General features: G+C 31.9%; 7 protein-coding genes and 1 non-coding gene across 10 annotated transcripts; 3 read left to right on the top strand and 5 right to left on the bottom strand.

Annotated features, from left to right (window-relative positions):
* Positions 1-202: 202 nt before the first annotated feature.
* Positions 203-5,827, bottom strand: LOC129870058 (cell division cycle 5-like protein). Its single transcript, XM_055944638.1, has 4 exons — positions 5,439-5,827; positions 2,736-4,430; positions 1,714-1,995; positions 203-1,463 (listed from the first exon to the last, which is right to left on the bottom strand). Exons 1-4 carry the CDS (start codon positions 5,613-5,615, stop codon positions 399-401), a joined length of 3,219 nt encoding a protein of 1,072 aa, XP_055800613.1. The 5' UTR covers positions 5,616-5,827; the 3' UTR covers positions 203-398.
* Positions 5,828-9,640: 3,813 nt separating this feature from the next.
* On the bottom strand, positions 9,641-15,364 carry LOC129871310 (protein CHLOROPLAST J-LIKE DOMAIN 1, chloroplastic). 2 transcript variants are annotated; one of them, XM_055946212.1, is made up of 10 exons: positions 15,112-15,364; positions 14,423-14,534; positions 14,209-14,313; positions 14,024-14,101; positions 13,606-13,661; positions 13,135-13,192; positions 12,033-12,155; positions 11,723-11,818; positions 10,636-10,707; positions 9,641-9,952 (listed from the first exon to the last, which is right to left on the bottom strand). In XM_055946212.1, exons 1-10 carry the CDS (start codon positions 15,231-15,233, stop codon positions 9,890-9,892), a joined length of 885 nt encoding a protein of 294 aa, XP_055802187.1. In that variant the 5' UTR covers positions 15,234-15,364; the 3' UTR covers positions 9,641-9,889. The 2 variants fall into 2 exon arrangements, with proteins under 2 accessions (XP_055802187.1, XP_055802188.1); XM_055946213.1 differs by having other exon boundaries at positions 14,423-14,519.
* A 33-nt stretch (positions 15,365-15,397) lies between these two features.
* On the top strand, positions 15,398-15,470 carry TRNAR-CCG (transfer RNA arginine (anticodon CCG)). Its single transcript has one exon. It is a non-coding gene; the product is annotated as a tRNA-Arg (tRNA).
* Positions 15,471-16,579: 1,109 nt separating this feature from the next.
* LOC129869929 (beta-amyrin 16-alpha-hydroxylase CYP87D16-like) lies at positions 16,580-20,420 on the bottom strand. Its single transcript, XM_055944495.1, has 9 exons — positions 20,173-20,420; positions 19,479-19,611; positions 18,725-18,874; positions 18,313-18,570; positions 18,125-18,214; positions 17,705-17,783; positions 17,390-17,496; positions 17,171-17,298; positions 16,580-16,670 (listed from the first exon to the last, which is right to left on the bottom strand). Exons 1-9 carry the CDS (start codon positions 20,418-20,420, stop codon positions 16,580-16,582), a joined length of 1,284 nt encoding a protein of 427 aa, XP_055800470.1.
* Positions 20,421-21,542: 1,122 nt separating this feature from the next.
* Positions 21,543-22,320, bottom strand: LOC129869928 (bifunctional phosphatase IMPL2, chloroplastic-like). Its single transcript, XM_055944494.1, has 2 exons — positions 21,971-22,320; positions 21,543-21,924 (listed from the first exon to the last, which is right to left on the bottom strand). The coding sequence occupies exons 1-2, from the start codon at positions 22,318-22,320 to the stop codon at positions 21,543-21,545; spliced, it is 732 nt and encodes a 243-aa protein (XP_055800469.1).
* A 2,980-nt stretch (positions 22,321-25,300) lies between these two features.
* Positions 25,301-34,392, top strand: LOC129870746 (inositol phosphorylceramide glucuronosyltransferase 1-like). 2 transcript variants are annotated; one of them, XM_055945604.1, is made up of 10 exons: positions 25,301-25,778; positions 29,028-29,148; positions 29,841-30,026; positions 30,257-30,420; positions 31,448-31,555; positions 31,806-31,943; positions 32,024-32,128; positions 32,364-32,649; positions 32,740-32,863; positions 33,853-34,392. In XM_055945604.1, exons 1-10 carry the CDS (start codon positions 25,548-25,550, stop codon positions 33,992-33,994), a joined length of 1,605 nt encoding a protein of 534 aa, XP_055801579.1. In that variant the 5' UTR covers positions 25,301-25,547; the 3' UTR covers positions 33,995-34,392. The 2 variants fall into 2 exon arrangements, with proteins under 2 accessions (XP_055801579.1, XP_055801580.1); XM_055945605.1 differs by having other exon boundaries at positions 25,302-25,778; positions 32,382-32,649.
* Positions 34,393-40,156: 5,764 nt separating this feature from the next.
* LOC129870378 (phosphoenolpyruvate carboxylase kinase 1-like) lies at positions 40,157-42,059 on the top strand. Its single transcript, XM_055945142.1, has 2 exons — positions 40,157-40,984; positions 41,667-42,059. The coding sequence occupies exons 1-2, from the start codon at positions 40,201-40,203 to the stop codon at positions 41,714-41,716; spliced, it is 834 nt and encodes a 277-aa protein (XP_055801117.1). The 5' UTR covers positions 40,157-40,200; the 3' UTR covers positions 41,717-42,059.
* An 11,974-nt stretch (positions 42,060-54,033) lies between these two features.
* Positions 54,034-55,812, bottom strand: LOC129871345 (phosphoenolpyruvate carboxylase kinase 2-like). The gene is made up of 2 exons (XM_055946240.1): positions 54,991-55,812; positions 54,034-54,628 (listed from the first exon to the last, which is right to left on the bottom strand). Exons 1-2 carry the CDS (start codon positions 55,772-55,774, stop codon positions 54,573-54,575), a joined length of 840 nt encoding a protein of 279 aa, XP_055802215.1. The 5' UTR covers positions 55,775-55,812; the 3' UTR covers positions 54,034-54,572.
* Positions 55,813-60,948: the final 5,136 nt, after the last annotated feature.

Genomic DNA, 60,948 nt, shown 5'->3' with positions numbered 1-60,948 from the left:
TTTTGAAAGTTGGAAAAGGACTCCAAATCAATTGCTATTAGAAGCTATTTTCACAGTAAAGTTAACCACAAAGTTCAATTTTAACCAGAAAGCTTGTTAAAACTGAATTCACATTTACACTAACACAAGCATAGAAGCAAGTAGCCATAGAAGATACAGTAAATAAAGGACCTAATTAATTTCCTAGAAAAATTGGAAAGAGTAGGCTAATGAAGTTCATTATTTTGCAAATACCAACATAGGGAGCTAAACCACAGTTCAATTTTTGACAATTTCGAATTTTCATCCAACCATACAAGACATTCTTGAAATGAAGCAAAACTTGGTTCCAAATATGTATTATGAAAACAGGATTACAAAACAACTAGTGAACAAACAACCACTTTCTTCGTAGAACCTTACAAGTTTTTGGGATCAGCCTCACCGTCACCTGCTACTACTTTAGAGTCCTCTGTCTTAGTAACATCCACATTACTCTCTTCTACTAGGATTTGCTGGCCCTCCATAGGTACATGGTCACTTATGGCTTCAGCATCCATTGTGGAAGCGTCACCCATTTTCACCTGTCCCTCAACGTCTTGAGGAGTTGTGTCATGAGAGACAGAAGCAGAAGTTTCCTCTGCAATGGGGCACTGGCCAGTACCTGAAGGCTCCACATGCATATTATCAGTTTCAATAGAAGCAGAATTTTCCTCTGCATTAGAGCACTGGTCGGTACCTGAAGGCTCGACATGCATATTACCAGCTTCAATAGAAGCAGAATTTTCCTCTGCATTAGAGCACTGGCCGGTACCTGAAGGCTCGACATGCATATTACCAGCTTCAATAGAAGCAGAATTTTCCTCTGCATTAGAGCACTGGCCGGTACCTGAAGGCTCGACATGCATATTACCAGCTTCAATAGAAGCAGAATTTTCCTCTGCATTATTGCACTGGCCGGTACCTGATGACTCGACATGCATATTACCAGCTTCAATAGAAGCAGAATTTTCTTCTGCATTAGAGCACTGGCCGGTACCTGATGACTCTACATGCACATCAGCTTCTATTGGTACATGAGAGGCAGAAGCAGAATTTTCGTCTGTATTGGAGCACTGGCCGGTACCTGAAGGTTCTACATCGTCAGCAGATGGCACACTCTCCTTTTCTGCCACTTCTGCCTGGGCCAACTCAAGAGCACGATTTTTTGCTGCAATTTCTTCCTGCATTTGAGCTTGTATTCTATACTCATCCATGAGCTTCTGGATCTTTTGCTTATCTGCTATGAGGTCACCATAACTTTTCTGTAAAGTACGCTCAAGCTCCTTCTGCTTCTGAACTTCTTCCCACATATTGTTGATCCTGTGGGATGCTGCTAGCTGCTCTTGTTTTTGTAATGCTCGGAAACATTCAAGCTCTGTTCCTGCTGTGTCCATTTTCTTAAAGGTTGACTCTATCTGTGACCAAAGTTTTCCAGCTCGCATCTGCTCATCCACAATGAATAGTTAGCTCGAATTTATAGCTTACATCTCAACTCTCAACATATAGTCAAAAAGAAAAACAAACAAAAACTAGAGTAGCCAAAAAAAAAAAAGATCCAGTGTAAGAACCAGAAACCTGTCTGGTTGCAGAAGTGATATAAAACTATGCCTCACGATAAAACCTCTAAGAAAATGAAGTAAACATAAAAATGTACAGGAAGCAGCAACTAATTCAGATTAAACTTAATTGTACCTGATATCCATTAGTAAGAACTTTGATCTTTTGCTCAAGTTTTGTTGCTTTCTTAGTATCATCATCCATTTTCTTCTTCACATTCTCAAACTCATTCTGCAAAGCAGCCAGCTTTTCCATGTTTCCAGCAACACTTGAGAGACCATAAGCATTCCGGGTAGGAAAGTACATGATATCATTCAAAGTTGTTTTGTGTACTTCGACAAATTCATCAAGAGATTCACTCTCATGTCCCATTGCCACACGAAGAAACTCAGCCTCATCCTTGATCAATCCATCAGCCTGCACAAGTGGAGTCAGTTATGCAGTAGTAGCTCAAGGTAAAATCATACAAACTCCAAAAAAACATTACTGTTTGCACACAAATTTAGTAATGAAAAGGGCACATCTATTAGCACACAATAAAAGGCAGGAGGAGTCTATTCACCATTGGCATTTTTGGTTTCTTAAGTCTTAACTAAAGACTCAAATATCTAGTTTCAGTAAATTCGTCCTCATAACAACAAATACTAAAAACAAAGCTGGGACACCAGGTATTGTGTCATGAGTGCAGTAGGGTTCAAAAAGTTGAGCATGTAAGCTAGCTTGTGTTGTGTGGAGTCAAGTATAAAATATATATACACACTACATCTATACTACTTACACCTCACAAATATAGTATTGGATGATCCTATTGAACCTGTTGTAATCTTCAATTCTTGCAACCATAGTTTAGGATTTATCAGAAATTGTAGGAATGATTTCAGAAATCCTTATACAAAACGGTTATATGATAATGTTAAAAAAGCACTTTCCAAATGCTTTATATGGAATTTAGACAACTCTGTCTTTTCTAGTATTAATGTGACAACAACTCTCAAGTCTTACATGCATTTGAAACTCTTTCACTCAAAAGTACAAAGTTAACTTTGGGATTTTGCACACTCATTTTCCATACATAAATGCTGCAAAGCAGGTAAGGAAAAATAAATTGACAAAAGGGTAGAGGAAACCATTTTTTTCTTTCTGTAACATGAACATACCTCTTTTAATTCATCTTCCTCGAAATCTTCAATAGCAGGTTCAGCAACCATTTTTTGCTTGACCCCCTTTTTCTTCTCCTTCTCTGCTTTTTCATCTAGAGGGTACTTGGTATTATCATGTTCTAGCAAGGACATAAGTTCCTTTCTAATCATTTCATCAGCCTGCTCAATTAGTGTAGGAGGAACAAAGGAGCTCTTGTCTTCATCAGTTCTCATTAAGGAACTTCTTATTAGTTCTAGAGAAGCAATGGGGGGTCTAGGGAGCTCCCTTTGCAATACTTTTGACCTTTTTCGGAGTAAAGCTTGCCGCCTTGCTTCTTCTTCAGCCTTCTCCCTAGCAATCCTATCAGACATGTCTTCTTCGATCTTCTCTTCTGGTTCTTCATTTTCTTCAGGAGGTTGTTGGACGACTATCTGGTACTCATTCTTGGGCTGAGGAAGGCTTTTCAAACCAGAAAGCAATTCTTTTTTTGAATTAAATTGCCCCAGTTTAGAATTATTGTGCATGTCCATTTCTTCATTAATGCGTAGCTCATCCCTCATAGGAGTTCCTTTGGGTGTCATCCCATAAGGATCTCTCGAAGGTGTCATGCCAATCCTAGGAGTAAGGTTCGTGGCTCCAGGAGTCGCTGAAGGAGTTAAAAGTGGGTTTGGTGTTTGAACCTCCCTTTTCTTAGGAGTAACACCAGAGAAATCTGAGGGGTGCAACAAAGGATTATCTCCTCCAAGTAATGGAGTCTGAGACTGAGTCAATCTTCGTTGATTTTCTGCTTCCATCATAATGGCGTCTTGCTTTGTTGAAGGGGTTCTTTGAGGTGTTCGCATAGGAGTCATTGCATGCTGTGGTGTCTGGGCATAATTTGCAAGAAGAGCACGTGTTGCAGCATTCCCTTCGGACAGTTCATCACCCCCAATTAGGTCACTGGCAATACCTATCTTTGCTATGGCTTCCAATTCATGGTCTGGAATCTGTGGTGCAGGAAGATTCAGTTTCGACCTCTTCCTCACTGCTTCTGGATCATTAAGTTTGTTCACATGCAATATGGATGTAGGGGCATCCTGCCTTTCTGCAATTTTATTCCTCGCAATATCCTGCTTTCTTAGGCGAGCTTCCTTGTCGACTCTCCTTTCACCTTCTAGTTCCTCAATGGTAGTTGGAAACTTAGGTAGATCAACTGGACGGTCTTCCTCAGTGACATCGTAGAAACCTGGAGGAGGCTTCTTTTCAAAGGGAATTTCTGCATTGTAATCAATACCTCTCCTTTTTCTCTTCCTTTGACGGGCATCTATTCCAGCAGCCTTCAGTTCTCTCCTCTTCTGTAAAGAAGCAAGCCTCCGCGCCTCTTCAAGCTGCTTTTCTCTGGCTTTCCTTTTAGCCTTCTTCCCTCTTGTGTTGGCCAACCGAGCCCGTGCTTCAGAAAGCATTTCTTTCTCATCCTCATCCATATCAACAGGATCAGGACGAGCAGGCTTTGATTCTGGGTTAGGATCAATCTCTCCAGGCTTCAATTTTCTCGGATCATCATTAGGATCATAGTTCTCATCCTTGGTACATGCTGCATCAAGAAGCTTCTCATAACGTTCAAGGCACTGGGATGGTGTACGACCAACAATTGGCGCAATTGTCCTCCATTGAGTGGGCATGAGCTTTGCAAGGTGAAGTAGTTTCTCATCCTCCTCTCTAGTCCATTCAGTCTGGAAGAAAATAGCAGCAAGTTGTGTCAAGAAGTGGTTAAGCTGAGACATAATTTCCTACTGACAGTCTGAAGTAAATTGGAAAATATGTGTCCTCTCTGCTTTCTCTATTCAGAAAATCATTAGATGCCATTGATAAGTGAAATAGCAGAAAAAGATCGGAAAAAAAAACAGACAGAAATCTCCGCACAGAACCTAGTTTTGTATCTTGTATGCCAGTAAATAAACCAAAAACAAACTTTGGCAAAGCCATAGTATGCTCACAAAACAGAACTTTTCTAGTTCATGGTGGAATAGGACGAAAGCTGGAAGGTAACAGCCATCAACAAATATATAATGGTGCTACACATTACAAAGAAGATAAAACGCATGTCACATTAAACTAAGCAAGAAGAAGGAACCAAAACCAAGAATGTTAAATGTTTGGTTATCAAGAACTGTGGAGAATGTTAAATATTTTACTCAATTTTGGGGGGAAATAACTTCCACAATAACTAGTTTTCCTTCTCAGATATCTTTAACACACTTGTAACACTCTTTTGAATCAACACTTGAACATTACAACATTACAATAACAACAACATATTAGGGGTAATCCTTGTGGGGTCTTTTGAGGGTAGAGTACACAGACCTTACCTTAGCTTAGCACTTGAACATTACAACAACAAAATACCCAGTGCAAATACTGGGCCCTTACCACTACCTCGCGGAGGTAGAGAAAAACCCTCGGCTCATAGCACTTGAACATTAATTTATCAAAATCTAACACTCAAAGCCTATCCTCATACCTATCCTGCAGCTGGTACTATAAGCATATGTCACCTACTTTTACACCCTACCAAACATTGAAAAATACTCCAGAAAAAGATCTCCAAAGATGAAACATTCTCCACAGCAAAAATTACCAGTCAAAAACAGTTTTCACATAACATTTTTCAAAACCAATAAACAAACATTAACAGCATATAACACAGAAACAAGGTTAATTCAATAAAAATAAATACTGACCTTCTTAATTGAAGGATCGAGCCACTCATACCAGCGAGCTTTACACTGCTTAGCAGATTTACGAACAAGTAAAGAAGAAATACGAGCCCATTGATTCTTCCCATACTTCATCACCGCCGCCTTTAGAATCTCATCCTCCGTATTCTTCCATACTCCTCCCTTTATCATAATCCTCATGTTTGCTAACTATTTCAGTCTCCCAAGGGAGACTCTGAGAAATCTAGGGTTTTGGAAAAGTATACTTCAGATTTTGTGTGTCAATGTGCTGAAATCTATACGCCGGCGAGAAATAGAACTTTCCGGTAGACTCCGATAGAGAAGATTTAGGGCCGCGGCGGCGTTTTTCAGGATATTTCGGAATCGCTTTTAGCTCCGAAGCTGATAAGATTTCACTAATACAACCTTTTCAATGAGTTCTCCAAATGCGACTTGATTTGGAATTTGGGCTGGGCTGGGCTAGGCTTATTTTGGCCCATCAACAAATTGTTGGGTTAATTTTTGTAAACTTTACCTAAATCTCATAGTGAAAAAAACTCAATTACAGTGTATTCCTTATTTTTCTTAAATTACCCGATTTCCTTTCTTTTTTTCAAATTTCTGATACATTACTCACCTTCCTGGTACATCAGTTTTTTGGTGTAAAATAATTAATGCTTGTGAGTTATTTATGGATAGTAACGTAATTTAAGTTATGATTGATTGTTTCAATCAATTAGAGTGCTAAATAAGGTAAAGAATCCTTTTAAGAACAAAACAGTTATGAAGATCAAGGAAAATTCTAAAAACAGAGCATCAGTGCGAAAAAAAACTTCAATCCAAATTTCAATTTTCATCAAGCGATTCAAGATAAATATCGCGATACTACTGATTACATGTTCTTTACAAGATTAATCATTCAAAATTTTTCAAAACATCTGAAAACAAGAGGGGCAGAAAAAAATGCATTTTTTTTAAAAAATAATCTGCGAGTTGTGCAAGGATCACAGATGATATAATTTAAAATGGCTAACAATGTCAATGCTCTATGAGAAGTTATGGTATCAATATCATCAGACCATTTTTGTGACTGTAGATAATGTCTTCAGAAGTAACGGGGAAGGTCGTCGCACAGTGTGATTGAGCAAAATCATGAATGTTAAAATAGTCAATACTCTAGCCTGATGAGCAGTTCCTAGAGAAACTGGGACAGCTTTTTACAGTTTTAGAGGTTGTATTTGATACATATTTCAATTAATTAGAATAGTATTTGAATATCAATAATGATACATGAATGGTTGGTAATTATTTTCATTGTAAGTTACTTGATAGTGATGTAAATTCAAGTTCGACAAATGAGGATAGCTGATACATAATCATTCGACATATTCGACATCTAAAGGGTTGATACATTGAAGATTGTTTTATTTTTTTCAACTGAATTATGGCTGATACATAACATGTATTGATATAGGTTGTATATATATCAGAATTATTAAATATAGATACATGGGATGTTGATACATAGACAATATGTATCAGAATAATTAAATATTGATACATGATAATCTGATATATAATCAAGATGTATCAGAAGAACTATAACTTGATACATGAGATTCTGATACACAAACAATATGTATTAGAATAATTAAAGCTTGATTTATGAGATGTTGATACATAAACATGATGTATCAGAATCATTACATTTTGATACATGAGAATTTAATACATAAATAAGATGTATCAAACACACTAAAGGTTGATACGTGAGGTGTTGATACATAGACAAGATGTATTAGAAATATTAAATATTGATACATGATAATCTGATATATAATCAAGATGAATCAGATTCATTAAAGCTGATAAATGAGATTCTAATACATAAACAAGATGTATCAGAATCACTAAATCTTGATACATGAGATGCTGATACATATACAATATCAAAAGCATTCAAGTTTGATAAATTAGAATCGATACATTAACAGTATGTATCAGAAACAGTCAAATTTGATAAATTAGAATATGATACATTAACAGTATATATCAGAAGCAGTTAAGTTTTATACATTAGAATATGATACATTAATAGTATGTATCAGAAGCAGTCAAGTTTTATACATTAGAATATGATACATTAATAGTATGTATCAGAATCAAGAAGCAGTCAAGTTTGATACATGATAATATGATATATAAACTTTCATCTTATATTAGAATTTCATACATGAGAAAAACTTAAAAGTCTGGTAATTGTACATTCTTCTAATACAAAATTTTAAAAAAAAACTACTCGACGTCAATCGGTTCTCCTTGACTAGGAGATATGAAATCTCTCTTAGGTTTTTTAGGATCATCGTTATCGCTAACATAACCATCATTGGCCTCCCGACAATCATAATTCCATAATAGTGTGGCATATCTTGAACGAAAGAATTCGGCATGTAGTCCAGTATTTGGAATAGAAATTCCAGCCTAAATAACTTTATACCTTTTTCACCTATTGATGATTCAAAATCATCAAGAAAATTAGCCCTATATGCCGTGCCGAATCTCAATGGGTGGGACGGAATCTTCTTGATGACATATTTCATTCCCTCCATTGACATGAAAAATGGTTAAATACAACTTGAACTTTATACATAAATACGATGTATCATATGCATTAAAATATTTGATACATGAGATTCTGATACATACAGAAGATGTATCAGAAGCAGTAAGGCTTTATAAATTATAATCTGATACATAAATGTAGATGTATCAGAATCATTAAAACTTGATACAATAGAAACTGATACTTAAACACGATGTATCAGAAGTAGTAAATCTCCAAAAAATGACATTTAAAAAAACACTATGTATCAGAAGAGTTAGCGTTTAATACATGATAAGCTGATACATAAACGATATGTATCAGAATCAAAAAACCTTCATAAATACTTCATTAAAAAAATCTTAATTGAACTCATACCTTTGGGAGATTAGGGCGTGTTGTAACCCCTTCAATCTTGTTGTCTAGTTCTTTGGGTGCATGTTTAACTGGAGCTTTTGACTTTAATTTCTCACGTAGTTTATCCATCACTGCTAGATCATTACGATGTTTGGATCTAACCTCGTCGTAACCTTCCCAAGATGAATCAGAACCAGGTGAAACAAGAATTCCTTGATTTTATTCGACTGTTTGAGACCATGAACGAATTCCATATGTATCATTGAAGATATGAGTTACAAAAACAGAAAGATTTACAGAAGAAAGCAAATGATATCAATTTTAGAAGATTTTTCAAAGATTTACAGAAGAAATCAAATGATACAAATTTTAGGAGAAATCGAATTGAATGAGGATGAAGTGAGATTCAATATAAGGAAAAATTAAAATATACCTTAGTTAGAACCTTGAAATTGAGTAACATATGTACTCATAAATTCAAAATCTCAAAAACTGATGAAGAGGAGCGAATTAGGGCGAGAATTTAGGGAGGAAGAGTGATGTATCAGTGAGGGAGAGAGAGTTAAAGGAAAAAGAGGGATTTTGGAATTTTTTTGATATAATAGGGAATACAAATAAATATCGTATTAGAATATGTGTAAAAGGGTAATTTTTTCTTAATTTTTCACGTGGGAAATACTTTCCAGCGCACTTGACAACTGCGATCGATCCGATAAACCAAAGCATAACTTTTTAATAAGTTTTGACTAGGTTAAATTCACAAATAGTTTTAAAAGGGGTGGTCTTGATTGTTCGACTTTGCTAAACAAATTATTTAAGAAATATCCTCCTCTTCAAAAGAATCGCTAGGCAAGATTTTGTTGTCCAATGGACGTAAATTGTGGACATAAGTTAGTTTTTACTTATAAGACATAAGGTTAGAATACTCATGAAAGTGAACTTACTCAATTGACCACAAATTTGTATTAAAGGTAAAAGTTTGAACTTATCCATGATGGACAACAAAAATTATGCACAAAAGTTAAAACTTATATGACTAGTGAACAACAAAAATTCTTCCCAATGATTTTAAGATTGAACCATTGGCTTTTGAGTTTTGACCTTTCAAGGTTTATATCCATGAGGCAAGTGAAAGTCGAAAGTTAAAGATGACTCATTTCCAAAGACATTGAGTGTTACACATTTTATGAAATACATGTGTTCAATGTTAAGAAACTTAAAAATTGAACCCGTAAAGACGCACAGAGAACACATAAACAGAATAGAGTTTCCTGTTTAAAAGTTATATTTCCTCCTCATTATCATTTATATTTCTCCACATTAACATCCATCAATTTTGAAAAGATTGTGGTCTTGTTTAATCCTACTTAGCATCCCCAGAACTTGGTGCATCCTTACAACTGCTGGTCAATCCTATAGACAAAACAAGGCACATTTCTGAAACTAATAGAATTACAAAATTTGACAGCTAACTCAAGGCAACTGCATCTCTTCTTCAACAAGTGTAGAAGGTAGATTATCTGTAATAAGATGCAATGATGTGAAGCACGACGGCTGTAAATCCAGTCACAAGCAATTCCTGCACACACAAAAGATTCAATACCATGGATAACCGTTTGAGATTATAATCATGGTAATGGATGAATGCCTGCCTATTCGTTTTCCTAGTCATGTCAGTGAACACCTCAACATTATAATCCTAGCACGATTATACAGAAGCAAGCAGCAGGATAACGAAAAAAACATATGCAAGAGGCAAACATATCTTGGCCCTCCTAGTCTATGTGCCAGGTCACCAAATGAGTCATTACCCAAGAAGGCTCCCTATGAAAGAATAGATGGTTAAAAACACAGAAGGATTCGGTTTTTGTATGGTATATAAATATGTTCGGTAGGAATTTTTGATGTTCTCATAGTTGGACCTTAAAGAAAGAATAGATGGCAAGTAGAAAATACAATTGATGGTGTATCTGAGAGTAAATTCAATCCAACCTCCTCCTTTGACCACATGGAGATTTGAAAACTGAGTTCCCCCCTCCCCCCCCCCCCTTAACCTAGCCTGAATTCGTTAGACAAAGTAATCCTGACTGAAAGCATTTTTTCTTCAGCTATTCATAGGATGAAGATAAGTCATAACTATTCAGAGATATGGCACTCATAAATGCTGAAAAAATGATTCTCAATGGATAGAACATCATTACATGTGAAGCCTTTTGTTTGCGCAGCGGTGGTAATGATTGCAGTGGGAAGATGTTCTCTTACCTGATTGTTGTACAGAAAGACAGGTATGAAACCACCAGCATACTCGATAAAATTGAGGAGACCAGTATATCCCTGTACAGATGAATAACGGAAATTTAATTTAATAGAAGGCAACAAATATGTAGTTATTCCAAGATGAGAGATGATTAAGAAAGCGAAAAACAGATTCTTTCAAATTGACTTTATGGAGGACCCAACACATTTTTGTACAGATAATATATTACTCAACACCAGCATTTTTCATTTGTAAATCAGTTAACATCTGCTCAAGTGTTCACCACTAAGCAAGATAAACAAATTTAGCAGGAATCTTGGACACAGTGAAGAAGGTTTAGCCACAAAGCTATCCCCAAAATGTTCATTCGTGAAAACCTTTTGTTTTACACTTCCTATTTCAGTAACTTAATAGTTAGTTCTCCAACACCTTTTGAGCATTCCTTGACAAACTTCTTATAGCAACTCCTTACCTAATCATTTAAAAGTTGAAAGAGCTGGGACCTAATCTATTGTGTGGAAGTAAAGTTTGTCAATATTCAGAAGAAGCAAAATCGATTGGAGTGGAAAACAAGTTCAATAATGAGGTATCTCTAAAAAAAAGTGTGGATTAGGATTAGCACACAAAAGAATCATCTAATGTTTCAAACAGAGCAAGAATTATGTCATTTGCATATATCTGTGCCCTGATTAACAAAAGAGTGGTCTGGAGCAACATAAAAGCAAAAATAACTTGGGGCAATAAGGGCGGACGCAGTAGGAAGGCTTGTTTGTGAACTACATGGTAAAGGTCATATGAACTAGGCTAACTTAGAAATCTGATGTGTCAAAATAGGTCTAATACTGAACTTTTCCGCAAGATACAACACCAATAGAAGATGATACTAATGCCATACAAGACTTCATAAAAATAAGAAAAAGATATTGAGCCATAAAAAATTGCAAGGCAAAAGACAGAACGTGGAGCTAAACTTGAACCCTCATCTTCATATGCTGAGGACGAATATCTATTATCAGAAGTTCATCTATGAAGAACATAACTTTGAAATTTATAGCTGAACAGTAGGTTATATTACTCTGACAGAAAACATACCAAGGATGCAATAGCAATACAACCAAAAACCAATGCAAGAGAACGAAGCAGCCTTTTTCCCATCCTCATCATTCGTCCTTCATCTTCACCTTCCTCCTGAAGAAATGTAGCTAAAAGATGAATGCACTTGAAAGGTAATATGTACAGTCCCATAAAAATCCACATAAATCTCTGTTATATATGGCATATGAAAAAGAAATGTTGATTTTCATGTAAACTTCACATTAATGATGGACACGTTAAGAGATACAATCGAATTCAGTAACAGAAGAAGAGCAAAAGACAGCAATTCTATTTTATGTATACTCACTGTAAACGTGGGAGTTGGAGGCTCAAATGCTTTTAATTTCTCAAATATCCTATATACAAAGACGAAGGCCAAAAACTGTAATGGCTTCCACTCAGCACTACGCTTTATAAAAACCCAAGCTATCTGCAAAAGTTAATACATAAAGCAACAGAGTACCATTAGGAGAACCGAGATCAATAAATCAAGAATGAAAACTGCATTTAACAGAGAGTGGTGACAATGATTAACAAACTATTTCTGTTATCTTTTTTTTTTCTTCTGGCAAGGCAGATTACTGCTGTCATCTACTAATCTTGAACTAATGAAGCATTACTCATTGCAATACAGAGTTTCATTTTTTGGTATTAAGTATTTAGAAACAAAGCGTAACACCAAAGAGATTGAAGCCTTAAACAAATGAGGTTCAGCTAAAGGAAGGCTGAACCTTAAAGCACAAATTCTAAGGCACTATTAGTTCTTCCTGATGATTGGTTACTTTATATAGTGTTTCCTGTAACCCTTAAAAGACCCCGAAGGCTGACCACGGAACTCCTTAATTACCAAAAGAATAAAAGTGCAGAACTTGAAAAAGAACCCATAGAAGTGGACACAAACAGAGACTAGTTGAAGCATCAGTAAGCTTTCATGCATTTTATGTAGGGTCAAGCCATGCTTGAGAGGAAACCAATATTTGGAGTTGCTGTAGCTTTTCATACATGACAATTATGAAACATCCAAGGCACCATAATGATCTGAATAGCACATATAAACTATCCAATTAGAAAAAGTTAACACTTCAATTGCAAGAGGATAGGCAGGTCACCTAGAAAACCAATAAGTAAACAGATCCATAGATACATTAATATAGAAAAAATCGAAAGAAGCGGAATAACTACTCTGTCTCAAAAGATTGGGACTTTACAAGTCAACCATATATATTTTTGTATTTTGAAAGGAAAATACTTCCAATTACAGAACTATTCATATAATTTTCTGAATTTTCTAAATTACACTTCTCTACGAATTTATCAATGATTTTACTCCAACAATTTGTAAACTAGCATCCTAAAAACCAAACATGATAACCACATTGGAATGGAGGGATGCATATTTTACTACTTACAAATACAGCTGAAATTGCCAAGTTGATTTTCACATCTTTGTCATCAGATTTGGTGAACCTGAAAGCATAGCGATGATAAAGTTAAACAAAACAACAAAACAATTAAAATTTATAACTGAAAAGGGTAAAATAAATTACATAATCTGCTGCATAAGATTTCCTACCAGTAAATGTGAAGCAGAGATGTTTCGAGGGACAAGGACTAGAAGGAGAAGAGAAACTAATATCATACTGAAATGTTTGCATACAAATAGCTTTGGTTGAGTCAGTAAGGCATTTACCTAAATGTGTGGTAAAGATGTTAATGCATGTATGTGTTAATTACACAACAGCCAACTAAATTCAGTAAGTGGAATCTATACTAATTGCTAAAGCATTGAAAATAAGTGCCAATTACGTGTAGTTGCAAGCAAGAGAATTATCTATTTTCAGAGAGCTATTACATGAAAGCATTATTGGCAAAATACGTACCGTGGACCCCATGGCACAATAGGCTGCTTATCAGCATATCGTACCTCTTTAGATACCTGAATTAAAAATAATAAACTTATAAGAGAAAACGAAATCCACCCCCAAAAAAGCTAAACAGCCAAATTTTAGACAAATAGAATATCATAAATGCAATTATATAGATAACTCTTACAGTAATTCCAGGGATAGAAGAGCAATTCTATTTTCATATAGTAAAAGGTGGGGAAAATTTGTGACAATAGAAAAGAAAAATAATGAAATGTCTATAAGGATCTTAATCAAGCCTGAATTCTCTGAATAAATAATCCCCACACCCCTACACCCCAATTACATTACATAAATAGAGAATAGAAAAGATTTACAAAACCCAACATTGCCTACTGCTAAGATTTCAGCTTGACTTAAAACAAAAAAATACCTTAAAGGAGCCAAATGTGACACCCTTCTTCCTTTTCGTTAATTGTGACATCATGATCTTGTCATAAGCCTTCTCCAACTGAAATAAAAAAAAGTACAAAGCTTACTTGGAGTGCTCATCCTAACAACAATCATACATAAGGAGAAGGAAAGTGAGTTGGAGAGAGATTGCCAAGCATAAACTACATGAGCAAGAGTTGCTTCATCACCCCTCCGCTCGGCATCTTTCCTTCTTCTTGCATATGCTGCCTTAACCATGTCAAATCCCTCAATAGGGTTTACACCCAGAACCTGTACAAAAACGGTTTAGCACAAAAGACCAGAGATGCACACCCCTCACTAGAGGAGCTGAACTTTATAAACACGTCTCATGTCCAAATGAGAGATAACTCTAAATTACCTCATAAGGATTTGAGTCATCGCTGGAACTAGAACTTCCAGAAGCTGAAGCAGCAGCACAGACCACCTTTTTATTCAGTCGAGATTTTACGGAAAACCTGATGTATTCATGTCTGATCACACAATCAATTGCTAGGAGGGAATGCAATCATAATCAAGCAGTACAAATGTTGTAACATTAATCTCTAACACCCCTTATTGCCATTTTACAGTTATGATCAATCAATCAACTACACATCAATCTTTTAAAGAGGAAATGTAATCAAAATCAAGTAGTTAAAAGACTGCAACTTTAATATCCAAAACACTCCACATTGCCATTTTACAGTTACGATTAGTCAATATATCAATCAATCAACTACCCGTCAGTCTCAAATTAGCTGGGGTCATTTATATGAGTCATCCATATCCATACATTTATCAATTTCAATAACACACAAATTCCATTTCCGTGAGCTCAACTGAGATTCTATCAACAACACTTTTCAGTTAAACCTCTCTTTCATATCCTAACCAACTTTTACAGAACCCCAATTCAATTTTCAGCAACCCCAACACAAAACAACATAAATGAACCGCAAACAGAAATTGGACTTTATGGGCAGTATTCAATTTGTAATTCCCTATAAGTCTCTAATCCATAGATTAAAAAATAACAACAGAATGTAGATAACAAAAACAGCAAAGTACCTGAAGAAAGAAAATGATAAATTTGAAACTAGAACAGAACTTTTGAGATAAGAATTGGGTCGAGAAATTAAAGAAGTATTATGGTTAAACTGAACTGGGTTTGATGATATTGTAAGCACCATTTTTGAGCTATTAGCTCTTTCTTCTCTGCTAAAGGGATTAGGGTTTTCTGGGTTTTACTCAAAAGCTCTTAGCAGGAAGAAGCGTAAGCATTTTGCAGGCTGTGGATTCTTGAAATTTGTTAAAGTATAATTGTAAATTATGTAGGAGAATGTAATATCAAAGGGTTCGCGTGGCCTAATGGATAAGGCGCTCGCCTCCGGAGCGGGAGATTGTGGGTTCGAGTCCCACCGTGAACGTTGAGCTCAGATATATGTTTTTCGTCGAGCAAATTATGTATGTATTTAAATGTATCATCTAAATTAATAATAAATAAATTAAAAAAATTATGTAAAGCTTTTAGGTGAACTTTTAGCAATTTTTTAATATGAAAATATTATTTGAATGATCGAGCAAATTATGCATATAAATATATCATGTTAATTAATAATAAATATATATAAAATAATTTAAAAATTAAGCATGGCTTTTAACTGAACTTTTAGCAATTTATTAATATGAAAATATTATTTGGATGATCATACCACTTCACGGAGGTGCGCTTTATTCGACTACATGATGAACATGTTTTAACCTAAGTGTATGTCGAGCGCTTAAGCAGAACTCTGCCTACTAAAGTAAGCTAAGCTTCACCTCGGAGGAAGTCAATTAAACTTGATGAATTGCGTTTTGCCAGATAGATTTTTTTAGAAAGATTTTTCATTGGTAATTCAAAAATAGAAAACATATAAAATAAAGGCGCATTGCGAGAAAGAACTTTCCACGGGAGATTCTCAATCTTACACTTGGCGTGACACACAGATTTTTCAAAATAACTTTGTATATAATGCAACTTTTACACTTAGAGCTTCGAATTTTTACTAAACTCCATAAGAAGTTTTAACTGTATGAATTTGATGTCTAGGATACAAGGAAGTTTAGTTATTAAAAAAAATTTAAAGTAAATTGTGTTTAAACTTCATAATACAATCGTGGAGAAGTTGAAAATTCAAGAATATTATCTTGAAATTCAAAAGAGATATCATGAATGAAATAATTATTTTAATTTCATATTATTTCACGTACCTATATGCTCACGTATTTAATGTTTGAAATAAAGATAAATTACAACCCGTCAAATATAATAAAGAAGCAAACTATAAATTGAAAATATATAATTTCTTTATGTAACAATGTACACTATAAACAAAAAAGGGAATCACAAATGGATTTTTACAAGGTACACAATATACCAATCATGAAATTATTTTTTCTTCATAAATTATTCAATAAGATCAAAACAAACAAAAAAGGGGAATCACAAAATGGAATTTTGCAATAAAGTGGTAATGATATTAATATTATTTTATTAGTTCTTCTTAGATATGTTGAAGTGAAATCCATCTGGAAATCTTATAATTGGTGCTCGAATTATTTTGCCTCCTTTAACCATTGTCCATCTGCAAAATTCATATGAAAAACAAAAGAGTTTAAATTATCTGCACTGATAGTAAAATAATGTCAATTCAAAATATTTTTATAAAATAATTATTACTAGTAAATTTCTATGATAATTAAACTGATATGATGACTTGAACTTATATACATTAATAGTTTGAAGTATTTTTGCATTTGTTTTTTCATATTTCATTTGGTGTTTGATACACATTTTGAGGCTCAATAAATCTTTGATTCTGAAAATTCTTAAAAATATCATCGCACTCATATTGCATAAAAATGTATTATTTTTGAAGAATTCACCACGAGTACAACAATATTTTTTGAAAAATTCAAAAAATATATCTAAAATATCTACTCTGCGTATAAAGTGTTCCTATCAAAAGCGACTTTAGTAAAAATATTTGTATATAATCAATCTATATAACTTAGATAACGTGAAAATATTTACGCAGTCAATACATATAATTTTATATTCATTAAAAAAAATGTAATAAAGTACCTATATTTAGTGACCAAAACATGTAGGAAAGTGGCTAAAAAGACCCTGCTATATTCTGCACCAGCACATTGCTTCATCCCAAATCCAAATGGCATGAAATTTTTAGCTCCGCCATTTAGTTGAATTTTCTTTATTTTTTCAACAAAAAGAAAAATTCATCAGAAAGGTAATTTATATTTTGCTAGCTTTTTAATAAATTATTTTAATAAATGTATATACCTTCCATCTCCATGGATTAAATGAAAGGGGATCCTCAAATTGGTCTGAATTTAAATGAAGAGCAGCAGTTGCAATCATAATTACCCATCCTGCTGGAATTGTATATCCTAAATAAAAAATAAAAAATGAAAATAAATTATCACAATTTTCAATTTCGACTTCAGAATTTGAGGTCTACGTGTGTATTATATAAATGTGAATATTTTTCGTGTTTCATTGTCTAAAAATGACTTATTTTTTAGAAAATATTTCTATCGTACCAAATACATCTTTCAACCTTTTAATTTTCTCTGAATCATATAATATATATCGTACCGTTAACTGAAATATCCTTTAATGCTCGGCGAAATAGTCCAGGTGCAATATTTCCCAACCTCAGGACTTCATTGATAACCTATAGTATAGTATAGTATATATACAGATGATAAAAATAAGAAGAAAAATATTAGCCACATTATAATTACATGAATATAGATTATGTCAAATCAAGTCATTTGTAAGGTAATTATAGAAAAATCTTCTGATAAATATGTAATCAGTAATGTGATAAAAACGATAACTAACCTACTCTATTACATGTTAAAAATTCACTGGTTGTATAAAAAATCTTATAAAACAACGTATATAACTTAAATTCTATTTATAATTTTTCTTTGAACAGTCTGATAATATAAAAACTTTTACATCATCTATATATATAAATTAAACTCGTTATGTTACAAGTGTAGAAGAGACCTGAAGTGTAAATGTCATGGATTTGTAGTCATTCCAAGTGAGAGGGGCATCTAAACTCTCTTTATTCTTCAAAATTGCTTCATGTTCAACCTAAATCGAGATAACATATGCAACGATTTATAAAATCAAATCGCGTAAAAGAATAACTATATGCAACGATTCATAATAAGTGAAATTAATATACTTACTATTAATTCCTCCAGGACATCAGGATGTTCAACAAGCAACTTGAAAGACAAAGCCAATGTAGTTGAAATAGAATCAGAGGTAACAAATAACAAACCAAACATCATTTGAACTATGTAATCCTCAGTTAAAAATTTATGAGAATCCATGTCTCTTAGAAGATGATCAACTAGGTCTTCCTCTCCTTTGCGTTTTCTTGTAGATGACTCAATCCTTTTTTTCAGTACGTCTCTCATTGTTTCACGTACTTTCTTATGTATCTGCATTAGAGTCCGTTTTGAATTAGCTGATAAGCTTTAAGTACTGAAACTGATGTCATGAATAAGCAATTTTGTGTTTAGATAATAAGCGGTTAATGTGTTTGATAAACTGTTCTTTTGTTAGAATGGCTGAAATAACTTTAAATTTTTATACCTTTAAACATTTATGATGAGAAGTTCCAGGAAGATTAATTGGGAAAGACATTAGACCTTCTACTAAGTCTCTGAACATGTCACTTATATTAAATGGTGCATTCTCAAGATCACCACTGAAAATTTGTTTTGCAGCAAAATCAACTGTCATCTGCAATTTCCCAAAAGAAAAAATAAACATTAGAGATAACTGCAAGTCTACAACACCTAAAACTACAACAAACAATATAAACATCTTAACGTGACGTCAACTCGCAACTAAACATTCTAACTATAAACATACATATTTGATCTAGACATATCAACTCGTCTTTATTGTGTCAGTTGAACATTTCAACTTATAAAATGATTATTTAGACACATTCAAAATTTATATGTTATGTCAGCGTCGGATGTCAACGAGATATAAGTATAAACGAATTGAGGTGTCTAGATGTGCATTATCAAGAGTTGGAGTATTTAATTATTCTAGACCTATCCCAAAAAATAAAAGATCAGTTTTGTCATTTTGTGAGCACAATTTTCAAAAAATAAACATAAAAAGAGATACATAAAATTAGTGATTGGAATTTACTTACTTTAATGGCTGCACTTTTTACTTCAAGAGATTCATGATTTGACCATTTTTCAAGAATCAAATTAATAAAATTTTCCATTTGAGGAAGTAACTTTTCCTTTAATGCCTCCACACCAAAATGATTCAATGTTAAATGCCTTGTATATTTTCTTGAAGATTGAGTATTTTGTTCAAATACTTCAGCAAAAGTGTCTAATGACCATGTTTCCACTAATTTCCCATCTTGCTTAAGAATAAAACTATTGAATTCTGAATCAGCACTTATAATCACTGGCCTCCCAGCTACATTTGTTTTAAACATTTGTCCATATCTGAAATAAGTAGAAACAAATCATGTTTTGATGTAATAAACAAGTTTCAATACAATAAAAATGATATTTTCTTAGTTTCAATTTATGTGAAGTTATTACCCTTTTCTTATTTGGGTCAGGAGTCATTCGAAAACAATCTTTTTATCTTCACAAGATAGGGTATGTTCTGTGTACACACCAATACCTTCTCAAATCTCACTTGTGGAATTACGTTGGATATGTTGTTATTATTTTTGTTATTTAACAGAATACGAAGTTTAAGGAAGAAATGAAAACTTTTGAAATTTGTGATCTTAAATATATCAAATATTTGTGTAGCCGTAAAACTCATGATCTTAAACATGTTATACAATTTGTGTAAAGTGATTTTTTTTATTAAAAAAAAATTATTTTCAATTTTGATAGAAAAATTCTTTTGAAACGAACTAAAAAAAAATATAAGTATAAATAGAATTAGAAATACGTTTCAAAACTCAAATTTTCAATTCAAAACTAAAAAGTCTAAATTCTGAATTTGCTAATATTTACCACATTAAAGTGTAAGCAAGAACATGGACTTACTTTTTAATTCTATTTTTCAAGAATGGAGGAAGGTCCAAAGAGTGACTTGGAAGAATCAATTGAAGAGTTTCCCCAATGAAAGGAAATCCCATTGAACCTGGTGGAAGAATTCCATTGCATTTTGGATTTCTCCATCTATAAAACCACTTAGTAGCATAAATAGTTAAAATTGTTAACACAACATACCAAACTCCCAATATATTTATCTTTTTTATTTCGTCTAGGAAAGAGGTGAATAAAATGTCCATCGCCGTAAAATTATGTTGTAGTAGACTTGAATCTGATTAAAAAATGAGATAGAAATGAAGTTTTTCACTATCTAAAAGATCTTCTATAGTGCAATATATAGGCTAATATGCGGTGATTACTCCAAAGATTTAGTTTTAAAAAAAATTGTTATTATGTGTTGACTAGAGGATTTTTATTATTTTTTTTAGTTTGGAGCATAAAAAATAATAGTAAACGACATTGGGTCGGATCAAACTTTATTTTTAATTTATAAAATCATATGTTTATTCCTAAGTTGGGCATAAGAAGATTAAAAAAAGAATAAAAAGAATGAATAGGTTAATTTAAGGTATCAGAGGTGTGAGGATAATAACAGAATCCGGAGAATTCGTGTTTATATCAAATCAATAAATAAATAACATATGTTTAGAGGTAGATTCATGATTAAAAATTTATGGATCTGAGCTTCAAGATTTTTAGCATTGAATTCATTAGAATACCTTATACTAAATAGAAATTTTAGGATCATATCAAATAATTATATACTTATAAAGGAATTATTTTACGATGAATAATAATGCGGAGATTGTTGTATAGTCCCAAACATTTATGCTAAGTACGACACTAATGACGTTAGTAAAGTAAAACATAAAGTGTTTTGATCCACATGAGACAGGCTGAATACAAATCAGTTGTAATGTAAGACGAGTATATCTCAAGCAAATTGTCAAGTAGAACGCGTGTGTCTACTTGTTCAGTACATCAAAAGTTGAAAAGCTTAGATGTCTATTAAAGCCAAGTTTAAGAAGCACATTTATGTATTACGCCAAAAATGTTGTGATACCCATATCGGATCCCCCAAAACTGCACTAAAATCTGATATTTTTGAAGAATTCAAGCAACAATGTTCTTGTAAAGGACAAAAAGAAGAAAGCTGAAAGATAAATAAAGCTAAACATTGGTAGTTGTATTTTCTGTATAATCACACCATTAATGATGTTTCATTTTGTTAGTGAAACTCACAATGAGCACTTTTTTCTACACAATAAACCTACTTTATGAACCAAAGAAAAAACAGAAAACTAATCTGAAAAAATCAGTTAATTGAATAGAATTGTAACTAATTAAACTACTATGACAGTTCAGAAATGATCTGTTGGTGAGTTTGTTAAGTCAGCAGAAGCAACAACCTTGAAAGAATTTCGCGGAATGGAAGACGCTGGAGAAGGTTGATTTCCTTGCCAGTCAGTTATGATTCCTCCAGCACCCTCCACTGTAGGAACTTGCCCGAGAAGACCATAGGGCTCAACAGCACAATCAACGACGAGTTGCAACATACCAACAGCTAACTCAGAGTTAGCAATGCAGTTGCTGCTGAAGAAGGTTTCTCCAACCTTGTATGCCAACCTGTTGTAGGCGTATTTGGCATCTTTGTTGTAATCGGAGTCCTTGATGTCAACATATGCTTGTTCTAGTTCACTAGCTCGTGTCTTCACACGGTCTCCGTTTCTAGTAGTCTTGACCCTCATCCCAATAATAGGATTACAGATGCATCCAATGACTGGTTTACCATTGTGAACTACAGCTAGCGATGAGTCTCTCCTCAGCACCATTAATGGGATCCAAAACCCAAACGAACTTGGGAATTGTTGTTCCGCTGCAATTGTTCCATCCAGATTGTTTCTCACATACAGCGTGGCAAGGTAAATCTTTCAGGATTAGTGAGATCATCGCCTCCTCTGCTTCAGCGGCAATGTTTGTCCATGATGGAACATTAGCATTGGAAAACTTGAAGACATTGCCCCGAGCCAAATAGTGCCTCATAACAATTTCCCCTGCAGCATCGACAGCCTTGTTGGCAAGGTCACTAAGGGGCAAAGATTCTTCCTTGCTGGAAGTTAACGAATAGCTTGAATCCATCATCATGTTGCTTCTATCAACTCAAGCCCTGGAAATATATTAGGCACATCGACATCAATACATTGTACAAATAACCACGCAAAATTAACTCTCCTATGAATGAGATACCATACAGAGACACGAGGAGAGCCGAGCAAAACCCTGTACCATCTCCTCTCAGACACCAAAAATACTACTTTTATTAGGTACTTTTGATCTGCCATGCGAGCGCACCCAACATGGCAAAGGCCTGGTAACATAAACCGTAAATACCTCACTTTTCTCTCTCACATCTCACACAAAGTCACTCAATCTTTCATCCTCTCATACATGTGATCGGGGCAGAACCACATTGTAGCTAGGGCGAAAAATTATAATATTTATACTAATTTTTTTATGTATAAATAGTAGATGCAAGCCTAGTTCGAACTTATGGAAAATCCTGTGCATATGCATGCATAAATTAAAAAAGGCTAAATGTATATGAATCATTTAAATACATATAGACATTAAATTTAACAATTATAACCTTATATGCAAATACTTGGACGAAAAAGAGGTTTTGCTTTTATCTAAAACAAGTGTAATACATAAATATGTCCTTTAATTTAGTCATCTATATTCTCCAATTTGACTGTGTAAAAGTAAACACTTAAATCTGTGTAAAATTGAACAAGTAGAAACACATATCATACGTGGTATAGTACATGTAGGATATCATGTAGGACGAATGTATTTATTTGCTCAAGTTTTTGATAATTAAAGTGCTTACTTGTAAACTAATAAAGTTAGATGTCATAATTGTCAGCTGAATTTAAGCTAAGTGTCATAGTTATGTATTATGCTTTTTTGATGTTTCCAATTTGAAAATTTTGAAAAAGATTTGTATGTGTTTTCAAACGTTCATTACATAAATAAATTAACAATTTAAATTATGTCAACTCTTTTAATCATACGCATTAACTTCAATAAATCGTGAAATATTATGTATGTTCCAATTGATGCCGATGTGCATAACTAAAATAGGACAATTTTACATAATCTATACTATATTAAAAGCATGAAGACCTTTAAAATGTTGATTGAACTTTGTGCCCTTTATTAAAATACTTCGCTTTAGATAAAATCGTATTTTCACCATTTTTCTTCAACTATTATATTATTATTTTAATAATATTAAATGGAGAAGCTTTTCGTATTATAGTTAAATTCCTAATCTTTTTCCAATTAAGATAGATTGATAAAAAAAATAGTCAAAAAACTTCTAAAATTAATAGGCAAAAAATGATTTTAAAACGTCCAAAATAAAAATTGACAAAAAAATAGTCAAAAAATGTCCCAAAAAAAGGTTTTTTTTTTTTTAAAAAAAGTCCACACAAATTTATGGCAATAAAAAAGAAGTCCAACAAAAGGAAAAAGTCAAAAGTCAAAAAGGAAAATATTCGTAGTTATAACTTATAACCAATAGTAGAAAAGGAAAATAACGGAGCAACAACACTCTTATTAAAATTAGGAGTTCTTAAGTCTTAATAATTAGGACTTTAAATAAGTAAAATTATTTTTCCATCTTTAGTTTGGATCAAATTTTACAAAAAAACATATCATCTCCTACTTCTATTTTTTGTTCTTATTTTAATTTAGATTCAAGTCGTCTTCTTACCTTCATTATCATTATTCTTTATATATATATATATATATATATATATATATATATATATAAGAATTATGCATAATCAACTGACAATAAATTCTCTTCTTTTGATAATTTCTCGTGGATCTCTTTCAGTTGAAATTTTTTTAATCCAAAAATTAGACGAAACAAGCATGCTGCCGCTGAATTAAGCTGCCGAAAAAAATCAAAGGTTTATCATTTTCCTCTTTTATCTTGCTTTATTTAATTGTGGCTTAGTTTTATTATATATGTTATTTAACTATGATCTGATATATTATTCGTTAGTAGTATAGTGTGTGAACTCTAATTAAACTTATTTGTTGAATTCAAAATATAAGGTTACAACTAAGTGCTCAATCTTGATACACAAAGCTTTTATTTGATTAATGAATCCATAAATTTAGAGTTATAAGTGACTCTTTCAATTTGGATTACCTCTTTGAATATAATAAATTCAATTGAAAAATGCATTGAGAAATAACTATAGTTAATAACAAGGATATATTAGAAACTAACTAAAAAAATATTTTTTTAATTTTCTAAATTAAATAAATAAAAGTGGACATCGATCTTAATATAGTAAACAAGTAAATGTTGAATGTACCCAAGGGCATTGAGGGCTTGACTAATATTTAGGAGTTCAACTATATTAATCATATATGTAATTTGAAAGACACAATATATTTTGAAAAATCTATTAAAATTTAAATTATTAATGAAATTTGATGTCTACTAAAATTGTGTCCAACTAATTTTTAATAAATAACTGATGAATTAAACTTATTCCTGATCAAATTGATTAGGTTAAGACTTCTAATCAAAGACAATTCTTGCATTAAATATACGGAGTGATATGACAATAATTTTAATAAAGAAGAATATTAGAGTCCATCATCATTATGTTATTTCTACATATATTTTATTATTAATTAACACGATACATTCATGCAACGCGCGTACATTAGACTAGTTAACTAATATACGTAACGAAAACTTGACTTTACAAAAAATATGAGTGAAAAATATTTAGTGAGAACATTTTATCAGGCATTCTAATTAAATACTCAATCAAAACACGATATGAATCGAGATTATGCTTTCTGGAGACACACTCTCTATATTTAGTAAGAACATTTGATCAGATATTCTAATTAAATACTCAATCAGAGCACGATACGAATATAGATTGTAAGACACACTCTCTAATAAATAGTTTTATATCGAGAATTCAAACTTGAGAGCTAACCTCGAACCACACCCATGTTGGTATGGTATAGTGTCATTTCTTCGAATCTTCTATTTTTGTTCTTTCTTCCATGCAATTTCCTTTATCTATTTGAGCACGTTGAGAGACGGTTGACAACTCCTATTTTTCCAGAAAGACAGTCAGCCAAAAAGGGTGACGACAAACAAGACCATGAACAACCCAGATATCCATTATAACAAATAAAAATTAAAGAATCCCTTTGAACTTTGAAAATTTCGAAAACCCCAGTTGAAAATAGATCCCCTTTTTCAATTTCATTCGAAAAAAGAAGAAAGAAACGATCTTTTTTTTTTTTAGAACTATAGTGTGATGAGAATCAGTTTTTTACAATTAGGGGTTTTCTCCTTGTTGTTGTGTAATTGTTTAATTGGAGCTTATTGTTCCAAATCTGAAGAAGCATATGTAACCCTTTTGTATGGCGATGAGTTCTTGCTTGGGGTTCGAGTACTTGGCAAGTCGATTAGAGATACCGGATCCATCAAAGATATGGTTGTTTTGGTCTCTGATGGTGTCTCTCAATATGCTAAGCAACTATTACTGGTATGTTTGGATTATTCTCTTGATAAAAAGTTACTTTTACCAAGAACATAAACCCCTTGATCTCGAACTAGTTGAGGTCGGCTATATGAATCTCATTTTGATTCATTTGGACCCGTATCAGATACTCAATTATAGGTATAAGGTTGTTTTATTATAAGCTTGAGCTGAGAAATGTGAAGACAGTTGAATTGTTATTGTTCTTGGACCATATGTGCTTGCTTATTGAAGAATACTGAATACTAGTATAAGAACATAAACCCCTTGATCTCAAACTAGTTGGGGTCGGCTATATGAATCTTATTTTGATTTGTTTTGTTTGGACCCGTATGGGATACTCAATTATAGGAATAAGGTAGTTTTGTTATAAGCTTGAGCTGGGAAATGTGAAGACTTTTGAATTGTTATTGTTCTAGGACCAATAAATTCATTTCTTTCGCCTTGTATGTGTTTGTTTATTGATAAGTACTACTACAAGAACATAAATCCCTTGATCCCGAACTAGTTGGGGTCGGCTATATGAATCTGTTTTAATTTGTTTCGTTTGGACCTGTATCGTATACTCAATTATAGGAGTAACTTCATTATAGAAATGAAATGGTAGCTTTTTTTATAAGCTTGAGCTGGGACATGTAAAGGCAATTGATTTGTTATTGTTCTAGGACCATATGTGCTTGCTTATTGAGGAATACTCAGTAATACTACAAGAACATAAACCCCTCGATCCCAAACTAGTTTGGATCAACTGTATGAATCTATTTTAATCTGTTTTGTTTGGACCCATATCAGATAGTCAATTATAGGAATAACTTCATTATAGAAATGAATTGGTAGTCTAAGTTGCTCGGACTCGGGTGCGGGTGTCCGAGACGGATGCGTATCCGAGAGTCGGATTCGGCAAAATCTAAATTTTAAGATTTGGGGATACGAATCCGAGTATGGATACGGGTGCGGGGATTCGGCTAAAAGTATTCAATATTATAAAAATATAGTTATAAAGATAAAGATATTCTTCCCCTCAGGAAAGAAAAAGAAAGCCATTCAAGACCTTCCACCAACTCTCCTTACAGATCATTGCTATTGTCTATCATAAGTCGGAACACAACTGCTCTCTATTTAGCATCTCTCTATTTAGCCTGAAACATGAAGCAACGAATATTGACCAAGAGGGAAAGTATTTCTTGGTCAAATTATCTGATGTGGATATACCGAATCCCACACGTATCCCGCACCCATCTGATGTATCTGATGTGGGTTGTCCATGGACTCTTGGTCAAAGTATCTAATGTGGGTTGACCGAATCCCACACATATCCCACACCCGTCTCGTGTCGACACGGGTGCGGCAGCAAAAACGAAGAGTCCACGCAACTTAGTTGGTAGTTTTTTATAAGCTTTGAGCTGGGAAATGTAAAAATTGATTTGTTTATGTTCTAGGACCAATAAATTCGTTTCTTTCGTCTTCTATGTGTTTGCTTATTGAGGAATACTGAACTACTACAAGAACATAAACCTCTTGATCCCAAACTTGTTGGGATCAACTATATGAATCAGTTCATTCTGCTTCATTTGGACATGTATTGGATACTCAATTACTATAAGAATAACTTCTTATAAAAATGAAATTCACTATTCCCCCATCTATGTTCTTTCTTATTGAGGAATACTCAGTACTAGTACAGTGATAACCGAACTAGTTGGGGTAGGCTATATGAATGATTTCGTTTTGCGTCATTTCAGATACTCAATTATAAGAATAACTTATTATAGAAATGGGATTCACTTCATTTGCGTAGCTTTGAAAGTTGAGCTGGGAAATGTAAAGTTAGTTGATTTGTTATTGTTATAGGACCAACAAATTCCATTCTTTTACGTGCTCGAGGAATACTCAGTATTACTACAACAACATTAATCCCTTGATGCCAAACTAATTGGGGTTGGCTATAGGGATCTATTTTTTCTGTTTCACTTGTACCTGTTTCAGATACTTAATTGTAAGAACGAACTCAATATAAAAACGAAATTCACTTCCTTTGAGTAGTTTTTTTGAAAGTGCGAGCTGGTAAATGCAAAGGTAGTTGATTTGTTATTGTTCTAAGACCAATAAGTTCAAATTTTACTTGCTTGAGGAATACCAGTACTACTACAACAACATAAAACCCTTGATCCTGAACTACTTGGGGTCGGCTATATGAATCATTTCATTCTGCTTCATTTGGACTTGTTTCAGATACTCAATTGTAAAAATAACTCATTTTGGTAGTTTTTACAAGCTTGAGCTGGGAAATGTAAAGTTAATTGATTTGTTATTGTTCTAGGACCAATAGATTCAATATTTTTTACATGCTTGAGGAATACTCTGTACTACTACTACAACATAAATCCCTCGATCCCGAACTAGTTGGAGTCGGCTATAAGAATCAAATTTATGCTGTTTTATTTGGACCTGTTTCGGATACTCAATTATAAAAATAACTCAATATAGAAATAAAATTCACTTCGTTTGAGTAGCTTTTTATAAGCTTCAGCTGGGCAATGTAAAGTTAGCTGATTTTTTAATTGTTCTAGGACTAATAAATTCAAAAATTCTTCTGTGCTTGCATGTTAAGAATAACTCAGTATCGTCTCCAAGAGGATGACTCTGTGTTTGAGCCATAAGAGAAACCCCCGGTGATTCCGGTCCGAATCCCCCTTTACAATGCTTCAGTGTGTAAGCCCATCTATCCAGCTTTCGTGCGCAGGTTCTGACCATCACTTGCATTTGTGGGTTTTAGCTGATTGCCTTGTGGATTAGTAGAAGTACGCACAAGCTGAAACGTAAACATAAATTATTAGAAAAAGAAAGTTCACTTCCTCATGGGTATTCTTTAAGAATGTGAATTGATTAATGTAAAGTTAATTTCTTTATTAGTGATCTAGGACTAGGTAAGTGAGTGAATATTAAAATCTAAGTTGAGTGCTGTTCAATTGTTAGAAGTAGTAAACTGGGTCTATCTTGAAGATAGATTTGAATTTGATATAAAATTCATTCACAGTTTTTTTCTATTTTGTAGCTAAATTACATCCCACTCTTTCCAGTCAGTAAAAGCAAATTGTGAAAGTGGTACCTGGGTGAAGTCCTATAAAGTCTTTGTTATAGCTGTTATTCTTAAATGTAATTGTCAATCTTTTTGTTTATTATGTAGCTATTTCTAGGCGGTGCTTAACTTTCCTGTTAAAATGGTTGTTTTGGTGTTTGGTTTCTTTCTTGCAGGCAGATGGTTGGATTGTGGAGAAAATTAGTTTACTGGCAAACCCAAATCAAGTGAGACCGAAGAGGTTTTGGGGTGTCTACACAAAGCTAAAAATATTTAACATGACCACTTACAAGAAAGGTAATACGATGCGTCAAAACTTCAACTTAAATGCTAAAGGAAGAAAGGGATGTAAAATAGAACCTTGGATTTTCTTAGGTGTTTCTAAACTCTGGCTTGATGAATTTTATCGTCTTCTGATGATTTCCTCCATTCTATTCCTGTTATATTATGGATGGTACAAGTGGTGTAATTTATTTCAGTTTTCTTCTTCCAATTTTATTCTTTTACTACAAAGGTCATTTTGTCAGCCTGTTTTAAAAAAACTGATGTATCTGCAAGTACATCGAGTATGTAATTGTAGTAAGAATAAAAATAGATGAATATATCTGAAGATAAAGAGAAAGAGAGAGCCATGTTCCGCTTCCATAAAACCTTATTTAGATGTAATGTGGCTCGAGCAATTAGAACAACAACAACAACAGCATACACAATATAATCCCATAGGTGGCGTGAGCAATTATACTGGTATTTTTTAGTTTCTGAGGCTATGTGTGTACTACCAGGCTCTAGGCTTTAGTACAACTAAGTCATCTCTTGTGTATGCTGTTAAAGGGAAGGGCGATGGGTGTGTGAAAGGTGGAGACCTAGCTTGTTTCATTACATGAATATTTCAAACATTACTCCTGTAGTTTTCTTTTCTGCTAAGCAATATGCATATGGTTTTCTGACTTGTAGGCCTTATTCTTGCCATTTCTCCCTTGTTTTGGCAGTGGTGTATCTTGATGCTGATACAATTGTTGTTAAAAGCATTGAAGATCTGTTTAAATGTGGGAAGTTTTGTGCAAATTTAAAACATTCCGAGAGACTGAATTCTGGAGTTATGGTGGTTGAGCCATCAGAAAAAGTTTTTAATGATATGATGAGCAAGGTGACCACTTTGCCTTCTTACACTGGAGGTATGGTATAGCTGTGAACTGTTTTGGTTTTAAGGTTATATGTTGTCATCGCATCTTTCTATAGTCCAACTTATGTTTCTATGGAAATATTTTGATTATCTGTTATCATCTGATAATTTTAGTGAGATAGTTTTCTAGTTCTGATAATTCGTTACTCAGAATTTTTTTCTTTGTCCTAATGGTGAAATAATTTTTGTTTTGATAATTATTGTTGATTCTCTCGCTAACAGGTGATCAAGGTTTTCTCAACTCCTACTACGTTGGGTTCGCTAATGCTCATGTTTATGAACCAAATTTGCCTTCAGATGTCTTAAATTCTAGAAAGGTTCCAGAAATGGAGAGACTTTCTACTCTTTATAATGCAGATGTTGGCCTCTACATGCTTGCTAACAAGGTATGTTTAGTTTCAAGAGACTGCCTTTCTTTGAGTGTGTTTTTAGTTGGGTGGGGTGTAGGGTGTAGGATGTGTTGGCTTTAGCTTTTATCAACACTGGACAAAATACAATTAGTTGTAACTTTTGGAGGAAGGATTAAAACTGCCATTTCCATTAGATGTTACATATAGAAAAAGAAGAAAAAGTTAGACATTCATGGAATTGGAATATGCTGTAGTAGTATTGCAACACTGCAAACCTTAGTGCTAGTTTCATTTTTCTATTTAAGCTGCTGTGTAGGCTTCGTTGACTTTTTTTTTTTTTAATAACGGTCGTGTCTGGGCGAGCTTGTGCGCTCCTCGACTATTCCACCAGGTACATGCTACCTCCCACCAACTAGTACTGGATATGTTATGGTCTATGAGCTTTGTTGTCTTGTATAAGCAATTTATCTTGAAGCTGCTATATTATGGATGTTAAAGCCCAATTTGTGTCAAGCTATTCATAGATGAGTATGGGGTTATGTACTTGGTTTATCATGCGTATAAGTTATCAACAATTAATCTAATTTGTTCATATTATATCATATTTTATGCATAGAATAATCTTTCCATTGAAAGAGAAATTTTGGAGAAAGCTGATCAAACCATTTAGGAAGAAGTGCTGCCAAATTTGCATACATCTTTAATGGCCAGATATAAGGGAGGAAAAGCCTAATGCTAGGTACCCTCCACCGCAAACCAAAAGTTGGGAATTCAAGTCCCCTATAGAGCAAAGTGAGAATGGATCTTTCTCTGACTCTCTGACTCCTGTTTTCCTTGGGGAAGGGCACTCCTTGGTCTTGCCGTGTGTGGGCGTGCGGGGTTTATCATATCCCAGGAAAAATAAGAATTTCTTGGATGTTGGGAAGTTTTTTCCTTCTGAAACAAAATGAGAAGGTTTCATCTTGATGACCATAGGCAAATGTTTGGAGTAGGTATTTTGACAAGTGCATTAAATTTGCTTCTTCTTTTGACCTTTATCTTTTCTTAATCAACATATCTGCAGTGGATGGTGGATGAAAAAGAACTCCGTGTTATTCATTACACACTTGGCCCGCTTAAACCGTGGGATTGGTGGACTTCTTGGCTGTTAAAGCCTGTTGATGTCTGGCAGGTATTCTTCATCTTCTCTCCTCCAGCTGTTGCTAGTTCTCTTTGCATTCTCCAAATATTGTTGTCTTTTTCCTGCACTAGGATGCTCCCTGGTTGTGTCTCCCCACCCAACATCAAAACTTTTTTTTGTGTCTTCGTGGAAGCATTTTTTCCATCTTGGAGATGAGGATGCCTTATGATGTGGAAAAGGAGGACTTTTGGACATGCCTATTCAAGATTGTGTGACTTTCTTATGTTTGCCTATGCTGCAGAATGTCAGGGTACAGCTTCAAGAATCTCTACCTGGAACTAGAGGCGGCAAAAATTCCAGAGATGAACTTGTTGTCAAATTTCTTTATTTGCTTCCGTTGCTTCTGATAGCATTTTGTTACTATCGGTCGTTCTTACAGGTTAGTGATTTTAAAAAAAGTGTTAATTACTTAGACACGATAAAAAATTGAAGATATATTCTAAAAGATTGCTTCTGCAGACACAATCACTATGGCATCATATTAGACAAATGTACTACAAGGTCAGAGGAGGTGTCCTAGCTTATGCCTCTGCTCCTCCATCTGCCATCAGCTCCAACCAGCAGGTATCTCTTCTCCTTCCTCTCAGTTGTTGAGTCGTCAACATCCTGATTAAGTTCTTCACCTTCCTTTCACTATTCATAAATTGGCTATCATACAATGCAGATGCCTTAAATTATTGCCTTCATAGGTGACGTATTTTGGCTGCTGAAATAAATGACCATATTTCTACCACAATATTTATTTACTTCTTGATAAGCTTCTGTTGCTTATCTCACATAATTTTAAAGTGATAAACAGTCCCCAAATGGTATGCAGTTGAAGATGCCTGCTTATCTGGGTGCGGTATCTGTCTCTGTCTGTTTTGCTGCTGCTCTGGTGTCCCTTAGCCTTCCACTTTTAATCATTCCGCGCCAAGTAATGCCATGGACTGGTCTCCTTCTTATGTATGAGTGGACATTTACACTTTTCTTCCTCTTGTTTGGAAGTTATTTGCACTTAGTTTATCAGTGGGGAAGGGTTGCGGCAAATCAACCTGGACAATTTCCAGCTCATCCTGTATCTTTGGATTATGAACCTGGAAAAGGTTCGTTCATTTAACCAGATCACTGAATTCTATTTTACTAAATTTGTTGGTGCATTTCTTCAGTGTTGCTGTTTTTTTGTTGCTTTGTAGGTCATCAGCGGCAGCAATCATGTTGTGACAATGCAGCGTGGTACTATGGGTTTGGGATGGCATTTCTTGCCATGGCAGCCCCAGCATTGCCTGGTGTTTTTGGAGTCACTTCTTTGTTTTTGAGGTACTTTCGACAGGATTTCTGCATTTCAATCATTTTTGTGTCATTTGCTCGTCTTTTCAGGCTGCTTTTGAATTACGTGATGGCACTTGGTGTCTACTTGCCACAGTTTCTGGTTTCACCTAGAAAACTCGAATCTTTTAACTATGCATACGTGTGAAGTTTTAAGTTTATTGCAATACCATTATTTAAATGGAGTCCTAATCACATCTTTAACTCATTCATGAATAAGACAGGAAAAATACGTTGAGATGATTCTTATAGGAAGTCTATTGGGTGAGAAAAGACCAAGTAAATTTAGGCTTATAAAGTTAAATCAGAATTTCAAATAGGTCATATTTTAAAGGTAGATAAGCCTAAAAGATGCTTTAGCAATCATTTTTTGTTGGACGTCAGTCTCATATACTCCTCTTATGTCATCATAGTGAATTGCTTTGTATCCTTTTTTTGCTGTCTTATTTTCTTATAATCGTGCTTTGAATTCTTCTTTTCTTTTGAGCCGAGGGTCTATCGGAAACCACCTCTCTACCCCACAAAGGTAGGGGTAAGATGTGCATACATCCTACCCTCCTCAGACTCCACTCGTGGGATTGCATTGGGTATGTTGTTGTATGTTATCATAGTGAAGTTTCAACAGCATTGATGGGGTGTTACGTAAGCCATCTTCTATGACCACGTAGCATCGCATATTCTGATCAATTCTATAACTTTAACTTTTCGGTGCACGTCCTCCTTTATAGTTTCATCGCTCAAGTAGAATTTCTTGGTGATGCCATTTGGCTTCTTTGGGCTTCCAATTTCCCACCCTCTCCTTTCGTTTTCTTGTCCGTCTTTTACAGATACCTCTTCTTGTGATTAGGCACTAGAATTTTTTTTAATGTAAATAGTTATATAACATCTCTTGGGTGGAGATTGGTTGAAGATGATATGATGCCAGTGAACGTCTATGAAAAAACTGTCAGTAAAGTTTCGTTCTTATGCTTCTTCCGCAGGTTAGGTTTGATGGTGGTAGGTGGCCTTATTTTGGCATCCTTCATGACATATGCTTCGGAACATCTATCGATTAGATCATTCACGAGGGGCTATGAAGAAAGGAACACACCAAGGAGTAGGAATGTGTGTTTTTTATGTTGATCATGTCAACATTTTTGGTTTTAGCTAACTACAGGCAATCTTCATCTCATTTGTAGTTTGTTTTGACATATTCTTCCTAGTGAAATATGCAGAATATGCCGGGAAATTTTTGGTTTCTATTTTCTAATATTCTCTTCATCTTTTTTCTTTGTTTTTAAAAAAGGTTGAGGTGTAATTCTTTTGTAAGGTTAAAAAGGTCTTTGTGGATCAATTCCCAAGTGTTGGAACACTTCCATACGGATAGTCGTAGTATTACTTTTATAGTTTCTTGCTTCCCTCTGATTATTGTAAATATTTATTATTTCTTGTACTTCGATCACTGTATTGTTTTGTTGTAATTACTGTTTTTTTAGAATGCTTTGTCATGCCTTGTTTAGTATTTTGCTTGGTTTCTTTCCTCCTATTAGTTAGGGTCTATAGGAAAACAACCTACCTACCTCTACTTTTTATGAGATTACATTTGAGTATGTTGTTTGGAAACCACCTCTATACCTTCCTAGATAGAGGTAATATCTGCGTATATACTATCTTCTCTGAATGTTACATTAGTTATGTTATATTTGCCTTTTCTTATGTTTTCGACCAAACATTACTCTATGTTAGTTTGGTCGCTATATAAATGTGTTGTAAATAATCGAATTTTTTGTTTGAGTAGGAATATTTCAATTTTTTTTTCTTTCCTTCTCACTTTTCATTCATTTTCACCGCGAAAACATAGCTATCATAATAAGAAGCAGGCAAAGGAGTTCATTGACTACTATTGCTTGTCTTATTAAAACGTTATTGACAGAATGATTTCCGCATCCTGTCGATTGGCTAAGTGGACTCAATCAAATGAGGGGTAATAAAGACTAGAACTCTTTGTACAATCTGTCATTCACTTTATGTTTGATTAATTTGAATTTGCGCCACAAGAATAAGCAAAAACTCTTTTAAGCAACTGAACCTAACACTAGTTGATATTCAATCAATCAATCACTTTTACAAATTAAAAAAAAGCAAACACATAAACTTGCCTCTCTTGTCTTTGCATCCATTGGGGCATCAAAGTGAATCATCATAAGTGGTTTGGCAAAGAATCATAATCCAAAATAAACAATCAAAAGCCTTGTCATCTTACAAAAAATTAAGAATTCCAAATAGGGGATTCCATGGACATATTGATTTGTAAGATTCTCCTATTTTTCTACCATTTATTTAACTTTTTTTTTGTTTGAATGAGCTTTAACTCTCTTATTTTGTGATCTAAGATGATTAGATAAGGTTTTCTATATGTGTTGAGGAGCATCTTTTCCCATTAAATCATAACCAATTGTTTACCAATGAGTGGTTATTTGATGTAAAAGATAGATTCATTGGGGAAAAAATATTTTTTTTTCCGTTCTAATTTATATGACATGTATTTTTTGATAAATATTTAATGATGTTTTGCAACAAATTTTAATGTGGTAGAGAATAAATTGCAATCACAAATAAAATATGAAGAAATATAATTTTATTGATAAAATATGTCGGTATAAATCTGTTTGTTCCCTTGATTCTTCTATCTGAATTTTCTCCATGGTTCGAGGGCTGTTAGTAGCGTATTTCTCGAATGTATGATGATTTGGACTTGATCTCCATGAAAGGATCTGATTTGTAGATCTTCTTGAAATATTTGATTATCAAGAAGAGTCAGACATATTTTGATCTTTTTATGAATATCCTTAGAGTTTATGTGATTTCTAAGATGCCTTTTTAAGAGAATGTATTATCATTTATACATGCATGAACTAGGGTAAATGATGGAGTAGCCTCCAAGAATACTAACTAGAATTGAACTTGACTTGTAGACTCCTACAAAATTTTAATTTCTACGATTATCAATATTTTACTCATGTTAGATTCTATTTATTTGGCAAAAAATTAATAAAAGGTGTACTTTTGTAAAGGTAGTTATTGCGTCAGATACACGTGTTCTTACAAGTTAAATCGTGTGTTTTATATGGCAACATGTGCGAGATTTGTCATGTAGGAAACTTATATCTGCATGATCAATTTTATAATAATTTAAATATTTATTTATGCATACTCAAAATTAAAATACATAAATATCAATTGCATTCACGTTAAAATACACGTTTATAAATTATAATTACTTTGAATACATTGAATCTTTCACAGTTGAATAAAGTATATTCCAATCTCAATTTTGGAGGTCTTTTTCACTTGTTCCAAAAGCAATTATTTACAATCACACATTTTGTTTATGCTGACACACTTTAATAGTATTCATTTATTGGTACCAGCATATAACTGCTATTTTTGCCATGTGCAAAAGAAGACAAATTTGATTAGAATCTAATCAAATATAATATGAAACTATATGCCAAAATAATAGATAAGAAACCATATTACAAATATTTATTATTTTATATTAATATTTGTATAGGTACTAGTAATACATCTCTTTCAGAGTGTGATTAATTTCCATCAAACTTATCAATAACCCTTATGATGGAGTGAATATAATTTTTATTTTCTGAGAGATTAAATATAAAAATAATTATGTTAAAAAGTTCTTCTATCCTAAATAAATTTTACACTATATAAATTTGAATTAGCATAGATATAATACATATATCGTATACAAATAGCTACTATAAGTATTTTAACTATTCTCCTTAGCAACAGTTTGCATATTTATGGGCTGTAGCTATAATTTAAGATGCATCGTTTGTATAATTTGCGGGTTTGTATAATTTGAGATTGAGTTTGTATAATTGAGTTTTTTTGTATAAACTAGAAATAACGAATTTATACAAACACAAACATCTGAACTTTAAATAGTTATACAAATTATATTATACAAAAGTTATACAAATTTCGAATTATACAAACATGTGAATTATACAAACTCAAACCATAATTAATGATAAATATTAACAATGAATAATAAATTAACTAAATTATAACTATATTAACTAATTAACTAATATATATTTAGTTCTTGGCATAATTTTTCATAAAAAAACAACTTTCTTCTCACTTGACAAAAGCACTTATCATGGGCCATGCCATGTATCACTCTTTCAAAAGGTATATTAAATGAATATTCTTAGGTGATACTGGACAAGATACTATTATGGAATCCTTCATTAATTACTCTCAATTATTGATGAGTAATCAAGAACCTTTTTTATATGTAATATAGCATACTCATTTTAAAAAGTATATTAAAGGGAATAAAACCTAAGAAATACAGTTGTATACTAGTATTATAGTATGGAGTGTGTTGGAACAGTCTATTCCAAAGCTATGTTGAATTTAAAATTTGAAGTTCATAAATTCTTATGACGATATATATATATATATATATATATATATATATATATATATAAAAGCTACTGAATACTCGTCTTCAAGTTCTGGAGTTGCATTGCATTATATATATATATATATATGTGCTACTGAATACTCGTAAATCAAGTTATACTCTAACTTTGTCATTGACATGTTAGGAATTACTTTGGAAAGATTTCGAATAATTCTAGTATTTTTTTTATAATAAACAGTAGCTATTTGACAACAAATTCTAATATTTGTAAATAATATTATATTAATTTCTACCAAACAAAAAAAAAGGTATGGAGTGTGAAAGTTGAGTCAGCCCACATTATTGGCATTTGGTGGCTAATGTGGCACTTTATTACAAATTATAATAAAATAACAAATAGTTGAAATTTTTTATGAAAATGATGTGAAATACTATGGGCTATATTGAAATTCTGTGGTCTTGGTATTGCTAATTGAAAATTAAATCTGATGGTGTAAACTTTAGGCATTGAATTAATTGAAATATATTATTACAACTATTATTATTGTATTTTACACTTATTTTACTTGTATATACCAATAATATAAAGAAACTTTTATATTATAAGATCATCTCAATGCATCTATATATATGTAATTCTTCATAAAAAATGAGATTCGTAATCTTGATTTTGTGGATTCATAATTTTGAATTTTGAAAATAAAATAACTTATTTTTTATGTGTGAGTTTGATTTTTTTTTCATGTATTAATTTCTGTTGAACCTTCGTTGCAAATTCACTGATATGTTAAAAAAAATAATTGACAGTCAAACTAATTTTAATGAACGTTTCTCAAGTTAGAACTTAGAAGTTAGAACATATTCATTTTCCACATTATTAAAAAACTTATGATCTTAATTATGTTATAAAAAATAAAGAGTAATCATTGAAGTGACACATGGTCATTTTGTAGGTGTTGGATTTTCATTTGCTTTTCTTTGATAGGAAAGTTTAAATTGTTTGTTCGTCTTCAATAATTAGCTTTTTTTTTTATTTGACGTTTAGTATTTATATTAAATCTTGATTAATTTGAATGTGCGTCACATAGGTCTTATTTGAGGAAACACTTTCTATTAAAAAGACTTTTTCATATTCAGAATTCGAAATTAATATTTTTACCTTAGAAAAAAACAGTCTCATTCATTAGATCATATCGATGGTTCTAATAATTGACTACAAATCCAACACTTGTCTTCCTCAAATAATTTTAATTTTATTAAAGTCCCTTATAAAGGAGATTGATCTTGATTGTTGAAGTAGACAAGTGAGCTAATTTATTGATTTTAGAAAGTTTGAGTTGAATTTAATCATTTCGAATTATTGAGATTGTTGGTATGAATTACAATGTTGGGTGTTGGATTTGGAGTATTTTGGAATTGATTTGGGTCAATTTTGATGAAAAAAAGTGTTAGGTTAAATTTTTCGAAAACTTTTGATGGTAATTCATGAGGAATTGTGAATAATTTACTCTAAAATTATAACACAGACAATACTAAAATGGATGAGTAATGATTCATCAACTTACTTTTCACTTTTTAAAATACTTTTTATAAAATATATAACTAAACATGATTTTATTTTTAGCTCTAATTTTAAAAATATAAAAATAAAATAAAAAATATTTGAAATTTACTACAAAACACCTACTAAATATTCTTTTAATTAAAGAAAAGTCCACTCTCTTGCCGTTAATATACAAACAATACCTGATGGCTGATATGACCTAATTGCTTACACTAAAAAAGTCAATTAACCAAACTTTCTCCACATAAACCATAAATTTATTTATTTTATATCATATGATATAAAATATTAATATATGTAGAATTTAATGTTAAATTAAACAATTTTTAAAACAGTTATAATACGACATGCAATATTACTCGTGTTGGTGCCACATTCATGACACAACTATAACAGTCCTACTTGTCCCACTTAGAATTTAAATAAATTAGGATTATTTTTTTTGGTGTAATTTAATTTTTTTTACTCGTGATATAGTTTAATTTGACATGAAATTTAAATATTATTGTTACATTATAAATTTAAATATATCATAATATTTATGAGATGATAAAAATTTAAGACATGCCATAATATATAATATTTGTATGTGTTATAGATACTTCATGGTAAAACTTTATAGTTCGATATAACAAATATAAAAATGTCTTATTTTCTTTTAAATATGGAAAAATTGAGAGCGAGTACCGGCGAAAATATTAATTTATAAAATCATCACTCGTTCAATCACGTTAAGTTTGTGTGAGTTAATGACTCGCTCAGTTAAATAGGGAGCGAGTAGGGGTGAAAATATTAATCCATAAAATCATGACTCGTTTAAGCATGTCATTTTTTTTTGTTAATTAATAACCCGCTAATTTATTCACTCAACTCGTTTTAACTCTGCTAATTCAACTTATCTTCGTTGCGAAGTGAGAAACTATCGTAATTCATCAATTTTAAATTTTTTTAAAAAGGGACTAACTTTCCTATTGAATCTCTCCCTCTCTTTTTATTTTATTTTATTTTTTATGTATTTTTTGTTACGAAAAAGACCTAAAATATTTTTGAACTATTAAAAATGATATAAAAATGTCCCTCATCCATCTATTGGGCCTAAAATGCTCTTTTTCTTTAAAGAAAATGTCATTTTTGGACCTAAAGATGGATATCAAGGACATTTTTATACCATTTTCAATAGTTAAAGGATATTTTAGACCCTCTTTCGTTTTTTTTAATCATTCATGTAAAACCTTAGGCTACGAATATTCGATTTTATAACTTTATAAATATAACCTCTTTCCCTTCAACTAAAACCCCAAAAAACCAAACAAAGCCTTAAAAAAAATGTTCCAAACCTTGAAAAACGATTTTCAAATTTGCGAAGAAATCGGCCGTGGTAGATTCGGTACCGTCTACCGCTGTTTTTCTTCGGTCACCGGAGAATCCTTCGCCTGTAAATCCATCGAAAAAAACCTTCTTATTGATTCCACCGACCGTGAATGTCTCGATAAAGAGCCCAAAATCCTTCAACTTCTTTCCGGTAAGCCCAACATTCTTCATCTGTATAATGTTTACGAAGATGACGAATTTCTTCACATGGTAACCGATTTCTGCCCGAATAGTGATCTTTACGAACGGGTTTCATCTGGGTCATTGTCAGAATCGGCTGCCGCTTCGATTCTGACTCAGTTGGTTTCTGCGATTAGCTATTGTCATCATATGGGTGTAGCTCATCGTGACATTAAGCCGGATAATGTATTATTTGATTCGGAGAATAGATTGAAGCTTGCTGATTTTGGATCTGCGGAGTGGTTTGCGGTTTGTGAAGGGAGGAAGATGAGTGGGATTGTGGGTACACCGTATTACGTTGCACCGGAGGTGTTAATGGGGAAACAGTATAATGAGAAGGTGGATGTCTGGAGTGCGGGGGTGGTTTTGTATATTATGCTTTCTGGGGTTCCTCCTTTTTATGGTGAAACGCCAACTGAGACTTTCCAGGCTGTTCTGAGAGGGAATTTGAGATTTCCGACGAGGATTTTCAGGTCTGTTTCGCCTGAAGCTAAAGATTTGTTGAGGAAGATGATATGTAAGGATGTTTCCAGGCGATTTTCAGCTGAACAAGTACTGAGTAAGTTAAATTTCTCTGATTTTGTTTTTCCCCTGTTTTTGTTTTCTGGCTTTTTTTCTGATTGCTTAGTTGCTTAGGAAATTATAGAACATGTTAGAGCTTAAAGGATGAAGCTTTTTATGAATTCCTTCATTTTTTTTACTCATATTTTACTTACTATGTTGTGTACCGCTCTCCATTTCATATTGTTTCATTGTTGTTACTGCTTTTCATATTGTTTCATTGTTGTTATTGATCTCGTGTCTGTATCTCCTTTTTCAAACTGCTTGAATATGCTTTATTATAAGCCGAGTATTTATTGAAAACAAGTAAAAGTAAGATCCGCATATATTTTATCCCCAATTTATGTATCACCTTTTGTATTTCAAGATTTAAATAATTTTTTCTTTGATTGTAATTTTTTCACGCTTGAAATTCAAACCGCGTCACATAAATTGGGTAAGAGGAAGTACTTAGTATGATATGACATGAAATGAGCTTAAATAACGACGTGAGGATATGTATATTCAACCCCAGTTTGTTTCGATCCCATAAGACTGATAAGTTGTCCTATAATAGAATAGGAGCTAAAGTTCCACTTTTTTTTAATCTTCTTTTTAGTGTCTGATAGTTGAACTATGAAAATATTTTCTTGATTCTTTGGTGAATTCCAGCTGATTTTGATGTTACTTGTTAAATTCAGGACACCCATGGGTGATTAATGGAGGAGAGACAAGATCAATGGCTGATTGAACCTGAACAAGATTACTGTTTTTGCCCAACTATCCTATAAATACTAGTAACAGTACAAATCTTGATAAAAGCTTCTTATGCTGTGCTTGTATATGACACCAAAAACAAGAAAATCAATGCTGCTATGTTGTGGAGAAGAATCTTGTAAATGATAATGAATCTCCTAAACTATATATTATGAGAAGAAAAAAAAAACACAAAATATTTTCAGGCTATGTAAAAAAATCCTTTCTTTCCCCACCTTTATATGTTTTTGATTATGAAAGGTTGAGGGAGAGAAGGATTATAAGTATTGATGCTTTATCCTTTAAAGTATTGTTGAGTTGAGAAGTTTGCTATGTAAAATGTTTGTTGCTTTTATGATATGAATCTTTCAAGTAAATTTTTGCTCTCCTTGTTAAGTATTTTATCTTGATTTCTTCACTTTTGTTATTTTCTTGAGTCGAGTCTATCGAAAATAGTTTCTCTATTTCTTGAAGTAAGGAAAAGTCGGTGTATATATTGTTCTTTTCAAACTTCATTTGTAGAATTGTAGAGGATATGTTATTGTTGTTTTAAGCAAATTTTCGTCTGCCCTTGTTTTGTATTTTACCTTGATTTTTTCACTTCTGTAATTTTCTTGAGTAAAAATTTATATAATTTTTTAAAAATAAACTAATTGTAATAAATAAATACATAATATAAATGAAGGGTGAACCTGAAATCAATATGCAAGAATTAAGGGTAGGTCTTTCATTTTATTATTGGGGATAGATAATGAAATGAAGAAGTAATAAAGAACGTTACCGCCTCAAATCTCATTGATTAGGTCTTCTGGATCACTTGATAATCATCTAATTAAACAAATGTCATGACCCAATGGACTTTAGGACTAAAGCAGAGAAAAAGATGTCATTGTCAGAGGACCAAGCCACACAAACAAAGTTAGATCAGCGGAATGCAACTTCTTGACCAACAAGCTTTAATATAAACTTCGAAAAAAGTATACAAAGCACGTTAACCTAATTCAATGAAGGCGATTGCCAACACTGACTTAGATAAACACACGTGAACGATTGAATAGTGAATTGATTTGATCAGAAAAGTAGTATGCCATTGAATTTTTCTAGAAGGAAACAATGTTTGTATTATGTTTGGATTCATGAAGAAAAAAAAAAGTTCTTAAAACTGGTACGGTAAGCTGTACTCATCTAATTTTATACCCATAAATCAAGGAGTGGGAGTGGAAATGGAATCCACAAAAGGTAGCATATCCATATGCTTTTGAGTTGTTGTTTTTTTGGTGTTTAGACATAAGAATTACGAAATTAAAAAAATAATAATAATGATATCTCAGAAAATTAAAATTAATATTTGAAAATTAAATTACATTTAGAGATGAATGATTTCATGTGAAAATAACGAAAAAAATCTTTTAAAATTTTTTGTAACTCAATTTCAAATTGAATTTCAATTTTTTCTTTTTACTATAGTTGTACAAAATCAAATCTCCAAAACAACTTTATTATTGCGTGCAATAAGTGGTGGACAAGTTTGTTATGATAAGCTATGTTGCGTGCAATATAAGTGCTATGTACACTATCACTTTATTGACCAATAATGTACAATTATAATGTAGCAACTATTTCTAGATACTTTTAACAATAAACATTTTTTTTAATTAATCTCTCTTCCAATACTTTTATTTGACTTTAAGTCATTCGTTTCCTACGAGCTTCCGACGGTTTATTCATCTGTTCGTAAATTAGGATCATTTTCTATTTTATAATAATTTTTTATTAATCAATCTAAGATTCTTTCATTTCCAATCGAACACAAGGAAAAGATCATATCGTTTTATCAGTTAATAGATTTATTGAAAGGGCACCCAACGGTAAATCATGATTTACTATCGCAAGAAATATATTGAACACCAAACATATTCCAAACATGCAACAAAAAATGATAAGAAGATAATCAGGAGTTTGGCAATGCAATTCGTTGTGTGGAGATGCGATTCGCCGAGCTAGGCAAATCACAATGAAAAACATACTTGCCCCATTAAAAAGCATAACGGAGCAACCAAGAACCAACCCCCTTCAACATCTCTCATAATGTGTTTTACGCTTCTTCTTTTTTGGTGTAGATTGCAGAAAAAACAGTTTACAAAAATTGAAAATTTCACAAGGGTTAAAATAAATTAATAAGGTATAATAGCACTTTTGGTCCTTCGTGATTTAATTCTTCCAAGTTAGCAAATCAAACAAATAGTCTTTTAGTCAAAATGCTTGTAATATGTATTTTTGTTTTCTTTCATAATTGGTTCAATATTGAATTTTCTCATTGTTGCTTGGAATTTACTCATAAATAAATAATATTTTCCATCACATTGAAAGAAAAGAAGGGGAAAAAGATATGCTATGGAAAAGAGGATACTTAGGGAAAATGTCTAGAAGCTAAGCAATAATATCAATTATTCAAGTAGACTATGGGGTGGTTTGGTTGTTGGGAGAACAAATTATAATTTTGGAAAAAATTGTGGATTATTTTATTTTATATTTGACATAATTCTTTATATCAGGATTAGCAGTTTCAAGATGATTTATACCGTCTTTTTGCAACATTTTAAGAACATGAAAAGGTCTTATTCGCTTTGTTACTCTAAAAAATAGGTTATATTTACTCTCCGTTTCACTTTCCTTATAACCATACGCCTACTCCTACTATTATACTTTAGAGCTATTTGATCCATCACATGTTAAAGCTTTAATCTCACTTTAAAAAAAAATCGCCCGTTAACTTAAATTTTAATTTTTTTTACCCCTCCCTTAGGAGATTTTTTTGCTCCCTAGCCCCTTGGTGACATGAACCCACAAATTTATTTATTTATTCTAAATGTGTTTCTTGAGTATTGAATAATTAAAGGAAAGGCAATCCTTCTTAGATATCTTTGAGGAAATATTATTAGCATATGCTTGTTAGTGTGGATGAAGAATGGGAAAGGACTTGAATAAGTACAACACCAATGTTGCTTTTGTAGCTTTATAGAGTGGGAATGGAATTCTATAAAAGAATTGGCATGTGTTTTGATTCCTTTTTTATTTTTTATTTTTTTATTATATAGTTTGAAGATTTTAAGAATATAAAATGTTCAAACTCAGTTTTTGAGTCTTTAAAAAGAGAGTCTTTGAGCAACGATAAAGTTATTTATGTCACAGATTCGAGGCGTGGAAGCAACCGCTAATGTATATATTAGGGTTGACTGTCTACAACACATTCTTTGGGATGCACTCCTTCTCCAAATTCTGTTAATACGGATGCTTTGTGCATCGATCTACTCTGCCACTTTAATGTGCATAATAGTGATCAACCAATTGTACATCAAACATGTTTGAGTTGATGGACACATATAGGATATCTGATTTCATAGAAATAAAATAGTTTGATGCATCGTATTTATTTAGACTGTCAAAAAAACAAAGAAATGATAAGGAAAGAAAAATAATAATAATTAGAAGGTCAAATTATCAAAAGTATTATTTTATTAAAAATATAGATCTTGATTTACATTGATAGACATCAAGATAACTTTGCTACTCCAAAATAAGTAACATAACATTATAGGGAAGCAATATTGGGTGCAATATTTTGTTGAACATTCATTATTGCAATTTTCCATTAGCTTCCAATCTGAACCAAAAATTAATAATTATATGCAATAAATTAGGTAGTAATGTAATGTTAACTTTACATATGGAACAAACAAACATATAAAATGATTAAATATACAAAAATTAACATATTAGGCAAACAGTCAAAATCAATTTATTTTGAAAAGTATCTTTTATAATTAAAATTACTCCTTTTCAAAAAATTATGAGAATAACAATTTGTGCTTGACTTAAATAAATTGAAAAGTATTCTTATCAGTAGATTGTCTTTGACCAATATTTTCAAAAAGTCGTTTTACATGTCAAATTAAGAAAAAGAAGCTATGGACAATTTAAATTTAATAAAAATGAAGCTTTATATGAGTAATTTTTTGTACTAAAAATAAATTAAAAATGCCTATTTTTTGGAAAAGCTATTTTTAGCTTAAAATTTGAAAAGTAACTTTTGCTATTAGGAAAAAAAAAATTGTTTTTCACCTAAAACTTGACCAAACGCCTTTTTTAATAAATAAATAAGATGGGAAAAATGAGAGAAAAGATTGTAAGATCGGAAATAAAATCCTCACCAATAATATGAAAATCATTTATCAAACAAACACCTTCATTATTGTTTTAAATAATATTTTCTTTAAGAAACGATGAGTTGAACATGTAAGTTGAGAATTCAATTTTTTAGAAGAAATAGGAGGATGTTCATGACAATAATTTTTCAAACAATTTTGATAGCAAAAACCAAACACACACCATGCTCGACATTTTTTTTTTGGCAAGATACTTTTACAACCACATCAATAGCTTCAACATTTGTTATAAAAATCACACTGAGAAAAATTACCCCTAAAACTTTAGTAAAATTCATTATTAATAGTTTGTAGTAATATAACGGATTGAGAATTTGTGTGTGTTTAGATTAAAGCAAATTGATGCTATTTATATTGAAAGTTTTATGTTAAAGTATTTGACTAATTTTAAAATGTGATTATAAGCACTTAATTTTAAGTTAAAATAATTGAAATAAATTCAAAAGTCATAAATTAAATTTTTTAACTTTCGACTTTTGACTTATGTGTTATAAGTCAATAGTCAATTCAAACAGGCTATTAAGTCAACTCTGTACTTTGATTACTCGATTTTATCTGTTACACTTTCGTTATTTGCTTTACTTTATTTGCTTTCACATAACGCTTTGAACTTCTTGTACTTCTTAGCCTTATCTGGCCTCTTTTTATGCTTCTATTGAGCCGAGGGTCTCTCGAAAACAGTCATCCTACTTTGATAGGAGTAAGGTCTATGTACACTTTACCCTCCTCAAACCTCACGTTGTGAGATTTCACTGGGGGATTGTTGTTGTTGTTGTTACCATACACTTTGGTAAAAGAAATTAAGAGCATGTTTGGAAAGCCACAATGTAATTGAGATTTGGTGTAGTTGAATATAATTACACTTTTTGGCATGTTTGGTTGACCAAATAATTATTTGGTAAGAGAGGAATTAAGTGTAATTGAAGGGGAGTAATTACACTTTTCAAATCCCAAGGGAGGGTAAGGAATTTGTGTGATTACACCATGTAATTACATGAAACTTTTTAAAATTCTTCTTTTATTTATATTTTTATTTTTTTCATTTTAATTTACTTTTTATTTCTATTAATTTTTTAAAAATATTTTTATTATTCTAATATTTTCTAAAAATGCATTTTTTATTATTATTTATATTTCATTTCTTTCTCATTCTCAACCTTTACCTTTTCATATAATTTCATGGTGTAATGACCCGTTAGGTTACTTCGAGAACGAGTCATCTCTCTTTCATAAAAGACTCTTTCCATAAAGTTAAATTGAAAAATGATTACTTAAATGGACATTTATTAAATAATTTATTCATTTATTCTAGTTGGTGGTTAATAAACCAAATCCATAATTTATTCAATACCCCTAAGTCACTTGATAGATATGTAAAACTGAATTAAATTAAAAAGGGGTTAATATTTTATCATACCAAATCGTGTGCGGCTTAAATCAAAGTTCTCTCGACGTCTATAGAATTGATAGAAACTGCTGGAGGTAAAAATTAATCAAGCCACCATCTTATTTCCTTTCATATTAATTGTTGAGTGGGTATGGTTTAATTATTATTTCATGATGTAGCTTTCAATAGCTTATTATATATATAGTGAATTCAAAGTTTGTTCCAAACTATGGACGTTGCTTCATTTTATTTTTAACAATCTGTATAAGACTTTATTCATTCATCCAACACAAAATCCAAGCGAAGAGAAAAAAAAAATCAAAAGATCTAGTAATTGTCAATAGCAACGTATCTAATGTAATTTCACAAGTGAGACATGGAGAAGATGATATGTACGCAACTTTACTCTTACCTTATAAAATAGAAAAATTGTTTATGATAGACTCTCAGCTCAAGTAAAACATCGGGTTGTCAAATTATTTATTTCATTAGAAGCATAAATCTTGATTTACATTTGTAGTCATCAAGATTGCATATTTATTTTTACTTGCATATATAACATTACATGGAATTAACCATGAATACAATATTTTGTTGAACATTCATCCAAGCAATTTTCCATTAGCTTTCCATCTGTGCCAAAAAAAATGTTAAATGTAGATACTAATGTAATATTTGGAACAAACATAGGAAATTATTGAATTTACAAACTTTAATATATTTGGTCAAATTGTCAAAATCAATTTATTTTAACAATTTATATTATTATTAAAAATACTTTTTGAAAAAAAAAAGTGAGTAGTAGTATTAGAGACTAACAATTTGTGTTTGACTTAAGTAAAATTAGAAAGTATTTTTCTTAGTAGTTTATGTTTGACCAATATTTTCAAAAAGTCATTTTATATGTTTAATTACTAAAAAGAAGTCACGACCAATTTAAATTTAACAAATATGAAGTTTCATATAGATAATTTTGTCCTTTAAAAAATCACCATCTTAAAATCTGAAAAATAACTTTTATTGTTAATCAAAAATATTTATATATATTTCACTTAAAAATTGACTAAACGCTTCTCCTTCTCCTTCTTCTCCTCCTCTTCTTGATAGCTAACTAACCACACCTTCACAATTCTCTTAAATAATATTTACGATTTTTCAAAAGCTTGATCATTATAAACAGGAGAAAAACTATATACCTTTTTTAAATTCAGAGCAACGATGAGTCGAACAAGTGGCTTGACAATTGAATACTTTAGAAGAAATAGGAGGATGTTCATGACAATAATTCTTCAAACAATTTCGATAGCAAAAATCAAAGACACACCATGTTCGACATTTCTTTTGGCAAGATACTTTTATACCCTCATCAATAGCTTCAACATTTGTTATAAAAATCAAACTTAAAAAAATTATCCCTAAAGCTTTAGTAAAATTCATGATTTATAATTTGTAGTAAAATTGAGAACTTTTGTGTGTTTTGATTAAGCAAATTGTTTGCTATTTATAAATTCAACGTTCTATGTTAAAGTTAAGTCAAACTTAAAATAAATGAGAATTAATTTCACTTTATCTGCTTGACGTTAACGGTTGAGAAACAATACCTCTCTTTATACAATATTTTTCAGAAGAAATGCCTAATTATATGAAATCAATTAATATATTATTTGAATGCTTTTGTTTATGTGAAAATATGAGTAGTTTATATCTACAATTATAAGAAATAAAGGTTTTTCTCACACTAAATTAGTGGAAAGTTTGTCGTATAATACATGATTTTGTCACTTATTTTTCATTGAATTAGCTCACTGAAAAAAATGCATGGTAAAAAACATATTCTTACTAAAATAGTAGAAAACTTCCTAATTTTTTCATATGAAAATATTACTATTTTTTTCTTTTCTTAGAGATTCCATTAAAACATCTTTGAATATTGCTACTGAATATTTTTCAATGGAAAAATAATAACTTTTAGTAGTGTAATACATAGTAGCTATATATTTTCATATTTTAGTTCTAAAAATGTATGTATTCAAGAAAAAATAAATCTCACCGATAAATATTGCATAAGGGGGTAACTATTTCTATTCAATTTGTTGAGAGTGTTTTTTCACTCAATAAATAAATATAGTATGAACTGTATTAATTAAAGTTATAATACAAATCAAATTACATCTAAATAAATAAATAAATTCAATCTACAATTTGTATAAAATATCCTTACTCGTATTATATTACGTGAGTATGACATCCAACCTACGCACATAAATATCTCGAAAAAATATGTTTTAATTAAATAATTTAAATTTAGATTACTTTTTTTTCATGTGTTTTCATTCGTGTATTATGTAGGTTAGTTTTAGGTCATTTTCTTTAATTATATGTATTCGCCCTAATAATATATAAAATTTTAGATATTTATATTTGAGGTTGATGTGTATAATTAAAGAAGATAACATATTTTATTTGATTAACTTAACTATCTCATATTCAAATGAAAAATATCCATTAGGAATTAGTAGAATAATTCATTAAGAATTAAGGTGCTCAATTATAACAAAACTTAATTTGATTGTCTTAGTGAAATATTATGACAAATTTAAGAAAATGCAGTAATCCAAATTAGAATAACATAGCCCTGTGTTAATTGTTAATGGTGTCTCATTCTTACCCCTGACCTTATTAAAGTGGATCAATTTTCCTCATATTTTTACCCTATTAAAGTTGATCAATTTTTCAAGTAATTTGAAATTGTGGCGAAAATTTCTTCATTAAAGTAGGCTAAAATTTTAAAACTTTGAAAAAAAATTAAGCGTATCTTGTTGGATTAAGTTGAATTCGAACTCAAAAGATATTGGATTTTGATATCTAGCTCGAGGACATGCTACTATTGAAATTTGAGGTGATTTCGTGAAAAATCGACGAAGTTGAAAATTTGGAGTTCTTGATGTTCTTCATGTGTTATTGAAAAAAAGAAGCAAAAAGAGTATATTTGATTCAAAACTCCAATAGAAAAGTGTTAAAAGTTGTTTGAATAGTTTTGCAAAACTGGAGTTAGAAAATAATTATATAAATTAGTCTTTTCTCAAACGGCAATGACATAGATGAGCCAAACTTTAAATATATAACATAAATAATTTTTTTTTTCAAAATTCAATCACATATTTGAACATTTCCGTTTATAAAGCAGGGTCACATGGTTCCATTTGATAGGTCAGTACACTGATCTATGCAACCTGTCTTTATCATATAGTTTTTTTCTGTTGCAATTTTTCTACTTATTGGAAGTTGGAAAATGAGATAATTTGACTTATCACATGTGATGTCTGTCTGGCAGTTGCTAGTTCTGGTCCATCGTCTTCCTCTGACCTGTCCATTTAATTGTCAGAATCCATCACCAACTTCTTCTGACTTGTCCATTTAATTGTAACACTAAAATAGTGTACGAATTGGTATTGAATTGGAAATGATTTTATGTGGCGCTCTTCTATTTAAGTTCATTCCAAAAAATATCAATTTATTGTAATTAAAAATAATTTTATTTTAAAATTTTTATTTTATTCTTTATGAAATAATTTATAACCACACTGTTGGAGGTCTCAGGTTCAAAATCTTTTGCCAGCTAAATCAAGAGGTTTATCTTCTTGATTGAGCTCATCGCACCAGGCTTGCCTAGTGCAGTTACCTCTTCTGTGTGGTTGCGAGCTATTGCATAGAAGTGAAAGTTTTATCTTGTGCGCATCCAATAAATAGCGGTTGCGGATTTTCTTGTCATAAAAAAAATAAAAAATCTAAGAATTTTTTTAGACCACAAGTTTCAAAAAAAATTCTTTTTTTCTTAAAATGACAAGCCAAGTCAAACGGTGTCAGATAAAATAGGACGGAGGGAATACAACAATAACAACATTCGAGAAAAAAAGTATATGTAAGAACTTATTTCTATCTTTGTGAGATAAATGGGTTGTTTCTGACATGACTCAACATTTCAATTTTTTTTTGGCATAATCCATAAAAAGACGTTCAAATTTGATTTCAGCAGACAAATAAGTACTCTAAAAGTGCACATCTCAAATATTTTAATTTGGTCTCAATTGACAATTTAATACTCCAATCTATCCACACTGTATCTCATGAATAACTTAGTTGACATAACACATAAATTTTTGAGTTGTTTGAATGATTATTTTGTAAGTTGAAATATTGAACTATCATAGAGAAAACGAATTGAGATGTTTAGATTTGCATACTAAAAGTTAAAGTATATTTACTTTAGCTAAAGTCAAATTTGAGTGTTTGTTTATTTATTATGCCTTTTTTTGTTGCTAATAAAGATAATACGGAAAAGGGCCTAAAATGTCATCAAACTATTGAAAATGGTACAAAAATGCCCACATCCATCTATTGGGCCTAAAATGCCATTAACATCCACCTTTAGGTCCAAAAATGACATTTTCTTTAACGAAAAAGGGCATTTTAGACCCAATAGATGGATGAAAGTATTTTTTTACAATTTTCAATAGTTCAATGGCATTTTACTCTTTTCCGTAATTAAAATTCTGTTAAATAAATTTTGATTTATAATTAATTTTAAATAATTAAATTGTAACCAATAGATGACTGTCACGTGTTTAAAAAATTATTCAAATTATTAAATTAAAATTTTGTTAAATAAATTTTGATTTATAATTAATTTTAAATAATTAAATTGTAACCAATAGATGACCATCACGTGTTTAAAAAAATTATTCAAATTATTTAATTAAAATTTTGTTAAAAGGGCCTAAAATACCCTCGAACTATTGTTAATGGTACAAAAATGCCCTTATCAATCTATTTTCCGTTAAAAAAAGGTCATTTTTTAATCTAAAAGTGAATGTCAAGGGCATTTTAGGCCCAATAGGTGGATGAGAAACATTTTTGTACTATTTCCAATAGTTCGAGGACATTTTAGTTCCTATTCCAAAGATAATATTAAGGCGCTTACTATTGATAAAACGTTAACTATTTCTATGTTTTTTGATTAGTATAACTAATTCAGAACTAGTTAATGGTTGAAAAATTTCATTCATTCCACCATATCACGTGAAGAGAATACTTATTCGAGATGACAAGAGCCGAGACTCTTCTATGTAAGTGGTAACAACATCGTTTAGTAATGATTGTTTCAATTTGTATAACATAGTTTGATTAATCACATAGTTTCTTTTTAAAAAAAAAGAAATAAAAACTTTGAATCCTTAATCTTAAAATAAACATGTCATAACAATTGAGCGGCTATTAATTTTTTGAAACTTATGGATTTAAAAATATCATAACATTTGTGTGATTATAAAAACTTAATTTCTACCAAATTTAGAATTCTACATTATATTTAGAACGAACTAATAAGAAAATAGTACTCATATGTTCTTTAGAAGAAGAAAATTGAGATGAATATTAGTATATGCTTAATAATATGCTACAAAATATCCCAAACTCAAGAAACACACCACATAATTTGTGGATACTTCCACATGTATAAAACATAAAAGTCAATTAGATGCTTTTATACTATAACTTACATCAAGTTGCACACTAATAAGATTCACATCAGTAAAGCAGAAAAAACAACAGTAATATAAGAGATTGTTTTGTATTTGTGATTTCAAACACATTATTATAGATCTATTGCATTATTAAAGCAATAAACTTTATTACTTAGTGCTCCTCTAAACATAATTAAAGGATAAGCTCTAATACTTCCTTATTCCAAAAATACATCATAAAGGTATATGGAAAAACATGAATTATCACATAGCAAGGAATCTCTTTTTGTTTCTTCTCCTACTGTAGAGGAGATTTATTATCATTTTTTTTTTTTTCGTTTTAATTTAGGTGTCTTACTTTGATTTACAATACCATGTTATGTTTAAAAATCTCAAAATTCAAAAGTCATATCGTGAAAGGATAACATGAAACTGATGGAAGAATATGTACCACACCTAGTAGATTGGCAATATCTGTATGTTCAAGGCCTACAAACTCAAAAAGGCATATGCTACAAGATCCAAAATAGAGCTTAATCTTTGAAGATTCCATTATCACCACTCACACATCAACAAAAAACTACAAGATCCATCATTCCTTTCTTGATAGGTGCTGAAAAGATCAGTACAATCAACTGTACTTGCTCAAGTCTTTTGCTTTTTTCCATTCTTCTTGATGAATCCAACTAGAGAAAGTATATGCTAGAAATATTATTTATCCCTCTTTGAAAAGTCAAAAAGTCACTCATTTCTAATATTCCAAACTCAAGAAACACATTACAGAATCTATGGATACTTTCACATTAATAAAGCTAAAGCTAAGATTAAAACACAATCAGATGCTTTCAACATTAACAATTCAAGAATCATATCAATAAAGCAAAGCAGCAGCAACAACAACATAATAATCAGAGTATAATCTCTCCTACAAGTGGAGTACAAAACTTTAGCTCTATCTTTATTGAGTAAAGAGATATATTTCCGATAATTCCTATCAGTATGACAACAACAACATCAACAGAGGATGTGATGTGCGCACACCTTATCTCTCAACCTTTTTGAAATCTACCTTTTTGAAATAGAAAGATTATTTCCGATAATTCATATCCGAAAAGAAAACATGCATAATCAAGATGCTGAAAATGCAATTCCACAATAAATTATTAACAAAAGATGGTGCTTCAAGACACAAATATTATAGATGTTATCTCAAAGATCCATAGTATTACAAAAAGCAGCAAACTTTATTCCATAATACATAGTGCTCCTCTAAAACAAAACTTGAAGGATTCCATAATACATAGTGCTCCTCTAAAACAAAACATGAAGGATAAGCACACTTATTGCTCCCTCTCTTCCTCAGCCTTTCATATACCAAAAACACATAAAAGTGGGAAAATCATCTATTTTTACATAGCCGGAAAACCTTTTTTGTTTTTTCTTCTTCTTCTCATAATACATATAGTAGGAGATTCATTATCCTCTTAAGATTCTTCTCCACAACACAACAGCAGGAACTCAAAGGAGAAAAATAGTTAAAGAGGGAACCCCCTGTTGTAAACTCTTGAGTAGAACTGATATCATCTCAAGATATTCTTTCTTCTCATTCTCTTCCTTTTCTCATGAACTGGTGTATATACAGCAAAAGCTTATCAGATTTGTACTGGCAGTAGTATTTATAGGATAGTTAGGACTTGGAAAAACCAGTCATCTTGTTCAGTTTAGATCAGCCATTGATCTTGTTTCTCCTCCATTAATCATCCATGGGTGTCCTATATTTGACAAAATAACATCAAAATTAGCTGAAATTCACCAAAATGAAGAGCCAAAAAGAAAACACCAGTATGAAGAATCAAGGAAACATTTCATAGTTCAAGAATAGGATACTTAAAAAGAAGAGTTAATGGTCAACAAACACCCAAAGTATCTCGATTTTCTGAGTTTCATACCTCAACTAACTATCATATGTGCGAGTCTAGCTAGAAAAATCACACACGATAGCCAAAAAACAAGACACTTTAGGTTCGGTTTTACCTAATAAATAGAAATCAGAAAGAAAAAAAAAAGTTTCATCTTTTAACAAAAAAACAGAGGAAAAGATAAAATACATGAAAAACAGAGAAATTTAACTTACTCAGTACTTGTTCAGCTGAAAATCGCCTGGAAACATCCTTACATATCATCTTCCTCAATAAATCTTTAGCTTCAGGCGAAACAGACCTGAAATTCCTCGTCGGAAATCTCAAATTCCCTCTCAGAACAGCTTGGAAAGTCTCAGTTGGCGTTTCACCATAAAAAGGAGGAACCCCAGAAAGCATTATATACAAAATCACCCCTGCACTCCACACATCAACCTTCTCATTATACTCTTTCCCCATTAACACCTCCGGCGCAACATAATACGGCGTACCCACAACCCCACTCATCTTCCTTCCTTCACAACCCGCAAACCACTCCGCAGATCCAAAATCAGCAAGCTTCAATCTATTCTCCGAATCAAACAATATATTATCCGGCTTAATGTCACGATGAGCTACACCCATATGATGACAATAGCTAATCGCAGAAACCAACTGAGTCAGAATGGCCGCGGCAGCCGATTCTGACACCGACCCAGATGAAACCCGTTCGTAAAGATCACTATTCGGGCAGAAATCGGTCACCATATGAAGAAACTCGTCATCTTCGTAAACCTTATACAAATGAAGAATGTTGGGGTTACCGGAAAGAAGTTGAAGGATTTTCGGTTCTTTATCGAGACATTCACGGTCGGTGGAATCAATAAGAAGTTTTTTTTCGATGGATTTACAGGCGAAGGATTCTCCGGTGACCGGAGAAAAACAGCGGTAGACGGTACCGAATCTACCACGGCCGATTTCTTCGCAAATTTGAAAATCGTTTTTCAAGGTTTGGAACATTATTTTTAAGGCTTTGTTTGGTTTTTGGGGTTTTTGTAAAAGGGAATAGGTTGTATTTATAAATGGACTGGAGGGTATTTATGAAAATAAAATAAAATAAAACAGAATATTCGCATATAATTAATTAGAGGTACGTTTTAATTTGGAGGACAGATGGAGTAATAGAAGCTTCTCGTTTAAGGGTCGACCTAAAATTAGGGCGCCCATTCGGTCTGTTAGATTTTTTGATTTTCAATTTGTGAAAATATTAAATCAAAACAAAGTAAAATAAATTTTGTTCGACTGGATCTTTACAATTTTGGTTTGATTTATTTCATTTTGATTTTTAGTTTGTGAGATTAGTTAAACAAATTCACCACTTTTAGTCCTTCATATGAATTTTTTGAAAAATATATCACTGCTAGTATTTTTCAATAACAAAGATAAAAAATGTACACACGAATAATTAATATTCACACAAGAAAAAAAAATAAGACAAACCCAAGCAAAAACAAATCTTATTCAAAATATATATAAAGATATCTAGTGAATTTTAATAAGAATATTTATAAAGAGATCTAGTGCACATGTAACCATCTTACAGGTTACAACATGTGGCTTTAAGCAACAAGATTCAGGCCTCTACTGTGGAGAGCATATAAATAACTTTCATTTCTTCAATTAACTAAATTAAAATAGCTAAAAATCAAAAATCGAACCGAATAACTGAATTTTTAAATTTTAAAACCAAACCAAACCAAACAAACTTGAAAAACAAATCAAAATTTTAAAAAAATCGGTTCAATCGATTTTCTTGATTTGAACCAGATTATGCCTAGCCCTACTTAAAATGGGCAAGTTATATATTTGGTCGGTTGATTGAGGGTCGCTACTAACAACATTCGAATTACGAAAAAAGTCTGAATTACTCTATGTTGAATGTCCAAATCATCTTTTGAGTTCAAATCATCTTATGTTCGAGAAATATGCTACTAATAGATCTCGAATCATGAAGAAAATTTATCATGATCCGAAATCGGGTGTGATGGTACTTGTCTTTTCCTATCGGACAAGTCAGCCTAAAAACACTTTGATAAATAAAATAAAAACAGTCTAAATAGGTAAATAATAAACAAAAGCGGAAGTCTTTCAACTTAATTTACCTCCAAAGATTGATTGTCACATATACAAGCCGCTAAAGAAAATAAAACTGAAATAAAATACAGTCTCAATATGTATTCAACTCTCAAGTAGAGTAAAGCATAAAAGTACAGGAAATCTGTCGGAAATGACCTCGGCCATAAAATTCCACCGAAAATGACCACAGTCTACTAATCTCTCACCAAAAATGACCTCGGCCAAATCATCTCTCTGACTAAAAATGACTTCGGTCTCACAATTATATACTTCTTATGACAGTGTTTCAGAACCAATGCAAACAATTCAGGCAAACCACAATCACAATTAGACTATCAAGTATTTCATCAAATATACATATATATCTAGATTACGGCATGTAATGTTCAATACTCAACAATATCACACACGTCTTTTATTAACCCCATCTATTCCTTTTAGATTAGTTTGTATCACAATTAACCCGTAACCTCATTTCCATCACACCCCCACACATATACAACAGGATATTCAGGAATTCTAAGAGATTCACAGAATTTTAAGAGTCTACTTGCCTTAGCCAAGATGCGATCAATCAATCCGCGTGTGCCTTGCCCTTCCGATTATACTCTGAATCTCCACAATCTATTCAAGTATTGATTCACAATCAAAAACCAACTCCAACAACACTAAGAATGTGAAATTCGGTGAAAAAAAGGTCAAAAGCTCCAAATTCGACTTAGAAAAATAAGGGTTTAAATTCGAGAATTTTTGAATGAAATTGTTCCTCTTAGTCTTAGGAACTCAATAGCCAACGCCGAAACTAACCCTAATCAAGTCACAATCATCATTATAAGAAATTCTAAAAGTCCTTGAAAAGGATCATTTTCACCTATTGAACTCCTCAAATTTGTGTTAAAATCAACAATTAATCATTGAAAAATGATGAAGTAGGATCAAAATAACTTATCCAATGAAATTCCACGAGAAATCCTTCTCCAAATCACCCCCACCGAGCTCTAAAGTTCAAAAATGGAGAAAATAGCATAAACTCCGGCTAAAACCTTTCTCAGTTGTCGTTTTCCCTCGCTTTCGCGAGAATTGGGTCGCTTTTACGACCCCCGCCTCTCGCTAAAGCAGCCACATCAGTCGCTTTTGCGACTCCCGCACAGGCCACAATTTCGTGAAGGGGTTCTCGCTTAAGCGAGTGTCGCAAAAGTGACCTAGCCTTCGCGATCGTGAGGTCTCCATCAGTGCCAAAAACTAGCACAATGCTCCAAGTTTCAAAGTTCCGAATTGATCCTTAGAATTCGTTCGGGATCCCATGTAGACAAACCATATATGCCATCCTACTAAAATTGACATTCAGACTCAGTGCAACCATCGAAATCCGATTTCGAGACCTCCTTGACCCGAAAATTAAAAAATCATAACTAAACCAACATTATGCCTCAAAAGACCAAAACGCCCTCGGAGCTTCCAAAAAATACACAAGAACTCTTCCTAAGCCTAAAATCACCCTCTGAATCTAATGGAGTCGTCGAAATTCAACTCCAAGCATCTGATACCCCAAATTTTGACTAAAGTCAAACCTATGGCCAAAAATTCAACCATTTTCAACTCAACACCTCAAATCCACAATATGATCCCAAATCTGGTTCTGTCAACTCTCTTAGACCAATTTCATTTTCGAAAATGATGAAATAGACGGAATTTTATTTCGAGACTCGATACTCTGAATGACCCCAAATACCACTTTTAAGTCATTCTAAACCTCTAAAACTCAAAGCTTACCAAAAATCTCAACTTTTCAAGAAAACTTCGGAACCAACATCAAATATCAATCACATATGACTCGGGGAGACTACCGGGAGGGGTTAAATGATCTTTTTATGAAAATTTCAAAAAATGACCTTTAGGGTCATTACATCTAGAGAGAATAATCAAGGGAGAAACATAATTGTACATATGTTATTTTATCAATAAAATTTTATTTCTTCATATTTTATTTATGATTGTAATTTATTTTTTATCACTTTTAAAATTTATTCAAACAGTGATATATTTGAAACATACAAAATATAATAAATATCGTAAAAATAAATATAGTAGAAGTTGCGAATCGGAATTCGTTCACGTTTAGTTAAATATCTCGAGATTGAGGCGTAATAAAAAAAATTCTTATTAGAGGTGCACCTTTCAAAAATAGCTCTATATATAATGCGTGAATTTAAATTAAATCAGATTTCAATATGAATATACGTGAATATCAAATATTAGATGAAAATCCAAAAGAAAAAAGAGCTTGGCTACGTAAGCAATTGTGTCACCCTTCATTTCATGCATACAGCATGAAGGTGGACTTTGTTTTTGGTATGAAACTGCAAAGGAAAATTAATTTATTTTTTAGAAAACTAATACTAAAATTTTTACTTAATTAACTATTCCTTTGTGGACTAGGTTGTTTCCCTCATTCATGGGACTTGCTGCTATTGGTGTTGCTACATAAATTTAATTTTAAACCATGCTTATGCAAGTTTTATAAGCCGAGGGTCTTTCGGAAACAACCGTCCTACTTTTTAAGGTGGGGGTTAGGTCTGCGTATACTCTACCCTCCCCAGACCCCATATGGTGGGACTATACTGGGTGTGTTGTTGTTGTTGTTGCTTATGCAAGTTTTAAAAGTTACTTTAATCCTTGCTTGTCATAGGAGTAGATTCTAGTATTATTAATATCTTCTCTGTGACCGATCAAGGTGGCTGAGCTGGTGCAACAAATCGTATTCCATGAGAAATGTTAGGGATTAATTGTCCCAAGGTCTTTTTCAGTCGAGCTTATTGTATTGGATGAGCTTAATACTTTCTCTATCCATTTTTACTTGTTCATTTTATTAAAAATAGATGTTCAATAATACTTGTCCAAATTATGAAATCAAGAGATAATTTTAACTTAGTTTCTGATTTATCGTTATTATTAATTAACAGTCATTTTCCTATTACATTTTTCAAAACATTGTATTAATTATATCAAAGGGTGATATTGTAAAATTACCCTTTTATTTATAGTTTCATAAGAATTGTATAAAGTCAATAGTAGACAAGTATAATTGAATGGAGAAAGCACAATTTACATCTCTTACGTAATTAACGAGCTATTGCAAAGAAGCGAAATTATCCAATGCATAATCAAAGAGTAGCTATTGTGAATATTTTGGGAAGTACCCCAAAAAACCCTTCTTTATGTTAAATACTAGTCACATTTGACTATTTTGGCCTTTTTTTTCTTTTTAATATATTAAAAGAAAGTAGTATTTTATATATTAACAAAAAAAAAATTCTATATGAATTAAATACAGATTTATTATTTATTATTTTTATGAACGATTATACGGTATAAAAATTCCTAACATCTTATAATGATAAAAAGATTATTCTCTCTCTCTTTTTTTTTAAAAAAAATTCCTACATTTTATTTGTCATTTAACACGTACGTTCGATGGAGTCAAAAAAAGGAGTTAGAAAAATTGAGACGTGGAAGCTAGGAAAAATAAGTGTACGATACTTTTAAGAAATTGACAATACTCACAATATTGGCACAAATAATCCAAAAATAGTATTATGAAAAGAAAATTATGGTCCCAATAATCCTCCCATTTTTTTCCAATTTCCATCATGTGGCCCTAACCTGTCTTTTCATTAAAGAGATTATGAAAGAAAGTTAAAAAAAAAAAATGAAACTTGTGGTCTATGGTGATTGAATGAAATTGCGGATGAGTTTCTTGGACTTACTTTTCTTTAAGTAAGGTTTGAATAATTTTTACTTTTTGAATTGTTTTTTTTTAAAAAAAAGTTAAATTAGATTCAAGTTAGATTTTTGATAGTGGACTTCAGAATAGATTGTTTGCACATTTAACATCGAACAATATCTAAGGAGGTGATGAATGAAATTCTATATCGAAGATGGATGGATTCCTTAAGTTTTTAATATGAAGCTGGATAATCATTCTCTTTTATAAACTAACTTTTGTAATAAAATTATGATATTAATTAGAATCAATCTTTTGATGTTAAAATCCTGAA

This window comes from Solanum dulcamara, chromosome 10 (assembly GCF_947179165.1).
Source record: "Solanum dulcamara chromosome 10, daSolDulc1.2, whole genome shotgun sequence".
Taxonomy (NCBI): Eukaryota; Viridiplantae; Streptophyta; class Magnoliopsida; order Solanales; family Solanaceae; genus Solanum; species Solanum dulcamara.
Note: the sequence above shows the minus strand (reverse complement) of the source record. Positions and strands in the feature narration are given on the sequence as shown.

What these genes read in the sequence shown, in the direction of transcription:
- LOC129870058 (XM_055944638.1), bottom strand. Translation starts at nt 5,615, where the DNA reads ATGAGGATTATGATAAAGGGAGGAGTATGGAAGAATACGGAGGATGAG. An exon ending in TCGATCCTTCAATTAAGAAG is followed by an intron (nt 4,431 to 5,438) that starts GTCAGTATTTAT and finishes ATTTTCTTCCAG; the next exon opens with ACTGAATGGACTAGAGAGGA. An exon ending in AGGAAGATGAATTAAAAGAG is followed by an intron (nt 1,996 to 2,735) that starts GTATGTTCATGT and finishes CCACTTGTGCAG; the next exon opens with GCTGATGGATTGATCAAGGA.
- LOC129869928 (XM_055944494.1), bottom strand. Translation starts at nt 22,320, where the DNA reads ATGGATTCAAGCTATTCGTTAACTTCCAGCAAGGAAGAATCTTTGCCC. An exon ending in GCTAGCTGTAGTTCACAATG is followed by an intron (nt 21,925 to 21,970) that starts GTAAACCAGTCA and finishes TATTGGGATGAG; the next exon opens with GGTCAAGACTACTAGAAACG.
- LOC129871345 (XM_055946240.1), bottom strand. Translation starts at nt 55,774, where the DNA reads ATGTTCCAAACCTTGAAAAACGATTTTCAAATTTGCGAAGAAATCGGC. An exon ending in TTCAGCTGAACAAGTACTGA is followed by an intron (nt 54,629 to 54,990) that starts GTAAGTTAAATT and finishes TGTCAAATATAG; the next exon opens with GACACCCATGGATGATTAAT.
- LOC129871310 (XM_055946212.1), bottom strand. Translation starts at nt 15,233, where the DNA reads ATGGTGCTTACAATATCATCAAACCCAGTTCAGTTTAACCATAATACT. An exon ending in TCACATTTGGCTCCTTTAAG is followed by an intron (nt 13,662 to 14,023) that starts GTATTTTTTTGT and finishes TTTTTAATTCAG; the next exon opens with GTATCTAAAGAGGTACGATA. An exon ending in GTATTGCTATTGCATCCTTG is followed by an intron (nt 10,708 to 11,722) that starts GTATGTTTTCTG and finishes TCATCTGTACAG; the next exon opens with GGATATACTGGTCTCCTCAA.
- LOC129869929 (XM_055944495.1), bottom strand. Translation starts at nt 20,420, where the DNA reads ATGGACATTTTATTCACCTCTTTCCTAGACGAAATAAAAAAGATAAAT. An exon ending in TTGAAAAATAGAATTAAAAA is followed by an intron (nt 19,612 to 20,172) that starts GTAAGTCCATGT and finishes TACTTATTTCAG; the next exon opens with ATATGGACAAATGTTTAAAA. An exon ending in CCATGACATTTACACTTCAG is followed by an intron (nt 17,784 to 18,124) that starts GTCTCTTCTACA and finishes ACTATACTATAG; the next exon opens with GTTATCAATGAAGTCCTGAG.
- LOC129870378 (XM_055945142.1), top strand. Translation starts at nt 40,201, where the DNA reads ATGTTCCAAACCTTGAAAAACGATTTTCAAATTTGCGAAGAAATCGGC. An exon ending in TTCAGCTGAACAAGTACTGA is followed by an intron (nt 40,985 to 41,666) that starts GTAAGTTAAATT and finishes TGTTAAATTCAG; the next exon opens with GACACCCATGGGTGATTAAT.
- LOC129870746 (XM_055945604.1), top strand. Translation starts at nt 25,548, where the DNA reads ATGAGAATCAGTTTTTTACAATTAGGGGTTTTCTCCTTGTTGTTGTGT. An exon ending in ATGCTAAGCAACTATTACTG is followed by an intron (nt 25,779 to 29,027) that starts GTATGTTTGGAT and finishes TCTTTCTTGCAG; the next exon opens with GCAGATGGTTGGATTGTGGA. An exon ending in CCATCAGCTCCAACCAGCAG is followed by an intron (nt 32,129 to 32,363) that starts GTATCTCTTCTC and finishes AGTGATAAACAG; the next exon opens with TCCCCAAATGGTATGCAGTT.